General features: G+C 47.1%; 1 protein-coding gene and 1 pseudogene across 2 annotated transcripts; one reads left to right on the forward strand and one right to left on the reverse strand.

Annotated features, from left to right (window-relative positions):
* The first annotated feature begins 20,194 nt into the window (after window positions 1–20,194).
* PRPF6 (pre-mRNA processing factor 6) lies at window positions 20,195–53,273 on the forward strand. The gene is made up of 21 exons (XM_081011078.1): window positions 20,195–20,463; window positions 22,325–22,493; window positions 22,676–22,794; window positions 22,997–23,075; window positions 23,411–23,587; window positions 25,347–25,502; window positions 26,251–26,345; window positions 27,224–27,380; window positions 30,578–30,740; window positions 36,690–36,808; window positions 38,129–38,347; window positions 39,094–39,216; window positions 40,042–40,163; window positions 41,155–41,293; window positions 43,431–43,550; window positions 44,294–44,470; window positions 45,075–45,208; window positions 45,299–45,390; window positions 48,298–48,412; window positions 50,800–50,926; window positions 51,686–53,273. The coding sequence occupies exons 1-21, from the start codon at window positions 20,234–20,236 to the stop codon at window positions 51,836–51,838; spliced, it is 2,985 nt and encodes a 994-aa protein (XP_080867204.1). The 5' UTR covers window positions 20,195–20,233; the 3' UTR covers window positions 51,839–53,273.
* Window positions 53,274–64,801: 11,528 nt separating this feature from the next.
* LOC308480069 (ammonium transporter Rh type A pseudogene) lies at window positions 64,802–66,620 on the reverse strand (annotated as a pseudogene). The gene has a single exon. The product of its transcript is annotated as an ammonium transporter Rh type A pseudogene (transcript).
* Between the last annotated feature and the right edge of the window lie 4,707 nt (window positions 66,621–71,327).

The raw sequence follows: 71,327 nt of genomic DNA on the forward strand, positions 1-71,327 counted from the left end.
AGCAATTCGGTTGACCTTGGATTTTGGAAGGGCCCACCAACAATCTAGGGAACAATCTCCAAGCTACCCTCCCCACTGAGAGTTTTGCCAATCTTACCTCCACACAGGTTATAATGGAGTTGGTATATAGGCAAAACACAAGTGCAGCCTGCAACAAAATGTTGCAGTGTGTCCTCTTTTCTAACAAGAGGGCACTTCCTCATGATGCCAGCCAGTCAGTCAACAATGCCATCCTCCAATAAATTATATGAGGGATAGTATCTCTGGTGGGGACACATTGTGCTCCTTCCTGGGTCCACCTTTGGTCCCCACCCTGTGCTCAGCTCTCGCCTGTGGCTCCTAGAAGCTGTCAGCATGTGACAGCAGCCACACCCCAGGAACGGCTTCGACTGGCTGGCTAAACCAGGTGAGGGTAGCTGATGGGTTTCAAACCTTTGGTGAGTTAGGGACTCACCCTGCATGTGAAGACAGGCTTCGTTGAATACAGTGGTACCTCGGGTTAGGAACTTAATTCGTTCTGGTGGTCCGTTCTTAACCTGAAACTGTTCTTAACCTGAAGCACCACTTTAGTTAATGGGGCCTCCCAATGCTGTTGTACTACTGCCACACAATTTCTGTTCTCATCCTGAAGCAAAGTTCTTAACCTGAGGTACTATTTCTGTTAGCAGAGTCTGTAACCAGAGATACGGATATGCTTGTACCCCTTCCAATCTGCGCCCCATCCCGAGGGACGAGGGTAGGGTGAGCAAGGATTACCCACCTCCGTCACTGGTGTTGTGCAATGCCAGGTCTATAGGCAACAAAACGGCCACCCTGCGAGATTTCTTTACCTCGCAGGGGGTCGACCTGGCTTGTGTGACGGAGACCTGGGTGCGCAAAGGGGAAACTGTTACCTTACGAGAGATGGCGCCCCCGGGTTTCTCCGTCCTCCACCAGTCATGGACTGTGGGCCGGGGGGGGAGGGGGGCACTATTAATCCGGGAAGATTGTTCTTTCAGGGCTCTACCATCGCCATCGATCCCCGGCATTGAATGTGTTGGCCTAGTGTGGGGCTCTGAGGTGAGCTTGGCTGTCTGGCTGGTGTACCGGCCACCTAGCGCACCAGCAGCCACCCTGTCAGGCCTGCTGGAGGCGGTGGCCAGCTGGGCCTTGGAGTTCCCTAACCTATTGGTATTGGGGGACTTCAACATCCATGCTGATGCCACTCCCTCCTCACAGGCTCTGGACCTGGTGTCTTCCATGGCGACACTAGGGCTCTCCCAGTTTGTTTCGGGCCCTACACATCAAGCAGGCCACACACTGGATTTGATCTTTGGCATCGGTATAGATGGGATCATGTCTCCTTCGATGAAGGTGCCATGGTCTGATCACTACGCTCTGAAAGCCAGGATTGACTTTCCACCCCCACCCTGCTTTGGTGGCGAGCCGATTTGGGCTCGCCCGCAGAGGCTGATGGACCCAGATAGATTCCGTCAAGCCTTGTGGGACCTTGCTCCCCCTGGCGACTCATTGACTGAGCTTGTTGAGGGCTGGAATATCCAGCTCCTGGCAGCCATAAATGAGATCGCACCTAAGCGCCCTCTGCGACCCCGCAGAAACCGGGCTCCCTGGTTTACCAAGGAGCTTCGGAAAATGAAGCGGGACCTCAGACGGCTAGAGCGAGTATGGCGGGGTGCCTGTGACGGAGCCTCAAGAACATCTTATAGGGTTTTTATGAAAACCTATGAGATGGCAGTGAAAGCCGCTAAGAAGTCTTACTTCTCGGCCTCCATTGCATCCGCTAGCTCTCGCCCGGCGCAATTATTTAGTATAATTAGGTCTTTAACGTCCCTTGAAGGACAGCCAAATTTAAATAACAATTTGACACACAGCTGTGAGGCATTTGCGAGCTTTTTTGCGGAGAAGGTCCTGTTGCTCCGCCATGACCTCCCTGCCAATTTGGATACAATAAAGGAACTGGAGGCCCCTCGACTGTCCTCGGGTCCAGTATTGGACCACTTTGACCAGATATCCCCAGCCGATGTGGACAGACTCCTCCGAGCTGGAAAGCCCACCACTTGTCCTCTCGACCTGTGCCCGTCTTGGCTGATTAGAGCGTGTCCAGACGAGGTGCGGGCCCCCCTGGGGGATATCATCAATTTGTCCCTTGGCACCGGGATATTCCCAGGGGAACTGAAGGAGGCAGTGGTGCGCCCGCTCTTAAAGAAAACATCATTAGATTCCTTAGATTTATCCAATTACTGCCCGGTTTCGAATCTTCCATTCCTGGGTAAGGTGATTGAGAGAGCGGTTGCTGAACAGCTTGGCAGGTTTCTGGATGAAACATCGGTTCTGGATCCATTCCAGTCCGGCTTCTGCGCTGGTCATGGGACCGAGAAGGCTCTGGTCGCCCTAACAGATGATCTCCGCAGGCAGCTGGATCGAGGCGGGTCGGGGCTGCTGATTCTTCTAGACCTGTCAGCAGCCTTCGACATGGTCGATCACGAACTCCTGGACCACCGCCTTGCCGACATGGGGATCCAGGGCACAGTCCTTCAATGGCTGCGCTCGTTTCTCTCTGGTCGGGGACAGAGGGTAGCACTTGGGGGGGAATTGTCATCGCACCACTCCTTGGTGTGTGGAGTGCCTCAGGGTGCAATACTCTCCCCGATGCTTTTTAACATCTTTATGCGCCCCCTCGCCCAGCTTGTCCGGAGTTTTGGGCTGGGTTGCCATCAGTATGCCGATGACACCCAACTCTATCTGTTGATGGATGGCCATCCTGACTCGGCCCCAGACACACTGACCAGATGTCTGGAAGCTGTGGCTGGATGGTTACGTGGGAGCCGGTTGAAGTTAAATCCTTCGAAGACAGAGGTCCTCTGTCCTGTCCTCTGGCTGGGACAGGACAATATGGGATTGAGGGGGCAACTCCCATCTCTTGTGGGGGTGCAATTAGTGCCAGCACCGTCCGTTAAGAGTTTGGGTGTAATCTTTGATACCTCCCTCTCTATGGAGGCGCAGATTACAGCTATAACAAAGATGGCATTTTTTCATCTCCACCAAGCTAAGCAGTTGGCTCCTTATCTCTCTCACTCTGACCTAGCCACTGTGATCCACGCGACGGTCACCTCCAGACTGGATTATTGTAACTCGCTCTACGTGGGGCTGCCCTTGAGACTGACCCAGAAACTCCAGCAGGTGCAGAATGCCGCGGCGAGACTCCTTATGGGGTCTTCGCTGCGAGATCACATTCATCCGGTACTATACCAGCTGCACTGGCTCCCGGTGGAGTACAGGATCAGGTTTAAGGTGCTGGTTTTAACCTTTAAAGCCCTATACGGCCTAGGACCTTTGTACCTACGGGACCGCCTCTCCTGGTATGTCCCACAGAGGAACCTACGGTCTGCAAATAAAAACATCCTGAAGGTCCCAGGCCACAGAGAGGTTAGGCTGGCCTCAACTAGAGCCAGGGCTTTCTCGGCTGTGGCTCCAATCTGGTGGAACGCTCTGTCACAAGAGACTAGGGCCTTGCGGGACCTGACATCTTTCCGCAGGGCCTGCAAGACAGAGCTGTTCCACCAGGCCTTTGGTCAGGGCGCAGCCTGACTCCCTCCTCTGGCAATCTGCACAGAATTTTGCTTAACGGTTGCCATCAATTTGATTTTAATTAATTTTTATAATGAAATGTTTTTAGAATGTTGGATTATTTGATTGTTGTTAGCCGCCCTGAGCCCGGCTTCGGCTGGGGAGGGTGGGATATAAATAAAATTTATTATTATTATTATTATTATTACCTGAAGCGCCTGTAACCTGAGGTACCACTGTAGAGCAGAGCAGACCAATAGCGGGTCCAATAGTCAAGGCGGTTTCTGCACATGATGTGGAGGAAAGTGAGGGGCACATGGGCCTTGTCAACCTGGGAAGGTAGCCCATCTAGGAGAAGGAAACTCTGATTCTCAAGCTCCGTTGCCTGGTGGGATATCTGGCTCCTTTTGGCTCTGCCTCTCATTCCCTTCCTCCAATAACTCTGCTGAGATACCCTTGCACAAACGTTGCTTTTGAAATCTAGGCCACTACACCCACTGTTTTCCTAGCATCTAGATAATCAGTAGAGAAGGGACTAGGACAGGCCAAGGGTGGCAAGATGCAAAAGATACTAGGGCACCCAACATACCCCTCAACTGCCCTGACTAAATCAAGACATCCTGTTTTTAGGTTCCATGCTCTCGTGCAGGTCATATGACTGGCATGGGCGTGTGGCCCAGAAGACACGCTCCCGGTTTTTGGTGGCAAACAGGAGAGGGTATTTCAGCGCATATAACTTGCATGATAAATGTGCTGAGTGCTGACATTCCCTCTCTGGCACAGCCATTAACAGGGGTGGGAGCTCCTGCACATTTGACCACTTCTAGCCAGGTCAAGGCATTTCCAGGCAATGGTGATGTATGCCTATTTCCTATTGCTGCCTCTTCATCTCTCGGGATTGGACTTTGCCAATATCTGAGGGTGGATGTTTGGCAGGGTATTGCATAGCACAGTGGTACCTTTGCTTACATACGCTTCAGGTTACATACGGTTTAGGTTACAGACTCCGCTAACCCAGAAATAGTGCTTCAGGTTAAGAACTTTGCTTCAGGATGAGAACAGAAATCGTGCTCCGGCAGCGCGGCAGCAGCAGGAGGCCCCATTAGTTAAAGTGGTGCTTCAGGTTAAGAACAGTTTCAGGTTAAGAACGGACCTCCGGAACGAATTAAGTACTTAACCCGAGGTACCACTGTAGTTATGTTATTATTAATTAAGTTTGTATATAGGGACGCAGGTGGCGCTGTGGTCTAAACCACAGAACCTAGGGCTTGCCGATCATAAAGTCGGCGGTTCAAATCTCCGTGACGGGGTAAGCTCCCATTGTTTGGTCCCTGCTCCTGTCAACCTAGCAGTTTGAAAACACGTCAAAGTGCATGTAGATAAATAGGTACCGCTCCGGCGGGAAGGTAAACAGCGTTTCCGTGTGCTGCTCCAGTTCGCCAGAATCGGCTTAGTCATGCTGGCCACATGACCCGGAAGCTGTACGCCAGATCCCTCGGCCAAAAAAGCGAGATGAGCGCTGCAACCTCAGAGTCATCCGTGACTGGACTTAACAGTCAGAGTTACCTTTACCTTTTTAAGTTTGTATACTGCCCTACACCTGCAGGTCTCAAGGTGGTTCACAAGACAAAATCATGATATAAGAACAAAATCAAAACAAAAACAAAAATAACTCAGTAACTCCCCCCCTCCAACACATTTTAAGTTATAGTATTTGGGGAAGAGAACCAAAAGAACAGCCTGCTACAAGAGCTGCAACAGGCACCCCATAGTCATCAACCTGTTTTCTCCTGCTCCAGAGGGCAGACCCTGGGCCAATAGATTCAAGTTACAAGATAGTTCCGACTAATCACCAGGAAGAACTTTCTGGTGGTAAGAGCTGCTTGACAGTAGAATGGACTCCTTCGGAAGGTGGCGGCTTCTCCTTCGTTGGATGCTTTTAAGCAGATGTTGGATGGCCATCTGCCACAGATCCTTTAGTTGGGCCAGATGACCCCTGGGGGACCTTTCCAACCAGGGCCGTCTTTATCCAGGGGTGCAAGGGGTGTGGGGCACCCGGGTGCCAAATTCTGGGGGGCACCAAATGTATACCTAATGTATACCGGTCCCTTTCAATTGGCGGCAGAGAAAAGCAATGGAGTGAAAGCCCCCACCCCTTCATTGCTCTGTTACTCCATAGTGTAAAACATTCCTGACGAGTCAGGAAACAAAAGCAGTCTTTCTACTGCGTCTTCGTTACAGGTGAGCGATTTCTCCCCTAAAAGAAGGTCAACAACTTTGGCTTCCCCCTCCCAAAAAAAGCTTAATAAAAGTTAATATGGGGACGCTGGGCAGATCTTTGCACCCCGGTGGTGCATATGCTAAAGACGGCCCTGTTTCCAACTATGACTCTGTGGCTAGAACTGCCTAGCATTCACTTCCATGTTCTTCATGTCTTGCAGAGTCTGGGCATGAGAAGAGGCATCATACCGACTTTGCAGTGGGCCAAAGCTGTACAGGAGAGAGTCCTCTGACACATGTGGAGGTCCCAGGGGCAGGCTAGTGGATGCTAGTGGAACTCGCAGTTCTGGAACAGCCCTGCTGCAAAATTATTTTCCTGGGAGAACTGAAAACCTCACCACGGTCTCTCTCCGCATCCCATTTCTCTCTCCAGCGCTTGCGGGGTGGGGGAGAATGTCACTTGTTTATTGATGTTCCAGGTCTTAACACATTGGCTGGAAAGTCCTGGGCGCTCTGCCAGCACTGAGCAAATAATAATGAATAAGAATGTCACTGATTTCAGCCGAGAACAAACGAATTCTCAGAACCACTCAGAGTCCTGAGGAGGGAGCCCGGACTCATTACTGGTGACATTGAAACCTCCTTTGATAGCTGTATGGCATTTTGAGTCATTTTCTCGCTCTCCATCCCTACGGGTTTGGCGATTAAATGGGGTACCATTCCTTTTTCTTGTGGTTGTTGCAAAACTTTGGAAGCCAAAGAGATTTTCTAGGAGCCAGACTAGGGGTGTGGAATATTATTCCGCCCCCACCGTCCCTGTTTCATTAATCTGTTTGTTTTTGTTTTTAAAGACCTCTCACATTTATTTCATAATCACTTAAATAATAATTGTTTCATTACTCGTGCTGATTGTCTTTTGGCACAGACTAAGTTTCTCCCTTTGACCGGCAATTTGGCCAACTCCTGTGGCAGATACTAACAGACTAGTTTTCTGTGGGTGCTCCTGGCAGCTGCCATTTTATTTCCCCCATAATTCCATGGAAGTTGCATTGTTCTGGGGGCATTCTGGGGAGGGGGGGCAGTCTGCACTAGTAGCTGCCATTTCCCCCCCCCCAGGAATTTCCCAGAATGCAGGACAAGTTGTGCCGTTATGCAGAAACACAAACTCTGGAGCTGCTGACAGGCAAATGCAGTCCTCACACACTCCTAGAGGCAGCATGGTGTTGTGGTCAGAGTGCCGGACTGGCACCTGGGAGACCAGGGTTTGAATCCCCACTTACCCAAGAAGCTCAGTCGGTGACCTTGGGCCATTCAATGCCTCTCAGCCTGACCTACCTCACAGGGTTGTTGTGGGGATTAAAGGCAGAAGGGGAGAACCATGTATGCCACCTTCAGTTCCCTGGAGAAAAACATGGGCTATAAATGCTATATAATGAATATATGAGATGAATGACAAATGAGTCTGGAAAAGACACAGGCCTCTCATATCACTTTCTCCAGGAATGGGAAAGCAGCTGGGGAGGTGGTGCTGAAGGGGAAGGCAGTTGGGGAAGGTTGAGAAGAGAGTTAAGCAGCCTTTCTCTTGCTGTTCTTCCATTCCTAATAACAATCTCTGATGTTGCTTTTTAGCAATAAAGCAAAAACGTTGGAAGCCTATTTATGCATTGCCAGCATATGGTCAAGTCTGGCCCTTCGAGGGGCACTTTATAACAGAATATTTCACACAAACAGCTGGCGTCTGATGGGTAATGATTTTTTTTCAACCACTGAAATAGCTCAATATAGCAAAATCATTTTTTTAGGGCATTCCATATGCTTTGGGGTGGGGGAGAGTCCCATATGAACACATCTGGCCCACTTCACCTCCATGAGCCACATGGCATCTGTGCATGTTGTGAATTAATGCCTTGCCTGTCTGCCTGACAGAACTGAAGACTCCTCTGAGGTGCAAATAAGGAATGGAATGATGCAGAGCAGTGAATTCCTGTTTTGCACTCAAGCATGGAACATTGTATGGTGAAAGGTGAAAAAACAAAAGGCCAGAAGGTGATAGCAGCCTGGCTTATGAAGCTACAAGAGCCAAATAAGTCAATAAACGCAGATACTGTTTATTAAGAACAGGGGTCAGTAAACTTTTTCACCAGACCTTGTCCCTCAGACCTTGTGGGGGGCCTGACTATATTTTGAAAAATATAAATACCCTGCAAGCCAGTCTCTCCAGCTGCCTCCGGACCTGGAGAAGGAACACATTCTGCATGCGCTCAGGAGCGCGTCTCGGCGCTTCCTGCTCACCAGCATTGTTGACGAGCAGCAGCTACTCCATCAGCCCATCCCTGTGGAGCTCCCAGATGGTGTGCACCACGTGTTGCGCCCCAAAGTCTGAGGCTAGGTCGGTGGGCAGGTGGTGCATGCGGAGCACTGGCAGGCGGCATGCAGCTCGCCCTCCAGCTGTTCCAGTGCAGCCACCCAGCGCGCCACCAGCAGCAGCGCCGAGCCAGGCGCCAGGCGCAGCGGCAGCAGACATACTGTTATGTACTGAGTTGAATAGGATCCAAACTGTAGCAGTCTGATTGGTCCTAGAACAATAGGATCCAAAAGGCAGCAGTCTGATTGGTCCTAGAACAATAGGATTCAGAATGCAGCAGTCTGATTGGTCCTAGAACAATGCAGCAGTATGATTGGTTGGCAGGAACCACCCAATCCTGCTCCAGATAGAAGTGAATCCACAACCTGATTGGCTTACAGTAGAATTCCAGAATTAGCCAATCATGTGCAGCCCATTGTGTAAATAATGTATATAAAGCAGATACTGTGAGGGGACATTATTCATTCCTCCTCACCACTATGAGCTGAATAAAGAGCATGAAATCACTTTGCGACTCTGAGTATATTTCACTGGCGACGAAGGTGGGATCCCGCTGAGCTGACTGCCACACACAGCACCGCAGCACCGCCAACTGCCGCACCGCTGCCTCGCACCGTGTATCCAGGCTTCAGCTCCGGGGCACAAGGAACTCAGAATGGCAGCCAACAGCAGCTTCTCGCCATTCAACCCAGCATCTGGAGACTGGGAAGCGTACGCCTCCCGTTTCACCTTCCTCCTAGAAGCCAAAGGGGTCACCGACGAAGAAGACGCCAAGAAGAGGGCGATATTCTTCAGCGTCTGCGGAGAGGAGACGTTTGAAATCGCCCGGGCTCTCCTTGCGCCTGAAGACGTCGCTACTGTTCCATACAAAACAATAATGGAACAGCTGAAGGGGCACTTTTCGCCGCAGCCCTCAGTGGTGGCTCGTCGAAATGCCTTCTACGCAAAGCGGCAAGCCCCTGGGGAAACCATAACTGGGTTTGTGACCTCTCTCCGCCAAGCCGCCTGGTTCTGCAACTTCTCAGAGCTGGAGAACATGCTTCGTGACCGCCTCGTCGGTGGCCTGAAGGATGAGAAGCTGCAACGGCGCCTCTACGCTAAGAAGGACCTAACGTTCCAGGTCGCTCTGGAGGAGGCCCTGGCAACAGAAGCTGCCGAGAGGTCGACCCAAGAGGCACGGCCGAGCCTGCCATCCCAACCGAGGGTCCACCATGAAGACCTCACCGACGACTCAGGATCCGACAGGGAGGAGGTGCACCGAGTACAGCAGCGCACTCAAGCAGCGCACAGACCACAGCTGCCTCGACGAGAAGGAGGGAACTGCGCAAGCTGCGGGGAGAGTCACGAGAGGAGGACCTGCCGTTTCCGCAACGCAGAGTGCAGGCAGTGCAGAAAATCGGGACACATCGCCCGGGTGTGTCGGGCTCGGCCCACCCGACACCAGGCATCAGATGACCAATCCAAGAGCCCCAGGTCCCGGGGCCCAACGCACCAAGGCAACTCGACGGAGCTCACGGACTTCCAGGTATACCAGTTGCCCCACCCCAACGTAGAGAAAATTTATGTAGAGGTACAGATAGAGGGGGCCCCATGCCGCATGGAGCTTGACACGGGTTCAACTCTATCCATAATCTCGGCAAGGACCTTAAGGAAACTGTGTCCCACTGGGGGTCCCAAACTCAGGCCGGCCCCATTCACCCTCCGGGACTTCCAGAAACGTAAGGTCCCCACAATGGGGGTGGGGACCTTCAGGGTGCAATACCGAGGGCGGACGCGGCAACTGGACTTGCTTGTGGTCAAGGGCCCCTACATTAGCTTACTGGGATTGGCATGGTTTGGACCACTGGGGCTAGCTGTCACCGGGGTGAACCACACTAGCTTACAAGTGGACGTGGACGCCATATGCAAGGAATTTCCAGGGGTTTTCGATGGGAAATTGGGACAGTATACGGGCCCCCCCATTGCGCTACAGCTTGACCCCGCAGTACGACCGGTCAGGCTCAAGGCCCGCCGGGTCCCGTTCGCCTTGAAACCCCGTATAGACGAGGAATTGGACCGACTCGTAGAGCAAGGAGTGCTGGAGCCGGTGCCTAATGCTCCCTGGGAAATCCCAATCGTCACACCCGTCAAGCCTAATGGTTCGGTCCGCATCTGCGCAGACTACAAATGTACCATAAACAAGGCCCTCACGGCCCACGCATACCCAGTGCCAGTGGTCAGCCATGTCCTTGCCACCCTGGCTGGGTCGAAAATTTTTGGCAAGCTGGACTTGGCCCAAGCATATCAACAGCTGCCAGTAGATGAGGCCACAGCAGAGGCACAGACGATTGTGACGCACAGAGGAGCGTTCAGGGTAAAGCGGCTGCAATTCGGTGTCAGCGTGGCACCAGGCATATTCCAGAATATAATGGACTCTCTCCTTAAAGGGATTCCTGGCGTCACCCCCTTCTTCGATGATGTGTTGATTGCCGGCCCCACACCAGAGGAGTTTGAGGACCGCCTCCGCACCGTTCTGCACCGTTTCCAGACGGCGGGTCTCAAGGTGAAGCGGGAAAAATGTCTACTAGGAGTGCCTCAGGTGGACTTTCTGGGATTTATGGTGGACGCAGAAGGGGTCCACCCGACTGGGGACAAGGTACGGGCCATTTGTGATGCCCCAGCGCCCAAGAGCAAGACTGAACTTCAGGCCTTCTTGGGACTATTGAACTTTTACCATTCCTTCCTTCCCCACAAGGCGGCGGTAGCGGAGCCCCTACACAGACTCCTGGACAAGCGGGCCCCTTGGGTGTGGGGCCAGCGCCAGGAGGCCGCATTCCAGGCAGTCAAGGACTTGCTTGTCTCAAACTCGGTCTTGGCACACTTCGACGAGAGGCTGCCGGTGGTGCTAGCATGCGACGCCTCACCCTATGGCATTGGAGCTGTCCTGGGGCACCAACTCCCGGATGGAAGAGAGGTACCGGTGGCGTACTTTTCCCAGACACTCAACACAACCGAGCGGAACTACTCGCAAATCGACAAGGAGGGTCTGGCAATCGTAAAGGGAGTAAAAAAATTCCATGATTTCTTGTACGGACGGCCCTTCACCGTGGTGACTGACCACAAGCCGTTGCTTGGCTTGTTTGCCCCCGAAAAGCAGACCCCCCAAGTGCTGTCTCCTCGCGTCCTCAGGTGGTCAATTTTCCTTGCCAGCTACCAGTATGCACTGATTCACCGACCTGGGAAGGCGATGGGCCATGCGGACGCCCTCAGCAGGCTACCACTACCGGAAACAGGCCCTGACCCAGCACCTGCACAAGAGGTTATGAGCCTGGAGCTGCTTCCCGACCGCCCCATTCAGGCACAAGAAGTTGCACACCATTCCAAGAAAGATAGGGTCATCTCCCGGGTCCTGGACTGGGTGTGGAGGGGATGGCCCAGCAGCAGCCCCGGGCCAGAATTCGCCGGCTACACAACCCGCAAACATGAACTGTCGGCCCACAAGGGGTGCCTGTTATGGGGAAGCAGAGTCGTTGTTCCCCAGCCCCTCTGCAAAAGGGTCCTCACAGCCCTACACGAGACACATCCAGGGGTAGTAAGAATGAAGGCCCTTGCCAGGAGTTATGTGTGGTGGCCGGGGATCGATGGAGAGATAGAGGCCTGGGTCAAACACTGCCAGGCCTGCCAAGAATCCCGCCCAGATCCCCCAAGGGCCCCAGTCCAGTCCTGGGAGTCCGCCCGAGCACCATGGTCACGCCTGCATGTGGATTTCGCTGGCCCCTTTCAGGGGAAAACATTCTTCATAGTGGTGGACTCCTACACCAAATGGCTGGAAGTCGCACTGGTACCGTCCACTTCCACGTCCGCAGCCATCCGGGTACTACGCAGGCTGTTTGCAACCCACGGGCTCCCTGACACTCTCGTCTCAGACAACGGGACTGCATTTACGTCAGGAGAATTCCAAACCTTCACAGCGCAGAACGCCATCCGCCACATCCGTTCGGCGCCGTTCCACCCTGCCACCAATGGCCAAGCAGAACGCATGGTGCGGACCACCAAGGACACCCTTCGCTGCATGACGCAAGGGGACTGGGAGTACCGCCTTGCCACATTCCTTCTAGCACAGCACAGCACCCCCAGCTCAACGACTGGCTGGAGCCCCGCTGAACTACTAATGGGTCGGCGCCTTGCAATCAGATTGGACCGCCTTCACCCCGATAGAGCTCAGGATGAGGTAGTGGTGGGGGAAGGCAGGAACCCCCGGACCTTCGAGGCCCAGGACCCAGTGTACGCAAAGAATTTTGGGGCAGGCCCAGCATGGGTACCCGCCACAATCACCAGGGTCACTGGCCCCGTGTCGTACGAGGTGCTAACGGATGGGGGGCAATGCTGGCGCCGCCACTGCGACCAGATACGGCGACGATTCCCGGGAGAAAACCAGGAGGAGGACAGGTCAGAGGAGTCCCAAGGGAACAGCGGGGCAGTGAGGCCCATAGAGCAGGAGGGGCCAGCAGGAGAGGCAGAATCAGTAAATACAGAGAGGACCCGTGAGGCCGAAAGGACACCGGAACCAGAACCACGACTGAGCGAGCCGGTTGCACCAGACCAAACAGCCGCATCACAGCCAGCATCCTTGGAACACGAGCCAGAACCCGGAGCCCGGACCAGGGAACACCCCAGGCCACAACGCACACGTAGGCCGCCGGCATACCTTGAGGACTATGAATGCGACCTCCCGGGCAGGACTGGAACTTAGAGGGGAGGGGTGTTATGTACTGAGTTGAATAGGATCCAAACTGTAGCAGTCTGATTGGTCCTAGAACAATAGGATCCAAAAGGCAGCAGTCTGATTGGTCCTAGAACAATAGGATTCAGAATGCAGCAGTCTGATTGGTCCTAGAACAATGCAGCAGTATGATTGGTTGGCAGGAACCACCCAATCCTGCTCCAGATAGAAGTGAATCCACAACCTGATTGGCTTACAGTAGAATTCCAGAATTAGCCAATCATGTGCAGCCCATTGTGTAAATAATGTATATAAAGCAGATACTGTGAGGGGACATTATTCATTCCTCCTCACCACTATGAGCTGAATAAAGAGCATGAAATCACTTTGCGACTCTGAGTATATTTCACATACCAAGCTCTGCCTGAAGCCCTGCGACGCGCAATGCCCATGGCGTGGCCCAGACCCGCCCCCCGCCCTTTCCATCCATGGCAGCACTGGGTTTACCTCAGCTGCAGGCGGCGAGGCTTCGGATTGGCTGCAGAAATTTCATGCAGCCAATCTGAAGCTGCGCCAGCGTCACGGAAGACAATCCCCGCATGGCGAGGCGTCCACAGCGCGAGGGGACTGACCGAGTGGGTGGCAGGGTCCGTGGGGCAGATTTACGAGCCTGGAGGGCTGCATCCGGCCCCCAGGCCTTAGTTTGCCGACCCCTGATTTACAGCATTTGTACCTTGCTCTTCAGCCAAAAAAGGTTCCCAGATTGGCATACAGTCATACCTCTTGTTACGTTTGCTTCAGGTTAAATCTTTTCAGGTTGCGTCCCGCGGTGACCCGGAAGTACCAGAAAGGGTTACTTCTAGATTTTGCCACTCACGCAGACGCTCAAAATGACATCACGCGCATGCGCAGAAGCGGTAAATCGAGACTTGCACGGACGCAGGTTGCATTCTGTTCATGTTGCGAACGGGGCTCTGGAACGGATCCCGTTTGCAACCAGAGGTACCACTTTACATACAATCAGTTGAAACAAGGCAGTCCCTGACTGCAAGGCTACAGTCAAAAAGTAATATGTAGTTATGAACCTGACTGTCCATACATAGACGTAGACATGACAGTCATTTGGGGAGCATTGATCACTTGGAAAAACAAAGATGGGGGAGGAGGAAGACAAACTCTCTTGCAACTTTGTGAAAAAGAAAAAAAGAAGCTTCAAATGCCTGATCACCTAGAGGCCATTTTCACTCACCACGGGTGACCAGACAAGTGACTGTTTACAAAGAAGCCTAATTAGGACTCTTAAGATATATTATTATGCCTGTGCTGCTAAGGTCCCTTTAGCTGCCATTTATACCTCCTTGAAAGCTATTAGTGCCCCACTAGCAGTCTCTCTTTCTCTTCCAAAGTAAAGCGGAAGGAGTGAAATCTAAAAGCTTTGCAAGCACCCCGTGGCTCCCTTCAAAGTGCTATTTTGTGTGCTTTTTGTCTCTGGAAAATTTAGGGTAGCTTTTACAAAGTTTCCTTTGAAGAAGAGAGCATAGGAGGCTTCCCCTGTGTGTTTGCAATAGTATGCCTGTTTAGAAATACACACATTGAGCAGGCATTGTAAGAGGCACAGAAGCCAAGCACACAGGCAGACAAGGGCAGGACAGGACATCAGCACTGGGCCACAAATTCTGAAACCAACCCCCTGCAGGCAAAAAGCCTGAACATGCTGTCTTTTTCAACTCTCTTTTTTGAGCACACATTTGCTGTTTAGACAAATGCGGTTTTGGTCTTCACCCGACCAGTTGTCTCCCATCAACAGCCGAGATTGGTCTGATTCAGCAGAGTTATTATGTGTTTATGAATTTCCATGAGTGTGGAATCAAAGAAGATGAAGTAGATATAACTTCCAGAGGAAAGAAAAAGGCTAGCGCAACTAGACCAGTAGAGAAACCTTTCTTGAAACAGGAATATATCTGTGAAATTGCTCTCTCATCTGACAATGGTATCAATTTTCATGGCTCCAGAGCAGTTATGATATATAAATGGAGTTTGCTGTCAGATTAAACACCTTTGCTCCAGCATTTAATGAAGAACAGGCTTGGTTTACTGCTCTGCATACACCTGAGCTATGGATATTATTTCTTAAATAAGCAAGGCCAGGGGGAAAATCATCCACACAGATTAAATTTAAACTTCATACAGAAGAGCTAAAATATATTGATTTTCTCATAAAGGCCACATAGATGAGAATCCTCCCCAGTTACTGAACAAAGCTAGGCTAAGATTGCTTGGTTGAAAAGCGTATAGTATTTTACTCAAGCTGTGAAGAACTTGCCCCCTTGAGGGCTGAATTAATTTCGGCCAGAGGTTTTTAAAAGAACAAATGGAGAAAAAGAAAGAAAATAGAAGAAACGGGGGCGGGGGGGGGGAGAGGAGAGTATGAAGCCTTCACATCTTCTGCTCTGGAAACTGGGGCAGCATCCTAAGTGAAAGTATCAAAAAAGTAACCTTTAGCTTCCCCTGCAACCTCCTATGGAAAAGGTTATGGGGGGGGGGGGAACTCTGTTAAGTACTCCATCTGGTAGAAAGCAGAACAGAGATGCCTGCAAACCTCTTTTTGTGCAAAATGCCCCTCTGAATTTTTATACGTCTTATGGTGCATTTTACACCTGACTGAAATGTTTGGCAGTCGGTCCCCAACAAGGATGTTAGCTCTGCAAGCAAAAGATCCCAGGTTCAATCCTAGGTAGGTAGGGATGGGAGAGACCCTTGCCTGAAATCTAGGAGGGTCGCTGCCAGTCAGTGCAGACAATACTGAACTAGAAGGACCGATGGTCTGACTCAGTATAAGGCAGCATGCAGTGTTTATTTCAGGGGGGTGATGGGCCTTTTATTCAGTTTTTACTGTGCTCGGTAGGGCAGAGAATGTGTGTGCTATGCTGTTTAATTTCCATGCTGAAATTCATCTATGCACAATAGCAGATGTTTGGACGTGAATAACAGAATCAAAGAATTTTAGAGTCGGAATGGGGGCTACTGTTCAGCCTTATGACTCTTCAAACAGATGCAAATTGCGTGCTGCCTGGGAGAATTTCTGATGTGTTCTAGAGGGCAAGGCTAGTAAGGCTGCTCGCCAGCCCTTTCACAGTCTGGTGTCCACTGAATAATAATAATAATTATTATTATTATTATTATTATTAATTTATACCCCGCCCATCTGGCTGGGTTTCCCCAGCCACTCTGAGGAAAACAGGGCCCAATCAGCATTTACACATTTGTAAGGATGCAATCTTGCGCATGTTTACCTAGGAGTAAACCCACTGAGCCACACTGATGGCAGCTTGCATACATGCAGAAGGTTCCAGGTTCAATTTCCAGCCTCTCCAGATGAAGTAACTGGATGCAAAAGATCCTGGAGAGAGCTTGTTATGTAGTGAGTTGAATAGGATCCAAACTGCAGCAGTCTGATTGGTCCTAGAACAATGCAGCAGTATGATTGGTTGGCAGGAACCACCCAATCATGCTCCAGATAGAAGTGAATCCACAACCTGATTGGCTTACAGTAGAATTCCGGAATTAGCCAATCATGTGCAGTCCATTGTGTAAATAATGTATATAAGCAGATACTTTGAGGGGACATTCATTCATTCCTCCTCACCACTATGAGCTGAATAAAGAGCATGAAATCACTTTGTGACTCTGAGTATCTTTCAGAGCTGCTGCCAGTCAGTGTACAGTACTGATCAGACAAATATTTAGGGTGGTATTCTGCTAAGTTTTACTCATAGGCCTATTCCAGTCTATGGATCTAACTTAGTCATGTTCTGTAATTTCTACATAGCAAAACATAGATGACTACCATCCATAGTCTTGATATTGTGCAATGCAGCTTATGTTATTAGCTCAGAAGGTTTGGAAAGAGGGTTAGGCAAATTCACAGAGGATGAATCCCCGCCAGCTAACAACCATGAAAGCTAAATGTACCTCCATGTTAAGAGGCAGTGTAGCTTGATCCAGATGCTGGGGACAAATAATAGCAGGGAAGGGCTGTTGCTATTCCTGTCCTATTTTGTAGGCTTGCCAGAGATATTTGACTTGCAACTGATCAGGGTGGATAAAAATCAATGTTGTTTTTCAAAAAAAAAAATTAAAAAATTGAATTTTTAAATTTAAATCGGATTTTTAAAATAAAATGCCTTTGGAGGAAATATCTTTCTAGTTTTCTATTTAAGTTACATTATAGTCCAAAGGCTAGTTACAAGTAGGTAGCCATGTTGGTCTGCCGTAGTCGAAACAGAATAAAAAAATTCCTTCCAGTAGCACCTTAGAGATCAACTAAGTTTGTTATTGGTATGCGCTCTCAAGTGTGCTCAATATCTCAATTTTAACTCATGAGCTATTGCTGCAATCTGCTCCGATTGTATATTTTATCTTTATGAACGCTGTTTTTATTGTGTTATGTTATGTGAGCTGGTCTTTGACTGTAATAAATAAATTACTCTAAGGTGCTGCTGAAAGGAATTTTTTTATTTAGCCCAAAGGCTATTCATCAGGAAATAAGGATTTGTTTTAAGTTTTTCATGTGTGCTAAAACTCAGTCTGTTTTTTTAAATCGTTTAACCACATCAGTTAACAAACATGGATACGTATGCTATAATGTTATTGTTTTAATTAAATAAATTGTTTAAGTTGTTATTAAGGAAATGGTTATTTTTCTCCTTCCAATAAAGTACAGCAGAAAAGTTGTCCAAATATAAACAATAATTTCATAATTATTTGTCTATGTATTTCTAACAGTATAACCAAATCAGTATTTTTTGATATAACTGTAAAAACTACTCTGAAAATTTATTATTCCAAAAATGAAACCTTCATCTGGTTGTAAATATTAAGATTATACCAGGAAGAATGAGTCTTTCTGTAAAAAAATGATTTAAATCAAGTCTTATTGACTAGGGATTTAAATTGTAATTTAAATCAAATCCACCCTGCAACTGATGGAAACAAAATAAGACTAAAAGATGGATTGGTTCATCAAGTCTCTTCGTTTCCTTATTTATTCATTTTTATGTGTTCTCTCCTCCTAGTGGTGCAGCAATAAAATTGCTAGCACATCTGCAAAGCTTAAGCAGGGCCTGGTATGGTTTCAAATTAGATGGAGGTCAGGTGTTGAGAAATGCAACTCTATAATTCTACAATAAAAATATTTATATACCGCTGTATAATTTAACATCACAAATACAGCATAAATCAAGTAAAATAATTAACACATCAACAATAAAACAATTATAAAATATAAAAAACTATTAAACTAAACAATAAGCTAAATATCACAATTACAGCAAAAATGCGCCTTCTACTTTTTTGCTGCAAGCTGCTTTTAGCTGTTTGTGCATCAGATGTCAAGGAGATAAACAGCTGGGTGATTTTTAAAAGGCATCTGAAGGTTCAGGAAAGCTTTTCCGTGTTTGATACTGTACTTATTGTGTTATTGATATTTTCTGTTGGGAGCTGCCCAGTCAGAGGGGTGGCATATAAAAATAAAACAATAACAACAACAATATATTATTATATTACTATACTGAATATCAACATATTATAAAATTGCTGTTGTAATAAAATGTGCAAATGCCAAATATTAAAATATTAATTGACACCAACACCAATATAAATAACTATCAATATCGACCAATATGGATATTTCAATATGAATATTACAAAAAGAAGCAAAACTAAATAAAACAACAATATATTGTTATATTACTATGCTATATTGGATATCAACATATCATTAGAAAAATGCTGTTGTAATAAAATGTGCAGGTGCCAAATATTAAAATATCAGTTAGAACCAACACCAATATAACTATCAATATCGACCAGTATGGATATTTCAATATAAATATTACAAAACAAGCAAAACAAAATAAAACAACAGTATATTATTATTCATATTACTATACTATATTGAATATCAACAAATCATTTTTAAAATTCTGTCGTTGTAATAAAATGTGCAGGTGTCAAACATTAAAATATCAATTAACACCAACACCAATATAAGGTAACTATCAATATCGACCAACAGGGATATTTCAATATATTACAAAAATAAGCAAAACAAAATAAAACAACAACATATTTTTATATTACTATACTATATTGAATATCAACATATCATTATAAAAATGCTGTCGTTGTAATAAAATGTGCAGGTGCCAAACATTAAAATATCAATTAACACCAACCCCAATATAAGGTAACTATCAATATCGACCAACAGGGATATGTCAATATGAATATTACAAAATAAGCAAAACAGAGAATAGAAATACTGTATGTCAGCAAGAATACTCATCGCAAATTATTGGAAGACACAAGAGCTTCCCACACTGGAGGAATGGCAGATGAAAATGATGGACTACGTGGAATTGGCGGAAATGACTGGCAGAATCCGTGACCAGGGAGAAGAGTCGGTGGAAGAAGATTGGAAGAAATTCAAAGATTATTTACAGAAATATTGCAAAATTAAGGAATGTTGGAGTGATGTTGGATTGAAGTTAAGTGGCTTCTAGTTGTACAGGTTTTAAAGTTATAAATATATCAAGATTAAGGATTAGGACTAAAAAGGCTAAAAGAATGGAAAAATTGGTTTTTAATAGGTAAAAACTTAATGTTATAATATATTAATTTTAAGGATTGGGATTAAAAAGGAGGGAAAGAAATTGCTGGACTAACAAACTGAATTGGAATACAAAAGAGGGAGGTATGAGGAGGTCCGGGAAACAAGTAAATGTAAAAGAAGTTATGAAAAGAAGGAATTGTTTTTAACTGTTTTTCCTTTATCTTTTTGTATTTTTGTATTTTGTATTGTGTATTTTTCCTTTTTATTCTTAAATTTTTCTTTCTTATTAATGTGATCCCTTTTTTGTGAAACTTTAATAAATATTATTTAAAAAAAAATAAAAATAGAAATACTGTATGTCAACCATCGCCAATGACAGCAAAAGCGCGCCTTTCCGCGGCTGCTTTGTAACTTTCCGGGTGTGTGGGAAAGCGGCGCACAAATAAATAAAGCGCCTAATAATAATAATAATAATAATAATAATGACGATGAATTAAGTAATAAAAAACAGCGCCGCCGCCCTGTTTCCCTCGCCGGCTTCCTTCCCTCTCCGCGCGGCGCCGCCTTCCTCCCTTCCCGCCCTCAGAGTCTCCCCGACGCGACCGAGGCCCAGCGAGGCTCCCGCCGCCTGAGGAGAAGCAGCCGCGAGCCCGCCTACCTGAGGCCGCCCCTCCGCGAGGGAGGCGGAGCAGGACCGGCTAGGCCCGGCCTCCTCGCCGCCCTCTTCTCGCTCGCCTCCCGCCGCGTCGTCTCCTCAGCCGCCATCATGGCTGCCGCGGCCGCTTCTTCGTCTTCGTCGGCCTCCTCGTCGGCCTCCGGGGCCTCGGCTCCGGCGGGCTCCAGCGCGGCGAGCTCCGGGGGTGGCGGTGGCGGCGGCGGCGGAGGCGGCAGCGCTTCGGGCCTGACGGCTTCTCTGACGGGCACCATGAACAGGAAGAAGAAGCCCTTCTTGGGGATGCCCGCGCCGCTGGGCTACGTGCCGGGCCTGGGCCGAGGGTGAGTGGGCCAAGGCCGGGCGCTGGAGTTGGGCGGCGGCGGCGGCGGCGGGTGGGCCTCGGCCCGGCTGCCTCCTCGAGGCCTCCTCGCGTGGGCCCTCCTCGGGTCAGGCCTTTCCCTCCCCGCCCTTGCAGCGTTTCTTTGCTCGGCTCTGAGGTGCCCACGTTGCGCGTGGAAGGTGCCTCTGACCATACGCAGAGTGCCTTCTCCGCAGACCAAGGCGCGCGTGTTTGCGTGGGGCCTTTAAAAGGCTTCAAGGGCCCGACGCCTAGAGCATGTGCAGAGTTTCTTTTTGCTTCCCGATTGTACCCATAGGCAGGGTGATATCCTCCTCAGAGCAAGGCGTGTCTGTGTAGCCTTTGAAAGGCTTCAATGGCCCGACGCCTGGAGCATGTGCAGAGTTCTTTTTGCCTTCCTGCATTTCAGGGGGGCTGTACTAGATGACCCTCAGGGGTCCCTTCCAACTCTCTGATTCTGTGAAAGGAAACTGCACCCTTCCCTGAATAGTACTCTTTTCCCCCCATTTTTAAAAATTGGCAAATTAGGAAAGATAAGGAAATAATGAAAATATATTGTCAACATCCATGAGAGCTGTGGATGAAGGGTGGTATACAAATTTAATAAATAATAATAATAAACTCACCCTGTGGCTTTATTATTACTGTATTATTATTGTTACTACTACTAATGTATTTGCCTTTCATTTTTTGGAAAGTCTATTTATGTATGTTTTAATTTTTTGCATTTATAACCCTGCTTTTGGGAGAAGGGTGTTGTGTCTCCTCTTCCCCCACAAAGCTCAGATACGCTTTGCAACCTAGGAAGTTTATTTTAACACTGACTCAGCCAACTCCATTGTGCCCCAGTGCAGGAAAATGTTCAAAAACAAAGCCATGTGTTTGTGTCAGAGGACGGTGACTCAGGTCTGCTTCCCTGGATAGGTTTTTGTTTGAAAATCCATATTGGATATCTATTTATTTTTTTATTCTGACATGTTAACATTGGTTGCAACGAAAAGCACCACAGCAGCAAAAGTCAGCAGATTTCTTGGGATATTTTCAGTCTCAGACACAGAGGTATGCCAGTATAGGATGGTCATCTGTTATGAATGCTTGAGTTGAGATTCCTGCATTGCAGGGGGGGGGGGGGTTGGACTAGATGGCCCTTGAGGGTCTCTTCCAACTCTACAATTCTGTGATTCTCTGGGTGCCAATATTGTGCAGGTTTAGACACTCACTGAAGACCTGCTTCAGTATTTTATATTCAGTATATGTACGCACTTGAAAGATGTCCTAATGTTTTAAAAAGACAACAAAATGAACTGGACTCCTTGGCAGGTTTTGAATAAACATACACAAATTTATTGATTGATAACATGCTAGATAGATAATATAAGGATTTATATAATTTTATAATATGCAGAGAATAACATGTGTTGAGAAATCAGAGAGGAGCTGAGGGAAGACTCTGCGGGGGGAGGCAGGGTTTGATGGGGAGTGGGGGAAAAGGGGGAAAAATAATGAATATGATATGTTTTGATATATTATGTTGAAATTCTTAATAAAAAACTTTATAAAAAAGAAAAAAAGAAATATGTCCTAGCGTGATAAAAAAGGTGATAAAAGTTATATATCATTTAAGGCACACTGGTAACCTTGGAAAGTAAAGATTAGCTTTTAAAATTTGCAGATGTTTTGCTTCCTGAGCATCCAGGGACTATTCTCCCTTGCTACAATTGAGGGGTTATTTGCAAGTCTGGGTTTAGGTAGGACTTGGAGCAGGGTTTCTGAATTTGAAGGACTGGTGCCCAGTCCCTTGTCCGAAATCCCTCATACTGAACTGGCTGCTTTCTTCTGTCTAGTGCTACAGGTTTCACTACCCGCTCGGACATTGGCCCTGCTCGGGATGCAAATGACCCTGTGGATGACCGCCATGCTCCGCCAGGGAAGAGGACCGTTGGGGACCAGATGAAGAAAAACCAGGCTGCGGATGACGACGATGAAGATCTGAACGACACCAATTACGATGAGGTGATGCATCTTTGGCCTTACTGTCTTGATGGACATTAATGGCAATGTACACATAAAGCTACATTGTGCTCAGACCATTGCCCCCCTTTAGCCTGTCTACTCTTACTAGCTGTGGTTCTGTGGGGTGTGCTTAGTGGATAACGGGGTTCTTGCAGTTAACACTACCTTTTTGTCATTCGCAGTTCAATGGATATGCTGGAAGTCTGTTCTCCAGTGGACCTTATGAGAAAGATGATGAGGAAGCTGATGCGATTTACGCTGCTTTGGATAAAAGGATGGATGAAAGGAGAAAAGAGAGAAGGTAGGAGGTGATTTTTTTCAGCATTGAGATAAATGCTGGTTGTATCTGGGGCCTCTGCACTGGAACCTTGCCTGTTGCTTCTCTGGTTATATGTTTGGCCTGAACATGGGGTCCTGAAGTATTAAAAGTACTTGCTATCTCCCTTTTGGAAATAGGAATGGGTGCCTGCATGGTTGACTCCTGTGCTTTTTTTATTTTTTAGAGAACAGCGTGAGAAAGAAGAGATTGAAAAGTACCGAATGGAACGGCCAAAAATTCAGCAGCAGTTCTCAGATCTGAAAGTAAGGAGAGAAAAATGTGTGTGTGTGTTCTCCAAAGGTGAAATCAGAAAATTACGTTGGGGAGGAGGGGGATCAGAAAAATGTTTGTGTAGTATGTGTTGGATATCAGTTATTAAATCAAAGTGGACCAGTGAATAACATAGGACTTCAGCTTGGGAGACCTGGGTTCAGGTACTGACTCTCCAGACCACTTGGAGTGTCTATTCCTCATTCACACACCACGAATAACTTTTAAGAAGTTGCGGATGAAAAAGAGGGAGAAATCAAAACTGTATTTCAGTGACACACTGATTTCAACTATGGCACTGTAATTATGTTGTCTGCATTTTTTGTAGAGAAAACTAGCTGAGGTCACTGAGGAAGAGTGGCTTAGTATCCCTGAAGTTGGTGATGCAAGGAACAAACGCCAAAGGAATCCACGTTATGAGAAACTGACTCCTGTTCCTGACAGTTTCTTTGCAAAGCACTTGCAGTCAGGCGAGAATCACACATCCGTGGATCCCCGGCAAACGGTGAGAAAGCGGGGGAGGGGTACAGGTCCACCTGAGAGAGGTTTCTTTTGTAACATAGTTTTTGTTCATTTTCATCTTTAAACTGTTTAACTTGGTTGCATTGAGAGCTGTCTTTGTTTGCATTAGAGCATGTGACATGCAACAATTACATAAAATTAAAATAAAAGATAAAACAACAATAGGCACTCGGGCAAACATTCCGAGTATATTAACAAAGTTGCGACAAGGTGTTTATACCAAAGTTATTACAGATAGGAAATAATGTATAGTAAAGTTTTATTGTTTAGATTGGTGATCATAAGTAAAAAAACATTTTGTCTCAATAACAATTAGAATTTATAGGGAGGGGGAAGGGGAAAAAATAAAATACAGTGGTATCTTGGGTTACATACCCTTCAGGTTACAGTCTCCGCTAACCCAGAAATAGTACCTCGGGTTAAGAACTTTGCTTCAGGATGAGAACAGAAATCATGCTCCGGCGGCGCAGCGGCAGCGGGAGGCCCCATTAGCTAAAGTCGTGCTTTAGGTTAAGAACGGATCTCCGGAACGAATAAAGTACTTAACCCGAGGTACCACTGTATGTGCTTCATGCACAGCAGACTGTGCTGTAAACTGTGGATACTCTTCCATCATATGGCTCATTATTTGTGTAATCATTAAAGTCACACCAGACTGCATAAAAATTGTCGGAGCAACTTTAATGTTAATGCCTATAAACATTCCTCTGCTGATGGGAATGGAAAGGAACTGGCTGCTGCAGGTCAGGGACATTATTTACATTGAATTCTTAATTCCATCCACCTTTGTGAATCCAACATTTTAATCTGGACACTGTCTGGGTTTGGGCAACCTATGAAGGGAGGAGAGCCAGTTCCCTTCAAATCCTCAGTGTGATCAGAAAGATCATGTGCTGCAGCTTTTGCAGGCCTACCTTTTCGGATTTCAGGTGGGGTATTGTTTATTTGTATGCTCCCCTGATTGAAAAAAAATCCTCATATTGTTGGCCCAGTTCTGTGGAATGATCTTTCCCAAGAGGTTCATCAATGTTCCTCTGTTTTCATACTGCTCGTCTGTTTCGAAAGGCTATTTGCTAGTGTGGAGGTAGGAACATATCACAGAAAGTTTTACCATTTTGTTTGTTTCTGCTTTTCTAGATGTGTCTTATGGTGAGTTTTTATGACATTCTTTAAATTACATTCTATAAATTACATTCCATCAATAGCAATGAGCCACCTTGGGTGATTGTGGGAAGGTTTTGTGTGGAATCAGTGTTGCTTCTAAGTGGATATCATGGTTCCAACTTCCTGTCTGATATATAAGGATAAGCTTAGAAAGTTCGCTAACCCTTCAGTCAAATTATCTTTAATATATAGCTAGTTGACTAGTTTCTGCTAATGCAGCAAAATATGTCTGTGTAAAAGCCAGTTTCCAACATTCTGTCATGTTTTAGCCTTCACCCCAGTGATATGTTCTGGTGTCCTGCTTTACTTTCTCTAGTACAAGTGAGAAAACTAAAGCCCTGATCATGGAGGCAGTAGTACAGTGACAGCAAAGCTTTCTGTTGCCGTTGGTGACCATCATTTTGTAGTGAGCCCTGGCAGTATATAATCCTGTACACAACCCACTTACCACAAAGATGAGAGTCCCCTCCCCTCCCACTAAAACTGATGGCTAAGATTATGGTGGAGACTTGGGTGTTCTTTTTGCACTAGAGACTTTAACTTATTTGGTTTTGCCCCTTCCTTTTTTAAAAAAACAGCAATTTGGTGGGCTGAATACTCCCTTTCCGGGGGGCTTAAACACACCTTATCCAGGAGGAATGACACCTGGGCTGATGACTCCTGGGACAGGTGAGCTGGACATGAGGAAGATTGGCCAAGCTAGGAACACCTTGATGGACATGCGACTCAGCCAGGTAAGCATCAAGGAACAAAGCGGATTTTTGTTGCTTATTGAACCTGACGAACGAAATTGGGCCTTAGAACTGTCAGCTTTGGCATCCAGAAAAGTGAGTGCTTGCCATTGAGAGGTTATTTTTCAGGGTTATACTCCCCAACCCCAACCCCAACCCCAAATATAGGGTTGTTGGAACAAAGAGTGTAGGGAAGGTTTCCCAATTCTGCACAACAAAGTGATCTTATTTTCTGAGTTTCTTTTAAGTCTGTTGTTTGTGTGCATGTTAGTGAGGCTTGAGTGATAAACTTTAATGACGCTGGCTACAAAATCTGGGCCTGCTGAAGAGGCCAGAGACCATCTTGGCAGTGGATCCTGGAAGACCTGCTCCCTGCCTTGCTGGCCTTTTCCCTACCTGGCTTGGGAGGGCAGGGCCTTGATTGACTCCAGCTACAACAGCTGTTGAAAAACCTCTTGGGCTGTGTTATTGTCTAGAGTGTTTTGTTTGGGTTTTTGTCGTTGTTAATGATACTAATTTTTGCACCTTTGTTTTTAGATCTTATTATAATTTATGCAGAAATTGTTTCAGTTTGGTTGTGTGCTTTTTGACGCTTTTTATTTGTTTATGGTTTTTGTTATGTTTGTGATTGTGTAAATCTTGTCATGTTGTAAGCCGCCCTGAGCATGGTTTTAACTATGGAAAGACACCATACAAATAAAATGATGATGGTGATCAAACACTTGATTAATCATTGGGTTTACATCTCCAGGTGTCTGACTCTGTGAGTGGCCAAACGGTGGTGGATCCCAAGGGCTACCTCACCGATTTGAATTCTATGATTCCCACACACGGTGGAGATATCAAGTAAGTCAGTGGGTGCACTGATTTGGCTATTAGATTTTCTCGTCATGAGAGCTGGGTTGGTGAGCCTGTGGCCCTCCAGCTGGATGTTGTTGAACTACAGCTCCCATCTGCCCCAGACAGCATAGCTAACAATCAGGAATGATGGAACCTGTACTCCAGCAACATCGGGAGCGCCATAGGTTCCCACCCTTGGTGCAAGAAGGCCCCTTTGCTTTGAGTGATCTGCACATGGTTCAGGGTCCAGCCTTTGTTTGTGACACAGAATGTAGAAACCACTAAGGTGGGAGGTACCTGACAGAACGTCAACCCCCCCATCCTGTTTCCAGAAGCAAGGGTTCAAAGGACTGTGTGTGTCCCGTAGGTCCTGTTTGGCCATTGCTTAATGGGGCAGAGTTGACTAAAGTGGGATGTGCAGGTTTCCCAGAAGTTGGTTCCAGCGCATAGGCAGATCCTGCTTGCACACTCTCAAGTTGCCTCTACTTGGTTTGCCTCCAAGAGAGCATCTTTGACTCTTACAGATTGGCAAATCAGGTAGATAATAATACATGTGAACATATACCACTCCCTTAGTTTGCTTCAATCCACACCCGTGCCTCTTTCTCCTCTAGCCCCTTGTCTTTGTTCTCGCAGGAAATTTTTAAAAATCTCCTATCCATTCCACCATCTTCCAGACTCTGCTTGCTAGCTCGCTTCCTTTGTTCCTTTGCTTCATTCCTGTAACCTTCCCCACAAACCGTGGGCCCTGTTCTGTCCTCACCACTTTTATACCTTTGCCATATGATGACATTTATTACCCAGGAGAAGTCTGTAGTGTCGGTGAATTGGTGTGATGTAGAAGCATGCCAAGTTATTCTCGGTTCATTTCCTCCCCTTGCCAGTGACATCAAGAAAGCCCGTTTGCTTCTGAAGTCTGTGCGGGAGACAAACCCTCACCACCCACCAGCCTGGATTGCGTCTGCACGCTTGGAAGAGGTGACCGGAAAACTGCAGGTAGCACGGAACCTTATCATGAAAGGGACAGAAATGTGTCCCAAGGTGAGCATTCCATTTTCCAGGACTCCTCCTTAAGTACCTGCGCTGGTTTCTTGTCACTTTGCACACAAAATAAATTCTCTTGATCACTGTGACTTAAGGTGGTGGCGGGAACCCTTCACCACTGTAGGCCTAGTTTGGCCCATGAGGCTGTTTACCCCAAGCTACACCCCCCCCCCCAGCCCCACACCTGATGTCATATGTGATATTGGACATGGCATAGGTAAAGACAGGGGGACGTGGGTGGTACTTTGGCCTAAACCACCGAGTCTCTTGGGCTTGCTGATTGGAAGGTTGGCGGTTTGAATCCCCGCGTGAGCTTGCTCTGTCCCAGCTCCTGCCAATCTAGCAGTTCGAAAACATACCAGTGCAAGTAGATAAATAGGTACTGCTGCGGCGGGAAGGTAAACGGCGTTTCCGTGCGCTCTGGCTTCTGTCACGGTGCTCTGTTGTGCCAAATCAGCTTAGTCGTGCTGGTCACATGACCCGTAAAGCTGTCTGTGGACAAATGCTGGTTCCCTTGGCCTGAAAGCGAGATGAGCGCCACAACCCCAGAGTCGCCTTTGACTGGACTTAACCATCCAGGAGTCCTTTACCCTTTTTTTACCTAGGTTAAAACACAACTGTAGAGGCAGAATGGGGAGCTTGAAGTGTGCTCCCAGTTGCTTCTTGGCAATGGGAATAGGAGCTTACTGACAGCCCCTGTCAGCTGTTTGACATTGCCAGTGCACGCCACCGGGATTGGAGGCACTAGGGAGCTCCCAGGCGGGTTTGCTCCATTGAAGTTTTCCATTTGCTGGTCTACTACCCTTAGTAGTGCAAGATTGTTATGAGAGTGCTTGGACTAGAATTGTCAACGAAAAGCTTTAATTTTCTGGCTTATCACCACAACAGTTATTAACACAGGATTTCAGTAAAGCAAATAATTTAATTAGACAGTGCCTATATCATACTGAGCAACAGAATAATTTGGCCACGGTAAGGAAATTATTTCCCACCTAGTCATTTTGACACGTTGGCACCCTATTTGCAAAATTTAACAGTTCCAAAATACAGACACACTTTCACTTCAGCAAGATTGAATACATTGCCTTCGGCTGTACTTGAGGGTTGATTTCAAAAAAATTCCGTTGGATAATCGGTTATTTCCATGTGGAGATTGGCAGTTCTGAGTCAGTGGCTCATGTGCTTCTGCTTGCACTCTTTATAAAGATTTGAGGAGTTAGGTTATTATCCCTCTATTGTCCACGTCGGGACGCTCAACCATTGCTACTGTGTCCTTTCTTCTAGCAGATCAAGATAACCAGGTGACAGCAAAAACTGCCAACATTTTAGCAGGGGCAATTAGAATAAGATCTATTATTTGATTATTGATGTAAACCTCCAAAATGTTTTTTGTATGGTTAAGTTTTTATCTCTATTTCAGTACATTTTATTTTACTGCTATGGCCCGTGGCTGATGCAAATAAAGATTCTTCTGATCTGGTGCGATTTTATTTTTTTTAATCCACTTGGGAAAAGGAGCGTTGTGGCTCTAACTTAACAGCTGCTTTTACATGCTCTGGGGAAATGTCAGTGGTGATTAGGCAAACACCTTAAGCATTGTGATTTGAGGTTCCCCATCCTGCTTTCTGGGCCCTCGTTCTCCTTTCTGCTTATTAAATATTTTGCTCTGCTTGACACATCTTTACTTTCTGCTTTCCTCCACTTTGTGCCACCTTCTGCACTGGCTCTGCTACCAAGGCAAAATGTGTTTGGGGCTATTCGGATTATGGCAGGGGTAGGGAAGCTGTAGCCTTCCAGATGTTGTTGGAGCGCCAGGTCCCATCATCCCAGACCACTGGCCATGCTGCTTGGGCTGATGGGAGCTGGGAGTCCAGCAATATATAGAGGGCCATAGATTCCTTGTCCTTGGTTCATGACAGGAAAAGACGGGGGTTGGAGGGCATGAAAGAGAACTCTGCAAATTATTGTGGTCTTGTTTAGTTTGATGAAGATGTGGACCCAATGTGCGACGGCAGTGGAAAGGGCAAATCCATGCTAGGGATAAGTGGAAAAGGAACTGAAAATAAAACTGCCAGTACAGAATGTTACGATCAGGGAATCTAGAATACTGCCACCTGAATGAATTATGCCAGTACAGTGGTGCCCCGCAAGACGAATGCCTCGCAAGACGGAAAACCCGCTAGACGAAAGGGTTTTCCGTTTTTCGATGCGCTTCGCAGGACGATTTTCCCTATGGGCTTGCTTCGCAAGACGAAAATGTCTTGCGAGTCTTGAGATTTTTTTCGCTTTCCCCCCTTTTTCTAAGCCGCTAAGCCGCTAATAGCCTTTTAGCAGCTAAGCCGCTAAGCCTTTAATAGCCACTAAACCGCTAATAGCGCTAATCCGCTAAGCTGCTAATAGGGTTGCTTCGCAAGACAAAAAAACCGCTAGACGAAGAGACTCGCGGAATGGATTAATTTCGTCTTGCGAGGCACCACTGTACATATTGAACTGTATAATTCCATCCTTCTTCCAGAATCTAGTTTTCAAAAGAATTTCGGATTCATTCCATTGGTCAGAGCCAGCACACACAGGCCTCTGGTGCTACTGACAAGAACAAATGCCCGTGTTTGCTTTTTTCCTCCTCCCTGCACGACCCCGTGCCTTTTGTGTCCTGACTTCTAGATTGTAAGCCTGTAGGCAGGGACTGAATTTTTACTGATTGCTGTAAGCTGCTTTGGAAGCCTTTTCCCCCCCTCTTCTTTATCTGAAGAGTGGGAAGAAAATCACTTTGAATAAATAAATATTTTGGGAAAGCGTAAAAATATATATTCCAACATCGTAATGCCTATTATGCAAATTTATGGTGCGACCGCATGTGGAGTACAGTTTGAAAAGGTTCAGGAAAGGGCCGGTGAAATGATCAAGGGGATAAAGCAAATCCCCTATGTAGAAAGCCTGCCGCATTTGGGACTTCTTAGTTTGGAGAAATGGCAAGCAAGAGGCATTATTGCAAGTAAACAACCTGTTCCAGCCAGACAAAAGACTCTAGGGTGGTGCAGACAGAGCAGGGCCAGTGAAGAGTGTGACTTGGGGAGAAGGCATAGGAAGGGTCACACAGGCCAGGTAGAGGCCCGGAGGCCCACTTTGAGCCTAACCTTCTCCATCCGTTGCTTAAATTGCAATCCAGTGTCTCTTTCTCCTGGTTTCCACAGAGTGAAGATGTCTGGTTGGAAGCTGCCCGCTTGCAGCCGGGGGATACTGCTAAGGCTGTGGTTGCCCAGGCCGTTCGCCACCTTCCACAGTCAGTCCGGATTTACATCAGAGCAGCAGAGCTGGAGACTGACATCCGAGCAAAGAAGCGTGTCCTTCGGAAAGGTGAGAGAGAGAGAGCTGCCTTTGAAGTGCTGCAGGGTGCTGCCTTTGAAGACAAGTTTGGAAATTACGTTTAGTTCAGGGTGCAGCTGCTGGGCTATTTACTAGGACTGAGCAAGGGGACTGCATCTCGCCTGTATTGAAACACATGCCTTGACTCCTGGCCTGTTTCCAAGCTCACCTCAAAAAAGCGTTGGACGGAAAAGTACTTGCCTTTTTAAAACTTATGCCCCGGGTCCTTGTTAGACTGTTTTTACCCCACACAACTCTGCTCGAGTCACCAAGATCATTAACTGGAGGCTCTCCTCTGTTTGCTCCATTCTTCGGAAGGATGTTGGGTGCCAGGTAGGGAGAGGACCTTTTGAATTTCATCTCTGGGGTAGCTCACCTGACACCTGCTTTAATTTTTTTGATGCCAGGTGACTCTCCTGATTCATTGTGCTTTCATCTGCTGGCTCTTTTTTGTCTCGGTGGTTTGATAGAAGGCCCCTTGGAAGTAAGGGATGGAAGCAGGCAGTCATAACGCACAACCTAGATGGCCCCTTGAACAAGATAGACACGTAGAGTCTTTTTAAAAAAGCTGTCATGATGATTGCAGCTGGGGATCCACAGATAGTCCTGGTTCAATACCATCTTTGTCCCTTCAGGGTGGTAGGATGGTGGTAGTTGTGGGGTGTCTAATCTCTGCTACTCGGCACGGCCCGTATCCAAAGCCAAAGGTGCCGCCTGCCCCTTGGAACTTGGAAAGCATGAGTTTGCTTCTGCTGCGCTGAGCTTGCTGGAAGCAACTATAGTGGGTGAACGTGTAGCCCTCTGGTTATAGATTGGCGCTTGAAAGGAGAATATACAAAGACCAAACTTTTAAACCTTTTGTAATTAGTTAACATATACACTCCTATTTTCTACCAGAAAATTTTGGCCTACGTAAGTACGTATTTACATAGAACGCTAGTAAATTCTTACTTTTCACCCCAAAGGCAGTGGGGGAGGGGAACCTCAAGTTGTATTTTATTCCCTCTAAATATTGTGCTGAACCTTAAGCTTCCATTGCTCTCAGGAGTTAACAGAGTCTTATGAAATGCTAACCTTTCTGCTTGAAGCTGCTTTTCCGCATTCTGTAAGTTGCTCTTCAGCGGCTTGGAGAAATTAGAAGTGACTTAGCCACATGGGCTGGACCTGCTTTTACAGGTCTTTTATCCCCAAAACTGGCACCTTGTCTCCATGTGGAGTGTTCACCTGTGGTTGAAAGGCCATCTGGTTAGGCCATGTAAATGTCAGCCTAGCCGTGCGATGAGTTACTCAAAAGCGGGTGCTTTGTGTCTTGATGGCAGGTGAGAGTAGTAAGGGTGGTCTCTGGATCGGGTATTCATTTAGTGTTATTTGGGCATATGTGATAAAGCCACAGTATGTGAGGCATTCTTCCTGATGTGTGGGAATTGAATCCTCTCACTGCAAGAACATGCCGGTTTCTACTGGGTAGTGTTTCGGAACACCAGGGCCTGTCATCCAGCATTTAGAGAAGTGCTTGGAGAAAACCCCCTGCTGCGACTATAAACATGATGAAGGACGGCAAACATCCAACTAGTCAGAATGTTGTCGCAGTAAATTTCCAGGAAGCATCCTTTGCTGCCTCAGAGCCTGAGGAAGATGCAATCATTATCTCTTGCGGGCTGCTGTGGGTGTAATTAAAGAGCCAGCACCAGCTCGATGTTTTGAGAAGGTTTTGTTTCTTAGTGCATCAAGGCACCAGTCTCTTGCAACTCTTCTGTCTCCTCACCCGGCTTTTTCTGCCGCATGTGTGAAAGACCAGTTGTGATGAATGACCCACTTCAAAAAGCGTAGTCAAGATCAGGAGGTTCAGAAACCCAAGCAAGACCAATTTCCGTAAAGGCTTACAGTGGTACCTCAGGTTAAGTACTTAATTCGTTCCGGAGGTCCGTTCTTAACCTGAAACTGTTCTTAACCTGAAGACCACTTTAGCTAATGGGGCCTCCTGCTGCTACCGCACCACTGGGGCACGATTTCTGTTCTCATCCTGAAGCAAAGTTCTTAACCCGAGGTACTATTTCTGGGTTAGCGGCATCTGTAACCTGAAGCGTATGTAACCAGAAGCGTATGTAACCCGAGGTACCACTGTATAATAAACTTTATTAAAAGCCAAAGTCTGTAAAAAGGAAAAGCTTCAAACAATTACACAAATTAAGACTGCTCAAGGCTAAAAAATAACAAAACTATATTATCTAGCTAGCTGACACTTACATATAAATCTTAGTAGGCTGAGGCAAAATGCCTTCTAAGGTCTGAACAGGCGCTGACCTTCCATGATCAGAGAACTGCTTATGCTCACCCCAATCCCATTTTTAAGGGAACGCTGACTATGGGAGTTCACCCTTTCCGCCCAAATAAATCAGCACCTGCTCCCATCATGTGTCTGTGATTACCGTTCGATACTGGCATTGAGGCCTTAATGAGAGACAGCTGTGTTTAAGCTCATTATTCTAGCATTTCTAACGAATTGCCACACAACCCGCATGCTAGTCTTAAAGGGAGAATATCACCACACTCCAGTTAGAAGGAAAATGAAAGATACCCCATTTTCTTCTTCTTTTAATGGTCTTACTTTAAGGTTAAGCAGCAAATGATCTAGCTCTGAATTGTGCTCAGCTTTTTCCCCATCCACCTTCAATCCCTGTGTAACCAGGTGATCTGGAAGAGGCAGAGTGCACAAAGTTGGAACACATTTTGAGAGTACACACTTGATGCACGTGGTTGGAAGTGGTGTGTGGTTCTCATGTGATGTTTTTAACCTGGGTGCTACAGAAATGAATTCAGCATAGAGGATTGTGTTCCACCTTTCTGATCTAACTGGCTGCCTCCTAGACAAGGATGGGGCAAGTCGCATGTCCAGTGTAAGGACTTGAGCTTGCAATAGCTCTTTGATCTGGTGACCAGAATACCTCTTGAGTCCCATAAAAGCTGCTAGATTAGGCATGTTTGCTGGTCTGACCAACTGGACTTGATCTTTCCATATTGTCTCACCGTGAGGCTCAGCAGAGGCAAATTCCCCTAGTTAACCAGCCTTTCTTCCCAGCTTCTGGTTGTCTTTCCTTCCTGGGAAAAGAGAGTTTTTGGATTCTAAGGATCGACAACTAAAGACCCCTTGATCCAAGTACTTGTTCAGCCAGTAAGCTCACTTTTTCTTTGCCCATAACTATCTCACAGGGTGGTTGATACGATAACCGTCCTATTTATGCCACCCTGAATTTCTTTTGAGGAAGGGTTGGGCAATTAATACGTAATAATCCAAGTTGTGGGCCATACTTCCCCCACCATGCATAATTAACAATGCATCCATCGCCACCATTAGTGTAATTAATGCATCCATGCCTCTGCATTCAGAGTTGCATCCGGTGTCTCATGGGGCTGTAGTGACATGAGTTAGTGACTGCTGCTGTAGATGGCAGCCCCTCGTCTCTTTCTCTTCCCCTCTCTACATTCAGCAATGTAAAAAAGTGTGATGAGACATCTTCGTTTTGAAAGTTTCCCTGCCTCAGCTTGCTTCAATGAGTTCTGTTTCCTGGAGCAAGAGAAGTTACGGTTGTCCCATGTGTTTGTATGCATTGCTAAACATCATGGTAGGAGGGCAAGGGGAGACATGGAGCCACTCCCCCCTCCCACAACTAAATGTGTGCTATGTTGTTACACGGAGTATATCATTTTCCATGAAGAAGATACAGATTTGTGGAAGTTGAAAGCTTTAGTCCCAAGGTCTTGTGATTTTTTTGTCTGGCTTTGGTTGCCAGACCTGGTTCTGCCTACACAGCTGAAGTGCTCAGCAGCAATTGGTAGGAAGGAGTGTTCTGGTTTGATTGTTTTATAGTTAAGGTGCCCAGGACATCATGACGATACAAGAGCCAAATCACTCCCGCCAGCCTTCTTCCCAGCCTTACGAGCTGGGTGGTGGTGAGCAGGGATTGCCAGGGAATTCTGGGGACGAGTTTCTTTCTCTTCTCCCCCACCCCACCAGAAGCTCCATGGGTGGAGGGAAGCATTGCTATTTATCCTGCTCCCCGGATGTGATAGCACATTCACCGAGGCAAGCAAAAGGGTGGAAACCCCATTCAGGCAGATTGGGATTTTGCCCATAAAATCGTTTCATTCAGTTTTCTAGGTTATCCACATGCAGGAAGAAAGAGGACTCTTTCTGTTGCCACCTTGGACATGAGGTTCTGCAGTAGTGTTTGAAACTCCCATTGTTCTAGGCGCATTTTGCGACAGGGAATTTCAATAGCACAAGCAGTTTCTGAGCTCTGAATGCAGTGCTGCGCCTAAGATTTCAGATTAAAACTGCAGAGTGGAAGGAAAGGAGGACCTTTTCTGCTTCCCCACTTCCAGCTACTTTCTGAAGACTGGAGAAGATACACTCTTAAAAGTGTTTAGAGGGGGTGGGCAGGGGAAGGACTACTCCATGTGACAAATGAACATACCGTATTTTTCGCACCATAGGACGCACTGGACAATAGGACGCACTTTGTTTTAGAGGGGGGAGAACAAGAAAAAAAAATTCTCCCCCTCTCTGCCCAGCGCCCCTTCAGCGAAGCGGCAGGAGGCGCTGCGCAGAGAGGGGGAGAACTTTCCCCCTCTTGTTTTCCCGCTCTAAAACAAGGTGCCGTTTAAGGTGCGTTCAGGCGGCCAACTTGGAAGCCTGGAGAGCGAGAGGGGTCGGGAGCAGCGGAAAGGCGCAGCGGAGAGGCTCCTGCCATAGCCGTGCGTCACCTCTCCAGCCGGGAGAGGATCGCGGGGCTATGGCGTCTTCGCTCCATAGGACGCACACACATTTCCCCTTCATTTTTGAAGGGGAAAAAGTGCGTCCCAAAGAGCGAAAAATACGGTAATACTTTAGTTGCAGTTCATTCATTTTCAGCTTTGTCTTCTTGTTATAAAAAGTGTGCCTAGATGTTCTGTTGTTGCGCCCATAACCTAGGTTTAAGGTGCCATTTAGCTCTTAGCTTTCATATCTTAGTTTCTAACGCTGTTCTGCAGGTCTGCTGAAAAGGCGCTTGGTTAAAATTGCCTTTTTAGAGTCTCTTTTCATAAGCAGAGGGAGAGACTGCCCTGGGTTGCTGAAGAAAATCATCCTTGGGCTCAGCAGCTTTTTCTTTATTAAAGCCAGGCCTTAGCATTTTAAGAAAACTTTTCCAAAACAATCTGTTTTAGGGGCACGGTATTGATTGCTTTTTGGAAGAGTGTCCTTTAAAACTGCCCGCAACTATTTTGAAAAGCAAAGCAGCTAGTTGTGTGGGTCCATTTAGAGAAATGTTCCAAACAGGAAGTGAGAGGGGGAAAATAATGCCTTTTATTAGAACCAGCCCAAATTCACAATGTGCTGTTGAGCGTTTCAAGTTGTACAGAACTTCTTCCTCAAGCAGGATGTTAAGGCCAAAAAGAAAAGTAAGGGAGACAAGAGATTTAAGTATGCATTTGGTCACAGAGGAAGCCTCTGCAGAATTATTAGGTTAAGATTTGAGGTTTTTGCAAAAAAAAGAAGCCTCAGATTATGCTTGCTAAGGTGAACAGTTGAGCTGTCATTCAAATCGGCCTCTTGCACTATTTGATTCTATAATAACTTTGCCGTCTAAATGTAAGAAAGCTGGAGATGGAATTTTAGAAAACGTCAAAGCTACAGAAGAAATAGAAGCTAAATAATTTTTCCTCCCCGTTAGGGCAAGTCACCCTTTTCTTACGACAGCATATTCCCACTCCCCAAATCTAGTATGCCACTGACAGTTTTGTCAGTCATCACTGGCAGTTCACCTGCACTCTTCAGAGGTTTTGCCCCTTGTGGTGAATCTGCAAGCAATGCTCTAGTGATCGTTTCCAGGTCATCAGCCTACTCTGGATAAGACTCCTTCAACCTAACTGATCTTTTGTTTTCCTTTTACTCTTTTCTAGCACTGGAGCATGTTCCAAACTCTGTCCGCTTGTGGAAAGCAGCTGTGGAGCTGGAAGAGCCAGAGGATGCCAGGATAATGCTCAGCCGAGCTGTGGAATGCTGCCCCACCAGCGTGGAAGTAAGCTGGCAAATCCCTCCCATTCACCGCTTCAGACTGTGCTCTGGGTGGTCTTGTAATAAGACTGGGATGAAAAATCTCAGATGACAACTGTGGAATTTGAGGGCGGGGAAGACAGTGGCCCCCAAATGAAAATGAACTGGGGTTTGTTTGTTGCTTGCCACTCCCCAGTTTAGCAGTGGGAAGTACAAAGGATAGGTTCCCCCCATCTCTCAAATTCATCTGAGAACTGGATGGGAGATCAACTTCCATGGCTACTGGGAAGAGTTCTTTTTTGCTACCACTGCAAATTTAATTCACTCCCATCAAAATTATCCCATCCTATTTTACCACTCTCAAATAATGAGTGCGCATGCTTCAGTTCGGCGAAGCTGCATCATTAAAATCCAGTCGAAGCCTCTAATTACACAAATGTAATCCTAGCGATTTCTCCTCTGTATGGATCTCATTTCGAATGTAAAATGCAACCCACTGGACAGGCATAGGGGAGCAGAGGAAGGAGGAATAACAGAATCATAGAATTAGAGACTTGGAAGGGCCTTCTATTCTAACCCCCTGCAATGCAGGAATGTTAACATGCGGTTTCCCCCATCCGATTCGAAACCATACCAGACCCTGCTTAGCTTTGCAGATGTGCTAGTAGTTTTATTGCTGCAGTTCCCCCCCCCCCTTGAATGTGCTTCAGTCATACAATCCTCTTGCAAAAAGTTAAATGAGCAGTAATCCGTAAATCTGAACTTCTAAAACAGATCTTAATTTTCAAACGCTTATTGTGCTATTGCAGACTTAATACAGGCAATCTCTTAACCATGCCATAAGAGTGGTGGAGCAGGCTCTGGTTTTGCTTGTGCTTCCTCCTGTATTTTCGTTTTCTAGTGCAAATCCCCCTGCAGGCCTTGGCTCTGGTTAAGTATCGTGTCAGCACCAGGGTTACTCACAGTAACTCCAACCAGGGTTTGAAGCTGCTTAGCAAGCATTGGTTATGGCAGTGGAATGTAGCAAAACACCAAATTAGTTACGTTCTGGTAGTTGAGTGTTTGATGGGTTTTTATATTTCTCTTCCTATCCTTGAGATGTTATGTGAGATTTTGCTGGAGATAGACTAGTTAGCTGGGGTGTGAATAATTTTTGGACTTTTTCTTGCTGTTTTTATAAATTCCATTTTTTATTTCACTTTTGGCTATTCTTGTAATCCATTTTTTATTTTTAAAAAAGGGGGGAGAGAGAAAGAACAGACATTGGAGAATCAACTGCTGTTAAATCTGCATGGTGATAAGTTCTGTTGCCTTAATGACAACCCTTTTTGCCCTTGCAATACAGCTGTGGCTTGCCCTAGCGAGGCTGGAAACGTACGAGAACGCCCGCAAAGTCTTGAACAAGGCCCGTGAGAACATTCCGACAGACAGGCACATCTGGATCACAGCTGCCAAACTTGAGGAGGCCAACGGGAACACTCAGATGGTGGAGAAGATCATTGACCGAGCCATCACCTCCTTAAGGGCCAACGGGGTGGAAATAAACCGGGAGCAATGGATTCAGGTACTGCTTTGGATTGTCTCTTTGGAAACCCTATTTAAGAATGACCTTGTTTTTCACCGTAACATGTGCTCAAGGTGGATGCTGTGGGTATAGCTCGAGGGGCATTCAGTAGATCTCTCCATAGGTCTGAGTGTCTCCCATTTTGTCTACGAAAGCTCAGACAGGAATAAATGTATCGGACCTTAAGGTATTCCAGACTGGCATCTGCCAAAGATGGATAGAGTGGGAAAAGGCAGGAGAAATCCCAGATGCTTTCCAGGAGTAACTGTGGTGAGATACAGGGAGTGCTGTGGAAGAGGAGAGGTAGATTTTGTTTTAGTTTTTTAAAAGAGGCTATAATCCTATCTACACTTACCTGGGAGGAAGCTCCACCGAATACAGCAGGACTTTTTTTTTTAAAAAAAATATTTTTTATTCAAACTTTTCAACGTAAAGGTAAAGGACCCCTGACAGTTAAGTCCAGTCGCAAATGACTCTGGGGTTGCGGCGCTCATCTCGCTTTACTGGCCGAGGGAGCCGATGTTTGTCTGCAGACAGTTTTCCAGGTCATGTGGCCAGCATGACTAAGCTGCTTCTGGCGCACGGAAACGCCGTTTAGCACATCAAAGTGCAAGTAGATAAATAGGTACCACTATGGCGGAAAAGTAAACTTTTCAACATACAATACTATAGAAACTGGCTGTTGCTTCACTGTCGAGTCCCGAATTTCCCGTGCCCGGCATTAATTGTAGTGATGTTGCTTCTAGGATGCAGAGGAGTGTGATAAAGCTGGGAGTGTGGCGACGTGCCAGGCAATCATGAGAGCCGTGATTGGGATCGGGATTGAGGAAGAGGACCGGAAGCACACCTGGATGGAAGATGCCGACAGTGTAAGTTCAGATCCCAAGTGCAAAAGTTTGCTAACCCTGGATCAGCTGCCTAATGTGTGGCACTGATGGGTCAGGATAGTGAATCTAGAGAGGTGAGTGGTGTGGGCTTTCTAGGATCGGTGGCTGGTGGTAACTTTATTTCTCCACGCTGTGCTGGCCTGCATCTGAGCCTCCCTGAAGGCCATGGTGCTAGCTAATAAAAACTGACTCCATTGGTATTCTGATGTGTGTATTTTGTGGAACTTGACTGCGTAACCTGGTGCAAATATGTTTAAGAAGCGTTTCTCATTTCTTAACCTAGAGGGCTCTTTTGTTATGCATACTCTCTCACACATAGACCTATTTTGAGCACAGCATCAACTGCCTCATCGCAACCATTTCCAAGTGTCTGGATTCCAAAAAAGCAACTTGAGATGTGACTACATGCCCTTCCGTGAAGTCCTTGTAAAGAGGAGATTTGCTACATTCTCACTCCTTTCTCGTGGGTTTTGCACTGCGGCTATTGCATCCAATTTTAGGGCAAATCGCAAGGCGATACTGCTTCTTAGTCTGGGGCAGTTATCCTGGACAATGATCAGCATGATGAGAGTGATCCATGATCACTCTGAATTATTAAACTGGACTGGAATCCACACACATGCATACAAGGTGGGGGAAATCAACCCTCTTTACCATCATCTGGTTGACAGAGAAACTAATACACAGAAATCCCTTTTGTTGAGTATGTACACACAAAAGTCATGAAAAGATAGATACATAAACGTTGACCAACTTTGCTCTTTGTCGCAGAAGCCCCAATAGTTTTGTGTTCTCATGTTCCCACAGTGCGTCGCTCACAATGCGCTTGAGTGCGCCCGGGCAATCTATGCCTACGCCTTACAAGTCTTCCCCAGCAAGAAAAGTGTGTGGTTGCGAGCAGCCTATTTCGAAAAGAATCATGGAACCAGGTACGTCACATTCGTGGTCCTGCTTGATCCCAGTTCATCATGATGGTTACTTTTGCAGGGTGTGTGTTTGCTTTCACCTGTTGCATCTTGGGAGGGGAAACCCCTTTTGTAGATAGGCCTATCCCATTTAAGGAGGAAGATCTCTGAAATATCCTTCCATGATCCTTCTCGTAGGATTTGTCAGGGAACTGCCATCAGAACTGGGGGGGGGGGGGGGGGCAGAGGGACAGTTGTGTTACAGGGAGCCTCCGAAAATCTTGCGAAGCAGTTCCTCTTCAGGTGATGAGTGATGAGGAAAACCCCACCTCTAGTGGGGAAGAGGTGAAAGGACCAGAGGATGCTGGTGGGAACCTCAGCACCACTTCTGGCAAAGCCGGCCAGGAGGGAAGCACGCCCCCTCCGTCGCCCACCCTGTGCAGAAGTCCAAAGTGCAAAGAGGGAAGGAAAAGGCTGGGCGTAACAAGGCTTTTATGCTGGAGGAGGTCCAGGAAACAGGCACTCCCGGATTCTGCTAGCGATTGAGGCAGACATGAACTTTCGGGTTCTGCCCTATAAATAGTTTGCACCTAAATAAAACCGGTAAAAGACAGGTCGGAGTCCTGCCTGGTTACTCGTGAGCAGCCACCTTTGCCATCTGACAGATTCATTTTTTAAAGAAGTATTGGGTACTGTGATCCGTAATATGTTAAGTAGATGGCTTGAAAGATGCTTATCGGCAGTGTCTTCTGGAAAGTGCGAGCTATCCTCTGCTTCTTATTACTCACCTTTTCCAATGAACCACATTGGAGAGTGTTTTCCAGAAGCTGATTTTGTAGTTTTAAGTGGGCAGCAGTTTGTGTCGTGGTACAGCATTTCCTGAGACCTCCTTGATGAAATAAGTGAGGAAAGGTTATGGCTCTGGGCTCTTGTGACGGTAGCAATGGCTAATACTGGCTGACAATACGCGGAGCTCAGCGTTCTGGGTCACTGGTGCTCTTGTTCGTCCCTGCAGGGAATCCTTGGAGGCTCTCCTGCAGAGGGCCGTGGCTCACTGCCCCAAAGCCGAAGTCCTCTGGCTCATGGGAGCCAAATCGAAATGGCTTGCTGGAGACGTCCCTGCCGCCAGGAGTATCCTGGCTTTGGCTTTCCAGGTGAGTGTGCATCTCTTTGCGTGGCCTTCGCTGTGTCCATTATCATGGGGACAAGACGTGATGCTACAAGCAAGAAGTGTTCTCTGCGTTGAGGGGTTGTATTTTGTCCCATGACAACGAAATGCAGCGGGATCCTATAGCTGAAATTTCTTAATCACCAGAATCCAGATAATCCACTATGTGCCCTTCATATTTGAATAAAATGTTGGCTGTAATACCCTGACTTTTCTTTACCCAATATTTTGGTCTTTTCATTAAGTCTCTTGGAAACTTGGATAAAAGATTAAGCATATTGCTTAATCTTTATCGCAAGTGCTTCAGCCCTGAGCAGCCTTTCTCAGTGACTGCTTTTTGCAAGAAACAGTTGAATTTTAAAGATTTATATATCACCCTTCAGTGGAGCATGCAGAGTGGTTTAGAAAAACGAGATAAAGATACAAAAAAATAAAAAATGCATTAAAAGCTCTGGGGGAATGAAAAATGCTTGATACCTAACAGATTATTGTGTTGGCAGCAGGTGGGCCTCTGGGGAGTCAGTTCCGCACGCAGAGTGCCACCATGTTTTAGCATTTCCTGCAACATTACAGGGATGAAGGTAGCCTTGCCAAAAGGTCAACACCATTTTTTGAGGGTTGGGCCTGTCACGCAGGACATGGGAGAACTTTAATTTCTTCTCCATTTTACACAAGCATCTGTGCTTGATCACTTTGAGGAGATTTTTGCTCACCCCAAGCAAGTGGCTGTTTTCAGGTCTGCCCCAGTGCTGCCTGTACATCTCGATGAACTTGTTTGCGCTATTAGAAATTGCACCTGCCCACTTCTCTCTTCTAGTGTGACAAAGGCCACGGCATCAGGGGACTGAGCCTGGATCTTGTGTGGTTTTCTGTGCCAGAACTGGTGATCAGAAGCCAGTAGTGAACATATTTCATACTCTGCTGCTCATAGGCAAACTGCCAGCCGGATTGTTTTATTTGAAGAGCCCTGTTTTGAGTGTGCTAATGAATTCTCAGGACTGACAGACAAATATTTCTGAGTAGTCATTTGCTTGTTTAAATGCCTTTGTTTAAAAGCACTTTGCCTGGAGGGAAAGTGCCTGAGCCAGCAGCAGTTCGCTTTGAGGTTCCCAAGGAAGGAACCTGAAGGAAGTGTGAAAGAGGGTTTGCTTTGTTGCTGGCCTGCTCAGACAAGGAAAGTCCACAGTGCTGCCTCCGCTGCTCCCATTGGAAAGAGGAGGTTGGCATTGCTGCCTTGTCCCATTTGAAGCAAAAGTGATGTAAGTTGAGTGGGGCCATAAAACAGAGAGCCATGCGTCTATGACTCCACCCCCATCGTTCTGCCCGGACACTGAGGTCCAGCACCAAGGACCTTCTGGCACTTACCTCACTGCGAGAAGCCAAGTTACAGGGAACCAGGCAGAGGGCCTTCTCAGCAGTGGTGCCCGCCCTGTGGAACGCCCTCCCACCAGATGTCAAAGAGAACAACAACTACCAGACTTTTAGAAGACATCTGAAGGCAGCCCTGTTCAGGGAAGCTTTTAATGTTTAATGCATTACTGTATTTTAATATTTTGTTGGAAGCAGCCCAGAGTGACTGGGGAAGCCGGATGGGCGGGGTATAAATAATAAATAATAATAATAATAATTATTATTATTATTATTATTATTACTCTGTGTGTCTCCTTGATGAGGCCTGTCATGTTTTGCAAATCATTATTAGGAAAATTACATGTTTCTTAATTTTTGTAAAATTGTTTGTGTGTGTGTAGTGGCCCCACATTTCTCTCTCTCTCACTCACTCACTCACTCACACTGGGAGGAGTGGTGGGATATTGGTACGAGAAATAAATAAATAAACCCCGTGTTTGGTGAGTGCCATTTCAGCACTGTAGCTCATCCATCAGAGATCCATTGGCAGCTTCCACTGAGCAAATCAGAAGGTGGTATCTGATTCCTGAACTGCCAACAGGACTGCGTAGTGTTGGGCTTTCATGCACCACACTCTGTGAAGAACATGAATTGCTACCTCTAATGGAATAGAGCAAGAACAGGGCTGGTGGATCTCGAAGAAGCAACATCCTTTTAACGCCCACCACTGCTTTCCTTTACGTATATTTGTCTGCCCTTCTGTTATTATTCAGGCCAACCCGAACAGCGAGGAGATTTGGCTGGCTGCTGTGAAGTTGGAATCTGAAAATAACGAATACGAAAGAGCAAGGAGGTTGTTGGCCAAGGCTCGTAGCAGTGCCCCAACAGCCAGGGTAAGCCATGCGTAGCTCTGAGGGTATTTCAGCATTGAAACCACCACCCAGGTCCCAGTGAATGTATGAAACCACCTTTACAGACCTGGACACATTTCTCTGTCTAGTCTAATGGTGATGGTTTGAGCAAAGGGTCTTTTCCCAATCCTTCATCCTTAAAGTCCTTCAACTGGAGGTGCTGGGGATTGAGCCTGTGACATATTACAAGGGGAAGCATCCGCTCTGGGACCAGTTACAGTCTGGGTCTTTTCAATAGTTTTGCTTGAGTTGCTTTTTAATATTTTAAACATCGTGCTTCCCAAGTGTTCATTGTCCAGTAGAAACTCGATTAAATCGGTTGAAATGAGCAACCAAACAGTACAAAAACTTACCGTATTTTTCGATCTATAAGACGCACCAGATGCACCTAGTTTTTGGAGGAGGAAAACCAAGAAAAAATATATATTCTGAATCTCAGAAGCCAGAACAGCAAGAGGGATCGCTGCGCAGTGAAAGCAGCAATCCCTCTTGCTGTTCTGGCTTCTGGGATAGCTGCGCAGCCTGCATTCGCTCCATAAGACGCGCACACATTTCCCCTTACTTTTTAGGAGGGAAAAGGTGAGTCTTATAGAGCAAAAAATACGGTATTTATGGGGCATAATAGCTCTCGCAAGGTGTGGGTGTGTTTGGACTGGAATACGTGTGGTCTGGCTGTGACAGTCTTTGAGATGATCTCTCTCTTCCCCTCACCTTCATCCTCTTAGGTCTTCATGAAGTCTGTCAAACTCGAGTGGGTTCTTGGGAACATTGCTGCAGCTCAGGAGCTCTGCGAGGAAGCGCTGAAGCACTACGAAGACTTCCCTAAGCTGTGGATGATGAAGGGGCAAATAGAGGAGCAGGAGGAACTGATAGAAAAAGCCCGAGATGCCTATAACCAAGGGGTAAGGGCACAACCTGCTTCCTTTTCCTCTTCCCCACCTCTTCCTCATTCCTTGGGGAGAAGATGGAAAGCTCCAGCAGTAGCCTCTGCAGTCGAGCATCCCTGTGGAAAGCCAAACAGGAGCATCAGAGGTCAGGCTCCTGGCTCAGACCATTGCAGCCACTGCATCAACCTTGCAGTCGGTGTCAACGTTTTATCAGGCATGCCAGCAGTTCTTCTCTCACTCCCACCCCAGTAATTCTTGCATGCTTTTGCGTTACTGTTTGGCTCGGACAGATGTTGTCCGTGAGGATTAATGAGTTGTTCCGGGAAAGTGACTGACTAGCGAGGCTGCTCTTAAGTATCTGATCGATAAACCAGACTCTCTATAGACGTGCCCAGCTTGGACTTGTTAACGGGAACAGTTGCCTAAGGACAAATAAATTCTTGTTTTCCCCACCCCCATTCCATGATGGTGCAGAGATAATTCCTCCTGCCATGAAAAGAGTCCAATCCAATAAATAGAGTTTGTAGCCACAGGTCTTTTCAGCAACCGAAGTGTCTGTGGCTACAATTATGTGCACGGTTGTGGCTTCTTGAGTAAGGCTTTATTCCCTTACAAACAGCTGAAGAAATGCCCTGGTTCCATACCCCTTTGGCTGCTGTTGTCCAGGCTGGAGGAGAAGGTCGGCCAGCTCACCCGAGCCAGAGCCATCTTGGAGAAGTCTCGCTTAAAGAATCCAAAGAACCAAGACCTGTGGTGAGCCTATGGAGATTCCGTGTCTTTCATTTCTTAGAAATCTCCTGCAGCTTTGCTAACCTTGAAACGTCGTGCTCTTCCCTCCCGCAGGTTGGAATCCGTGCGATTAGAATACAGAGCTGGACTGAAGAACATCGCCAATACGCTGATGGCCAAGGCTCTGCAAGAGTGCCCCAACTCAGGTGACAGAGGGGTCCTTTCTCTTTCGCGTGTTGGCCTTTGCTTAACCTTTGAGTTGACTTCTTTTAAAAACACAACCCTCTCAATTAGCACCACAACTTTAGGCCAGCTGGCACTAAAGCAAGCTCAATGTGCCCACCCTTCATACTGTGTGAGGCCCGCCCTCACATGATACCTGTCTGCAGTTTGTACTTCCATAGCATCCTTTCCCCTGTCCTGGCCATTAGGACAATCATAAAGTGTGAGCAGGATCTGTGGTTATTCCCTCAATGCCAATAGATATTGGGCAATCCATGGGTTTGAACTTTGACATTGCCATTCCTCTTTCTGGTCCACTAAACCCCAGTCTACCTAGGCCTCATTCTCCTTCGAAACTCATCAGACGTCTACCAGATGGTGCATGTTTCAGTTTCCTGACACATCTCCCTCTGGAGGCTTGTACTCAGTCTTGTTTGCTTATCTCTGAAGAGATGAGAGCTGATGCTTGAGAGAGGCTCTGTGTGGGTCTATCTGTGGCAGTTAAAATTCTCTACGGGTGGTCCTAATGAATGGCTGGCTTGCCCACACCAAAAGTGCCCAGAGCAACCTTAACGCTTATCTTCTATGCCAAGCCGCCACCTATGGAGAAAAAGCCCTCCTTTGATACTAAGCAAATAAAGAGATTGCAAATGGTCAGTTCAGCCCACCGGGGCTTATTTCTTAGTCCTTGAATGTTGAGAAATGAATGCAGTGACTGAATAAATGTTCTTTTGTAGTAATCACCGGGATGTTTAAAAAAAATTCTTTTTTATCTACGTAGTAATTAAATGAAGGAAGGGGCTGATTTGGGGAGGGTGGGTTGGTTGCAGATGTAGGATATAAAGCCCTTTAAAACAGGCAAACTCTGCGCTTCAGATGTTTTGGGACTACAATTCCCATCATCCCTAGCTAACAGGACCAGTGGTCAGGGATGATGGGAATTGTAGTCTGGAGGGCAGGTTTGCCTATGCCTGCTTTAAAACAAAGAGTCATGAAAGCACATCTGTGTAGGTCTCCTTTGCAAGATTCAGGTGTGCTGCTTGAGCTCATCCTGGCTATCCAGATGGCGTGGTGGCCGCAATACAAACCAAGCCCCTCCCAGCCCACATGGGATCTTTCCCCCTCAGCCCAAGCCCAAATGGGCAGCTTGCCTGTGTTGCTTCCTTGCACAAAACAGGGTGTCATGCTCCGAGTTGCTGGATGTCACGATTTGCTATTTGGATTCCCCCTCGCCCTTTATGTGTTGATTTTTTACTTCCCTTGGGTCAGACCTCTGGTCCACCTAGCTCAGTATTGTCCACAGTGCTTGGCAGAAGCTCTCCAGGGTTTCGGTCAGGGAATCTCCCAGCCCTACCTGAATACGGCAAGTGTTGAACCTCTGACCTTCTACATGCAAAGCGAATTCTCTGCCACTGAATTACGGCCCTTCCCCCCAAGTTTATTTCTTTTCGTCTTTCTCTCTCCCCCCTCCCCCCTTGAACCCAACACCAAAGATTAAAACTTGCCTATGATAACTTTTTTTTAAAAAAAAGTCAAGTATGGAAAAACAGCGATAAAACTCAAAACTCAAGCTTGTTAGAAAGCACAGGGGGAAAAGAGTCAAAACAAAATTCAGGCCAAACAGTTCTTGTAACTGCAGAAGTTTAATCAAGAGGGCAGCTGGGGAGAGACCTTTTGGGGCAAGGAGTTTTGCACCACAGTTGCAGAAATGGCTCCCCAGGTGGTGCAGAGCTGCTGTGCTAGCTTCCTGGCAGGTACAAAGGGTCACTGTTGCTTACCTGGGAGAATGAGCTGGTGGGGAAGTCAGCGCAGTGCTTGAGTGTTGCATTGGCTGTTCCAGTGTGGTTGCATCACACCAACCTCCCCATCACCAGCCCAATCTCCCCTCCCCAGTAAGCAACAGCTGTTCACCTAATAATAATAATAATAATAATAATAATAATAATTTTTATTTATACCCCACCCTCCCCAACCAAGACCGAGCTCAGGGCAGCTAACACCCGATATAAAAACAAATTGATTGAAATACAACTTAAAAACAAGATTAAAATACAACATTAAAATACAGCCTCATTTCAATGGAAACTCAAATCAAAAACATTTTTCGGGATGAAAACTTCAAGTCTTCACCAAGGCTAACTTTCCAGACTGGTCCTACATGGGCCAGAAAAAAGCCAGGGAAGTCCCCAAATAGGAGTTCCATCACAGGAGGGGAAAGGAAAAAAGAAGAGGGGGAGGGAATCAAATTGATTCCAAGCCGAAGGCCAGGCGGAACAACTCTGTCTTACAGGCCCTGCAGAAAGAAATCAGATCCTGCAGGGCCCTGGTTTCATGAGACAGAGCGTTCCACCAGGCCGGAGCCAGTGTTGAAAAGGCCCTGGCTCTGGTTGAGGCTAATCTAACTTCCTTAGGGCCCGGGACCTCTAGGGTGTTGCTATTTATGGACCTTAAGGTCCTCTGTGGGGCATACTGGGAGAGGCGGTCCCATAGGTACGAGGGTCTTAGGCTGTGAAGGGCCTACTGGTAAGCTCACATTTCAGCTCCACTCCACCTGGCGAGGTTGCTTCTGAGCAGGGACATGCAAAAAGGGACAGGTGAGAAGCATCATTCAGAAGCACACTGTTCAGTTTGGGGATCTCAACAATCTAATCCCTTCTGTTTGTGTTGCCAGTATTAGCACCTGCAGAGGTTTTAGTCTTAAGAGAGATACAGAAGTACCGAGCATCTGCTGACAGCAAATGTATGCAAAACTACCTAAATTAAAACGGTGGAGTCTTTTTGTGTGTGTGGGAGCCTCCTGGCTAGAAGGTTATAATACCTGCTGTGAGTAAGCAATAGCAGCTTGCCATTGTCTGTTACCTGGTGCGACTTCAACCTTCTTTGACTTTTAGGAATCCTGTGGTCAGAAGCAATCTTCCTAGAGGCAAGACCCCAGAGGAAGACCAAGAGTGTGGACGCTTTGAAGAAATGTGAGCACGACCCCCACGTCCTCCTTGCTGTGGCCAAGTGAGTAACGGCGTCTGCTTTGCAATCTGACTTGCAGGGTTTGTAAAGCCTTTTTTGGATAAGAAAAGTCTGGAATCCTAAGTAGTTCAGAAAGATCAGGTCCCCTTGGTGGACTTTGCTTAAAGGCTGAGCGATCAAGAAGTTGCATGAAGTTAGGAGCGGTCAGCACATGCTCTGCACAGCTCTTCTTCCCCTTTTCCTTTCATACTCCCCATTTCTGGAGAAAACATTTCCCATTTTTAAAGACTTGTGGTAAATCACAAAAATTATGTGTTGTGTTAAAAACAGTCAGTAAGCATTGTACAAATCCCGGATCTCCAGCTTGAGCAACTTTTAATAAGTTGAAGCAAACTGCATATGATTTGATTTTGATGCCTATGCTGGAGTGGCTGACATTGGCTTATTTGTTTACTTACTTACTTGCTTATTTAATTCCATAAAATTTATACACTGCTTGATTGTAAAAAAACAAACACACAATTGAAGTGATTTACAAAGAGATAAAACAGTAAATTCACTACCCTTCTTGAAAATGTGCAAAAGTTTAAATATTAAAACAGGTTAAAATTCCCTCAGCTGTTAAGCAACTTGATATGCCTGTCTACACAGGAATGCTTTTAGCACATTTGTCAGCCATTATCAAGTACTGCAATGGCTTTGAAACTGTGTTCTGAGAATATCGGGAGTTTTCCTTGAATGGAAAATGAGTAGAGGTGGACACAGTCTTCTCACAAGGGCAGCTTGCCCTCCTGATATTCCCCTGTTAACGCACTAGGTTGGCTGTGCTCTAGCATGCTCTCCCTATACAGACCCAACAGACCTGGCCAGAATTGCCCCATGGCGCTGGAGCATTTGCCCCTCAGAACTGCCTGCAGTTTGCTCGCGTTCTGCTACAGACACTCAGGAGTGGGGTTGTTTAGTGCATGACCCGATCAGCACTACTAATTTGTTATGATAAGTTAAATTTGCTCAAGGTTTACTTGGCTGTACATGTATCTTTGAAATGATTCCACCCCACCCCCAACTTTGTTAACTTAAAAAATCCCAGGGCAGATGGATTAAAGATAGCAAAAGGGTTAGAAAATTGCACGAATGGAGATAGAAATTTTCAAAACCACTGGAATGCTTGGCTTGGAGAGTCTAAACTCCAAGACAAATGGGTAGGTTCCTGAGAGATTTCAGGGTAAATGAGGAGTTCATGTAGTTCTCTACAAAAACCGTCTAGCTTTTGCTGGTCATCTAAGCAATGTTTCACAGCCCTAGTGACCTGTGTCCCTGCCCTGTGATATGGTGCAACCCATCATAATCCATGGGCTTTCAAATGACTTTCAAGAGCATCAGGTGTGAATCTTACAGGTAGTGTTTCTTTCCTCTTATCAGCCACAATCCAAAGCCGCAGTCATGCAGCTCAGACTTGCAGGCAACCTTTCTATCAAATCACAGCAACTGAGATTTGTTGGTCTTGACTGAGCCTGTCTTTTGATGTGCATAAATTGACCCCTGTCACAACACAACAAAACAAAAGCCAGTGCAGCTGGTTCATTGGGGGACAAATCTTAAAAGTGCACAAGCAGATTTTTAGAACATGCAGGCTGAAAAGCTCTGGAATTAAGCATAGCCCTTAGTTCTCTCTCCACAGCTGTGCCTGGCTGCTTCCCAGGTGGATTTTCCGTAGTTAACAGCTGTGCTCTGTTGGAGAAGGGGATCTCATTTGGTTGCAGACTTCAGCATTGTACACAGTCCACCAAGCGTGTCTCTTGACGCAGCTCCCATTCATTTCCACGGGGCACGCACAGGAACCACTTCTGCGGCACGGTGCCCATCGTTCGTTCGATCGGCAATCTAAACAGTCTTCCATTTCCTAATCCCCCTGCCGGTTGGCAGCAGGCCGAGTTAGGTCTGTTTGTGTGTTTGCGGCAGAGTTGGGGCACCTATTGCCCTCCTAGTATTATTGGGCTTTCAGCTACTGTCAGTTTTGGCCATGCTGGCTGCGGCTGATAAATATTGGGGTCCCGGCAGCATTTGGAGGGTCGCTCTTTCTCTATCCCTCGTTGATGGGACTGCTGTGCAGGTGTTGAATGGAGTGCTGCGGGGTGGATGAGCATTGCACAAATAAACTAAAGAGGGTCCTTTCTGGCTCGGCTAGAGATGATTTACTGCTTTCCCTGTAGTGACTCATCTTTTAAAAGGCAGCTTAGCATTTGCATTCTATCTCCTTGCAAAGGCCAATATAATATTCTGAAGAGCATTCCAAAAGTTGTTTCCTCTGCATAGGCTGTGTGACTAGATACTGGTCAAGGCAAATGCCCCGATGCATAATGTGTTATCAGAATGGTGTTGCTGGTCTCCCCAGCTCACCTACTTCTTTAACTCTCTTTCCTCCATAGGTTGTTCTGGAGTGAACGTAAAATAACCAAGGCTCGTGAGTGGTTCCATCGGACAGTGAAGATCGATTCTGACCTAGGGGACGCCTGGGCTTTCTTCTACAAATTCGAGCTTCAGCATGGCACAGAGGTAACTTCAAGGGATCTGCCAATCTTTAATTGGACCCGCTGAGGAGATTTTGCTGATTTGGGGCACCTCAGTTTCCTGCTACTTTCCCTTTCCAAGTCTGCAAAAGTTGAGGCTGAGCAGGATTCCATGTTTCTTGGGAAGGCGCTTCAGTGATCTTCTGGGGAGGGTGAGCAAGGATCTCATGGGAGTTCCTTCACCTGCTCCATATCTCTCCCCTTGGACAGGGCCTGCCTTTCTCGAAAGAGCACTTCTTGATGGATGTCACTCCCTTCCTTTCAAGTGCTTCAGCCGTTCTCTGGCAAAGGCCTTTTTTAAAAAAGGACGTGCTGGGCAATGTACCTGCTACTTCATACGTGGAAGCAGGGTGCAGTACTCCCAGCCTGTGGTTCCACAACTCCTCGGGCTGATCTCAGGGCATCCCCTTTGCAACGGTGAGCTTTTCCATTGGCCCCAACACTGCCAGTCATTTCAGTAACTGAATGCACATGACTGAGGACTGTGGAATTCATAGAGAGGGGTGGATTGGCCTTCTCAGCCCAGGGAAACTGAACCCACATAACAGGTCAGAGTCTAGGAAGAAACATGTGCTTCCTTCTAAGCTGCAGTCCTAAATGCACATACTGGTGAGTGAGCCTCACAGAGTGCAGTGGGACTTCATTTCTGAGTAAAGATATCTAGAATTGCACCGTTCTTGGGGATCCTTCTGGACGTCAATGGTTAAAGCTGATTCCTCTGCTGTTTTCTGTTTTCTCCCTGCAGGAGCAGCAAGAGGAGGTGAGGAAGCGTTGTGAAAACGCAGAGCCGCGCCACGGAGAGCTGTGGTGTGAGGTCTCCAAGGACATCAGCAACTGGCAGAGCAAGATTGGGGAGATCCTGGTGCTGGTGGCGGCCAAGATAAAGAACACCTTCTAGAGGGGAGAAGAGGCTTTGTTGAGCCACGCCGTGGCCTCTTTGCTTGGCTTCCACCCCTTGGACTTCGTCCCCTCAAGCTATGGCTCCTGGAAGGAGTCTGGAGGGCAGAGAAAAGGGGGTGATTCCCCCCCCCCCCGGTCAGCTTCAAAAGGAAAGCCAGTCCCTCCCCCAAGCGCTTCTTAATGAGCAAAATAACGATTGTGTAGGGAGAGAGCTTTATTTACCACCTTGGCCATCCTGAAGCATGAATAGTGGGAACCTTGGCCTGTCAGCTGGCAAGCATTTTATTTCACTCTGCCTGGACTCCACCTGGTGTGTTACCTCTGAAAAGCAACTGAGCCTTTTTAGTTTTCCAATACTCAGTTTGTCTTACTGTGTCCTCGATGAAAGTGACTCCTAGCTGTTTAGAGCATGGCAGCCTGCGGAACACAAACAGTGAAATATAACCTGTTTTCAAACAAGTTTAGCTGTCCTGGTGTTCCACAAGGGGGATTCTCTCTGACAGAGAATGTTAGGGATCTTTAAGGAAAGCCTAAGACCTTTTCCGGAGTTTTCAGAGCTTCTTGTGTGGGAAGCTATGATGTTGAAACCAGTTCAGGTTTGCTGTGTAGATGTGACCCCATCAATGCCAGAAAGGCAACGATTGCTCAAAGACCCACAGATGGCAGTAGAAAGGCAAAAGTTGAAAAGGTTGACTTCAGGATGAGACCTGTTTGGAGCTCAGTGGGGTTAGGACAGAACTTCAACAAAATGCCTTTAGCTACATTAGAGTAGAGAGACTATTTTGTCAATTATTAAATTTCTCTCTCCGGAATTAAGACGTCATCTTTCTTAAGAGAAAGGTATCACAGGAGTAGAACAGCAGTTGAAAATAGACTTTGCAGTCCACATGCTTAACCATAAAAGTCGGTGGCATAAGGCCGGAAAAGCAAGAAGGAAACCCCTTTCCATGTCAAACAGAAGAGGCAGCTTTTTGGGAGGACAGAGGTGGGTCAGCGAGGTCTGTGGGTTGTACACAAAGCCCAGCAGGAATGTCACCTGCGCACGTCCCAGTGAAATGAATGGGGGCAGCACAATTGTCCCCGCAGGTACATGTGAACCTCCCATTCATTTCACTGGAACTTGCATAAATATGTCCCAATGACGGACGTGTGTGGCTGCCTTGGATGAAAGCCTTTTTGTCGTGTAGATGGATTTTTAAAAAAATAAATCCCAGCTTGAGTCCCTCCCACAACACACCAAAGCTTTCCCATCCCCAGATGTCACAATCCAGTACCCCTGACACCATTTCTTTTCCCAAAACGTCTTCTGTGTTAAGATATATCTTGTGTGTTTCTGGATGAAACCTTGGTTGGTTTTTTTAAAAAAACATGAACCAATGATGGTTGTACATAGTAAGAAGCTGTAAAATACAATCCTGTTTCGTTTTGTGATACTTTTTTTGACTCTGATCTTTACTGTGTGTGAGAGATGAGTGCGGTTGTTTGGAGTTGACAAAAAAAACATAGGTGGGCATGGAGGCAGAGTGCTTACTATAGGAAAACCTCTAAAGTGGTAAACCCCTAAATTAGTGATGGGGGAAGGGGGCATGGATGTTCAGACATTCAGTAGACTAGCCTTTTCCAATGTCTTGCCCTCGAGAGGTTTCGGACTGAAACGTGCGTCACCCCCAACCATGGAAGGCCCCAGGCTGGGAGATACATCACTTGAAAATACAGCAGGAGTAGCCCATGTCATGCCTCTCAGATGGGAGATGTTGTCCAGCGATATCCGAAGGTCGCCACATAAGTTTCCCCAACAAATGCCATGGGGCTCTGAGACCAGTCACAACTTCTAATGTTTCCAGGTTTCCCTTCTACATTCAGAAATGGCATGGAGAGAGGGTAGGCGCTAAGGCTAAAGCCGCCCCATTCTCGATTCTTCATTGTGATCTCTGTGCAGGCACTCACGAGAGAACCTGCAAAGGAATCTTCAGAGCCTAAAGGTGTTTGGCAACTTGGTCCGCCCTCCATGTCTAGTGTGTGTGCCTTTAGAGGCGGATGCCCAGTTTGCCTGTGACAGCCATATTTATAATACTAAGAACATTTCTTTTGGGTGATCTCCAAGTGAACTGGGCCCATGTTATCTATCTCTCTCTTCTTTTCTCAGTGCTCAGGAGGGGATAACTGCTAGAAGCAATCGAATGAATGCTGAATGGGGCATGTTAATCCTCTACTTCGGCTAATAAGTGGGCTCTTTCACTACACCACTTTTGGGTGGCAGTGGTTTTGTTGTTGCTGATCTTGCAGTGCCAAAAGCCCTCTCCACTCCACTCTTTATGTAGTTTCACTTTTTGTTGGACGTGCCAGATTTGGGAGTACAATCTCTGGGAAAGGATTGGGAAGCGAAACCCTGAAAAACCCTTCTCTGAAGATTCTGGCAAAATAATTGGGTTCAAAACAATTACAGTGGTACCTCGGGTTAAGTACTTAATTCGTTTCGGAGGTCCATACTTAACCTGAAACTGTTCTTAACCTGAAGCACCACTTTAGCTAATGGGGCCTCCTGCTGCTGCCGCACCACCGGAGCACAATTTCTGTTCTCATCCTGAAGCAACGTTCTGGACCTGAAGCACTATTTCTGGGTTAATGGAGTCTGTAACCTGAAGCGTATGTAACCCAAGGTACCACTGTAGATTCTCCTGGATCCTTCTCCAAATGACAGGGCAGTGTGTATTTTTATGCCCAATCTTGATTCTTATACTGTAATTAGAATATCGAAAGCACAGCCCTGTTTGTTTGGGTTTTTTAAAAACACGATGGCAGCTTTCTGTCAAATGTACATGTGAACTATTCAGTTCTTGTTCCTGAAGGGGAGATTTATTTACCTTCAGCCTCCTCTGCTGGTGGAAAGAAAGAAGAGCATCCTCCTTGACCATCGTCTTAGTAAATTTTGTTGTTTCCTGTGAAATCCTTGGCCAAGCTGGTCAACGCAGGATTCTGCATTCAGTTTGCGTGTTTGTGCCATAAACCGCAATGCCGGCTGAAGGCTGAATCGTGCACACGGCAGTGAATAGATCCAACTTGCTTGCAGTGGGCTGAGGCCCAGCAAAAAGACTGTTCCACTGCTGTATCTCCAAAGATGGTTTGGTGAAAAGGATCTAGGAGTCTTGGTTGACCACAAACTTGACATGAGCCAACAGTGTGACGCGCAGCTAAAAAAGCCAATGCAATTCTGGGCTGCATCAATAGGAGTTTAGCATCTAGATCAAGGGAAGTAATAGTGCCACTGTATTCTGCTCTGGTCAGACCTCACCTGGAGTACTGTGTCCAGTTCTGGGCACCATAGTTCAAGAAGGACACTGACAAACTGGAACGTGTCCAGAGGAGGGCAACCAAAATGGTCAAAGGCCTGGAAACGATGCCTTATGAGGAACGGCTAAGGGCATGTTTAGCCTGGAGAAGAGGAGGTTAAGGGGTGATATGATAGCCATGTTCAAATATATAAAAGGATGTCACATAGAGGAGGGAGAAAGGTTGTTTTCTGCTGCTCCAGAGAAGCGGACACGGAGCAATGGATCCAAACTACAAGAAAGAAGATTCCACCTAAACATTAGGAAGAACTTCCTGACAGTAAGAGCTGTTTGACAGTGGAATTTGCTGCCAAGGAGTGTGGTGGAGTCTCCTTCTTTGGAGGTCTTTAAGCAGAGGCTTGACAACCACATGTCAGGAGTGCTCTGATGGTGTTTCCTGCTTGGCAGGGGGTTGGACTCGATGGCCCTTGTGGTCTCTTCCAACTCTATGATTCTATGGATGGGGCCAGATCCTGCTGATACGCATGTTGCAGGTCTTGAATTGTGGGTGGTGGGAATGCGGAGTGAAATGGACAAGATCTGCCAGAGGAAAGAACTGCACCTCAGCGGTACAGCATGCTTTGCTCAGGGAAGGGCCCAGATTTGGCCCTTGCAATCTGCAGGTAGGGCTGAGAAAACGTGTCTAAAAACTTGGAGAGATACTGCCAGTGTTGACAATGCTGAGCTTAGTGGATTAGTGGCCTGACTGTTTAAGGCAGATTCTGTTCCTAGAGGTCACTGGAATCTTTTCCCCATCAGCTATAGATCAGCCATGGGACGCGGGTGGCGCTGTGGGTTAAACCACAGAGCCTAGGACTTGCCGATCAGAAGGTCGGCGGTTCGAATCCCCACGATGGGGTGAGCTCCCGTTGCTCGGTCCCTGCTCCTGCCAACCTAGCAGTTCGAAAGCACGTCAAAGTGCAAGTAGATAAATAGGTACCGCTCCGGCGGGAAGGTAAACGACGTTTCCGTGCGCTGCTCTGGTTCGCCAGAAGCGGCTCAGTCATGCTGGCCACAAGACCCAGAAGCTGTACGCCGGCTCCCTCGGCCAATAAAGCGAGATGAGCGCCGCAACCCCAGAGTCGGTCACGACTGGACCTAATGGTCAGGGGTCCCTTTACCTTACCTATAGATCAGCCACTGAATTAGGATGGGTGCCTGTATAACTCCTCTCTATGTCCTGTGTAATTTACTAGATGATGATGATTACAAAAAAAGAGAAGAGAGAGGTAAGAATGGTATAAAAGAAAGCCGCCTTCTGTAGGTTTTCTAGCTTGCAGCACTGATGGATAAGTAGCTCACTCGGGCTTCAAATGGGAGCCATGCCTTGAAATGCCAAGACGTGAAACTGGCGTCTTTCACTGGTGAATCGTAGACTTGCAGAGTTGGAAGGGGACAGCAAGGATTATCTAGTCCAGCCCCCTGCAATGCAGGAATCTCAACCAAAGCATTCATGACAGATGGCCATCCAGTCTGCTTAAAAGCCTCCAAGGAAGGAGAGTCTACAACCTCCTGAGGGAGATTGTTCCACTGTCAGAAAATTCTTCCTGATGTTTAGTTGGAATCTCCTTTCTTGTGACTTGAAGCCATTGGTTCGAGTCCTGCCCTCGCAGGCAGGAGAAAACAAGCTGACAGACCGTTAGATCATGAGTAGGCAAACTAAGGCCCAGGGGCCAGATCCCGCCCAATCGCCTTCTAAAGCGTTTATTAATTTTCCAATAAGAACATCTAATTAACATATCAAATCAAATCGCCCAATCACCTTCTAAATCCGGTCTGCAGACGGTCTGGGAATCAGCGTGTTTTCACATGAGTAGAATGTGCCCTTTTATTTAAAATGCATAACTGCCTAGGTAGGAGAAGTGATTGGCATTTTCCAACGTTACACCATTGAGTTGGATTTGTGGTGCTGCAGAGGGTTTATTCTGGTCTATATTGTGCCTTTGAAAACTTAATTAAAAACAGCGCAACCCATTGAGTGTAGAGCTGAGGAGCTACAACACATTTGACTTAATGCACTCGTTCAAAACAAAACCATCCATTGCCCTTGTCTAAAGGATCTCCTTTAAGGTTTGGAATTGCCCAAAAAAGATGTTAAATTATTTTTGTATGCCACAACTGCATACAAAACTGTTAGCGAAGAATTGGAAAACACAAGATATACCAACAGTGGAAGATTGGCAGGTGAAGATGATGGACTTTTCGGAGCTAGCCGACCTGACTGGAAGAGTCTGCGACCAGAAGGAGAAGGAGTATCAGGAAGAATGGATGAAATTTAAAGACTATTTAGCTAAATATGTTAAGATAACTTAATTGGAAAAGCTTGCAAATAATAGATAGGCTTAGGATTCAAATATGTAAGGAGAAGATTTAAGATGTTTAAAGTTAAATTAGAAAGAATGAAAGATGTTAAGTGATCAAGTTAATTTTTTGAGAAAATTGATTTTGGAAAACTGTTAAAATGATATACAATGAAATTCAACCAAGGGGATTTGAGGAAGTCAATAATGTTACCAAGATTTAAGGAGGATGTATGTATGTTTCTTTTGTTTGTCTGTCTGTTCTGAATTTTTGAAAATCAATTAAAAAAATTTGAAATAAAAATAAAGGATCTCCTTTGTGCAGAAACATCCACATTAGAGCATATTTCTATACTGTGCACTTTTTAAAAGCTTTCCCTCACTTAGATCTTGCCAGCCTCAACACCAAGGGGCAGCAGAGAGTCGTCCAGCGTCTTCTCCCTCCCCGAAATCTATACAGATGTAACTTAATGCTCTGTTCTGAATTTTTCGTTGTAACAGTTCTTTTAAAAAAGAAAGGAAAGTCAGAGCCTCCCTACGGTCAATTCAAACAGTGCCCTATTTATGTGACTGGGTGGCGCTGTGGGTTAAACCACAGAGCCTAGGACTTGCCGATCAGAAGGTTGGTGGTTCGAATCCCCGCGATGGGGTGAGCTCCTGTTGCTCGGTCCCTGCTCCTGCCAACCTAGCAGTTCGAAAGCACATCAAAGTGCGAGTAGATAAATAGGTACCGCTCTGGCGGGAAGGTAAACGGCGTTTCCTTGCACTGCTCTGGTTCGCCAGAAGCGGTTTAGTCATGCTGGCCACATGACCTGGAAGCTGTACGCCTGCTCCCTCGGCCAATAAAGCGAGATGAGCGCCGCAACCCCAGAGTCGGTCACGACTGGACCTAATGGTCAGGGGTCCCTTTACCTTTTATTCAGTGAGGGGTTGGAGTCCAGGCCAACTCAAAAAAGGGACACAAGCAATACTTCGCGAAATTGAGGTATGCGCGGCAGATGAGCTTCACTGGGGTTGCTTAACCCCACAGGAAAAGGTCTGGCGGTTGCAAAAGAGGGCAGGCCGTAGCTCAGTGGTTACAGCACCTGCTCTGCATGCAGAAGGTCGCAGGTTCAATACCCAATGGCCTCTACAGGGAGGACAAGTTTTGTTGTCCCCCTGTCCGCAACCCCAGATTGCTGCTGCCAGTCCGGGTGGACAATATTGAGGCAGATGGAACCAGTGGTCTGACTCAGTGGAAGGGGGCTTTCTGTGCCCCTTTGTTCACTTTTTGCAGGATAATTGGGGGACGGGACACACACAGGTATGGATCCTGCCCGGTGAGCATGAAAGGGGAATGTGCAGCTGGTAAAAACGGTTATTTTGCCAAGGTTTCACTTTAAATAGTGAGAGTCTCCCCGCTCTTTTTTGAGCGTATTTTGAATAACACACTGAAAATCGGCCTGAGAACCATCCACAAATCATACAGAGAGCAAGACAGAAACCTGATACTTTACCTGCTGCTATGTTTTGCTTCGGTTGGAAGTCTTGGCAGTCTAGCCAAATCAGAAAGGTGAAAATGGTGGGTGAGGAAAGACTCTCACTCATTCATACCCAGACCCTAAAAGGCAGCACTTTCTGACAATTGCTATATATTTAATTATATTTATTTTACTAGTTCCCCTCCCATGCCTTTCACAGCAGCCCAGCACAAGAGACATTTTAGCAGGGGGAAGGTTTTGTATGGTGTTTATTTTCCTGGCACGGAAACGACTGTTGTCAGAAGATTCCCCTGCTAAATTTCCACAACTATCCACTTTAAAAAAAACAAAAAAACAGGCACAGTCAGTTAAAAGAAGAAGTGAGGAATCTATCGCTAAAGCAGATAAGCAAGAGCGCTCTGGAGTGTTAAAATACATACTGGGAAAGTGTCTGAAGCATAAACTCGGGGCACTTCAAGACTGTCGTGGTCTTAGGGTGGCATTCAGACACATCGTGGCAAATCCAGGTTGTGCAATTAGTGCTGCAAACCTGATTTCCCAAAATTCATTCATCCGTGTGTGTGTGTGTGTGTGTGTGTGTGTGTGTGTTGTGTCTTTCCCCCAGAACTGGGACAGGAGACAGCTCACAAAATTTAAAACGAACATGGATAAAGCACAGATAGTTAAAAACACAGCAAAAAAAGGAGGTAAACTGCAACAGAATTCAAAGCTGATGTAAAAAGAAATCTATTTTAATGCAGGTAGTAAAAGGGGACCATGATGGGGAAATGCACCTGAAAGTGTGGGAGAGAATAATTGAAAGGATCATCTAGTCCAATCCCCTGCAGTACAGGATAAGACTTTCAGCAACAGCATTGAATCTCTCTGCAATCAGATCAGCATGAACGCTCACTGAATAACCAATGTTGCCTAATTTTCCTGAAAACAAATCAGGATGAACGCTCCATAGACAGGCAGCCTTCTGTTCCCCCTTCCTCCTTCCCACAGTTCCTCGGCTGCGTTGCCCAAGCATCAAAACTCTTCCTTAAAAAGAGACCTTGCTTTGCGTGTGCAGCACAGATGGGCGCAAGAAGGAACCCGACAGGATCAGGCCAACAGCCCACCTTGTCCAGTCCTCCTTCAGTGGCCGATAAGATGCTTTTGGGAAGCCTGCAAACAGAATCTGAGCACTCGAGATCCTGGACAACCAGTGTTCGGAGATATCCTCCCTCTGATCTTGGCATTTTCATAGCTGGTATTCATTGGTAGCCTTTATCTTCCATGAAAGATACACATGCCTTTAAAAACTACCATATTTTTCGCTCTATAAGACGCACCAGACCATAAGACGCACCTAATTTTAGAGGAGAAGAACAAGAAAAAAAAATATTCTCTTCCTCTCTGTGCAGTGCCCCTTCAGCGAAGCAGCAGGAGAAACGGAGCCCCTTCCATTTCTCCTCCCGCTTCGCTGAAGGGGCACTGCGCAGAGAGGGAAAGCTGTGCAGCGCCTCTCCAGCGAAGTGAAACCAGGAGAGCAAGAGGAATCGGTGTGCACCGACCCCTCTCGCTCTCCAGGCTTCAGCGAAAGCAACGCGAAGCCTCCGGAGTGCGGCGGGAGCGCTCCTACTGCACTTCGGAGGCTTCCCATTGCTTTCGCTGAACCCATGGAGCCTGCATTCGCTCCATAAAACGCACACACATTTCCCCTTACTTTTTAGGGGGGGGAAGTGCATCTTATAGGGTGAAAAATATGGTACCTGATTTTGGTGGCCATGAAGGCAGGTGAGGGTGTTTTCCAGCCCAGGGATGCTTCAGGAGTTTGTTTGGCCTGCATTTTGAGGCAGACCAAGCCAATTCCCATGTACACTGACACCCCCCGCCCTGAACCATTGTGCAAGATATAGCCCAGCAATCAGTCAGATATCACACTTCTCCAAATGTTGTGATGTGATGTGATTCTTGGCTGTAAGAACGTTCATGCACGAATGCAGAAGATACGGAGAAAATGCACATCTTTTTTCCATCTTCTGTTTTGATTTTTACAAATTATTATGTCGTTGAAAAGCAGGCGTGGGAGGTTGCCAATTTCAGCTGAGGGCAGAGGGAGGGAGGATGCTTAACCCTTTCCACCATTTCTCAAAATCGGTGGTGGGGACTGGAAGAAGACCAGGAAGGGAAGGGAATCTCCCCCAAGCCCAATGCTATTCCACTCCCAATTACAGCCTTCACTCTTTTGTGCTCAGTCGGAGGGGACTATGGGAGTTGCAAGTTGCTAGCTTAGTCCTGAAAGGGTGGGGAAAGCAGGGATGGATTTCCTCATAGCAAAAACAATGTCACCAAATGTCCTCAGAGGGATGATGGCATGGAAACTCAGGACGGAAGGAAGGAAAGAGTGGAGGGGGCAGGAGAGAGAGAGAGGAGAGGCAGGGAGAAGGGATCAGAGCAAAACAACCGGAAGAAGGAAACTGGGACAGGAGAGTCTCACCAAAATAGCAGCAGAGAGGGGGGAGAAGGAGGCGAGGGAGGTTTCCTCCCAGAGCAGCCATGGGGGGCAAGTGAGGGGCTGGGGTTCCTGAGGAAGGCCCAGGAAAGCCTTCAAGGCCTCTCTGCACGCACCTGCGCCCGGCTGGTATACTGCATACAGTTCTGATTGCCCCTTGGAAAAAGATATTATATTGTACTTATATTACACTTTCTCCCAGCCCATGCGTGACTCTACAGATTGCGGAGAACAGGGCAACTGAAATGATGGGATGAGAACGAAAATGGGGTTTTTCCCTACAAGGAGAGACTGAAGCATCTGGGGTTTTTTCTTAGGTGAGAAAGCAGACAAGGGGGAGGAATGATATTGGCGAGTTCTGCAAACGTGGTGAGGAATCTGGAAATCGCGTCCGATGAGGAATGCTTGATAGCTGCCTGCAAATATCCGAAGGGCTGTTTTGGAGCAGATTGGGCAGACATCCCGAGAGCAGGACTTCGAACCAAGGGATGTAAATTGGAGGGAAGCAGTTTGGGGCTAAACATCAGGGGAACTTTTCTAACGGAAAGAGCTGGACTCCTAATGGCCAAAGCAGTGGCACAGGCTGCCTCAGGACTGGGTATTTAAGCAGAGAACAGATGCTCCTCTTCCGCAGAGATTGTAGTTGCATCTTGTGTTGCAAATCCTGCTCTGGCTGAATTTGTTTTATTCCATTTGCCACGACTCGATGTTTTTATGCTTCTGTTTCCCCGGCTCATGTGTGATTTTTATTGTTTATTTTTCCTATTTGCTGGAATGATTTACTCACATGATAAAACAGAGGCTCGTTAGCCACCCTGGACTGGTCCTGAACTAAAGGGGCAGCATGTACATGCATTTCCAATTAAATAAAAAAATAAATATCCTCTTCCAGCTTCTCAGTTCTGCAAGCGCACGGCCCGGTGATTGTGGTTAATAAGAATTCGTGGGCCAGACTTTCGGCAGACAGTCCTGATTTTTTGGAGCCATTTAGGGAGGGTCCATCTGTTGTCCTTTCGCTGGCTCCAGACAGACAAGAGGAATTCCGTTCAGGATGTGGCAGGATGGGACAGGCTGAGAGAGGGCAGGCAGGCAGGTGTGTGAAGTGCAGAACAAAGGGGAAAGGGGATAGAGAATCCCTTGGGTGTGTATGTGTGTGAAGACAGAAACTTTGGATAAGGGATGACTGCCTGCCCCTCATGAGCAGCCCCCATTACCTGCCCTGCCCAGCGTTTTTAAATAGGTATCCTGGCCACCAAACCTTGCAGATCCAATTCACACTCTGGGGTTGCGGTGCTCATCTCGCTTTACTGGCCGAGGGAGCCGGCGTACAGCTTCCGGGTCATGTGGCCAGCATGACTTAATCGCTTCTGTCGAACCAGAGCAGCGCACGGAAACGCCGTTTACCTTCCCGCCGGAGCAGTACCTATTTATCTACTTGCACTTTTAGACGTGCTTTTGAACTGCTAGGTTGGCAGGAGCAGGGACCGAGCAACGGGAGCTCACCCCATTGCGGGGATTCGAACTGCTGACCTTCTGATCGGCTAGCCCTAGGCTCTGTGGTTTAGACCACAGCACCACCCGCGTCCCTTTGCGACTCCTTAGGGTAGTGATAAAGCAGGATATCAAATCCAAACTCTTCTTCTTCTTCCTCTGACGCACCACCTCCATACCCTCTGGTACTCTCCATATACCACACAGACTCCTGAGGTTCCCTCCCCCATGGCCTCCCCATGGCATTGCATCCCGCCCCCCCGTTGCCTCCTGCCTCGAAAGGAGACGGGATTGTTTTTCAAGAGAACGATGCTTTTTTCTTTTCCCCAAGTGGAGGAGTCAGCGCTGGTGTTCCTTTGTCAGGCTCTGCACAGCATTTTACGCTGACAATTAACAAAACAAACACAGGCTGCTTTCGGGTCTGTTTGCGATTATTTGCCTTAACGATTCCCCAGCCTTGCTCTCGGGCCTTCTCTCATGCGTGGCCCTGTGCCAAGCGGGGGGGGGGGGGTGCGCCGTTGTCGAGTACGTCTTCCAGAAGCTCTTCTGCTTTTTGGTGGTGGCTTCTGGCTCCACGAGGAGGACCTGGAACATCCCGGCATCTCCCAGAGCGCTGACAGGGCGCCAACGCGTCCTCAGGCCAGTCCCTGGGGTGCCTCGCAAGTGTGGGAAACTTCACTCCCTCGCAAAGACCTCCTCACTCATGCGATGAGCGCCACATTCCGAATTTTCAATATCCGCAACACACTGTGCCCAACTCTCCTCACCCTCTGATGCATATACAGTGGACGCTTGGGTTGCGAACATGATCGGTGCAGGAGGCACATTCGCAACCTGCAGTGTTCACAACCCGCAACCCGTGTGTCTGCGCATGCGCAGATTGCGATTCAGCGCTTCTGTGCATGCTCAAGTAACCCGGTCCAGTACTTCCGGGTTCGGCACGGTGCACAACCCAAAATCGCACAACCCAAAGCATCTGTAACCTGAGGTATGACTATGTGTATGTTGGCATCCTTCTGTCTTGAGATACAATGGAGTATGCCTCCAGGGGTGAAGTCAAACTGCTGCATTTGTAACACCGAAGTGAGCTCCCTGGGGCACTAGTCTGGGCTGTGTGGATGGAGGTCCTGGTCTGCCCAGGTGACAAGACTCTCAGCCTCTCTGATGTGGTCCAAGGCTCTCTCTTGTCCCACCACCAACCATGCCTCTGATGTCAATGGGACGAGAAAAAGTGCTTAACACCTGGTCAGGTGTGTGTGTATGTGTGTATGCAATTTCAAGTCCAATACAGTAAAAACGTCCATTAAAAATGTCTGTGGTAACTAAAAGTTGCCCACCCTTAACGTATCTGCTACCAAAGCCCTGGCCTAGTAATTTTGTCAAGTCCAAGAGAAGGGAAGGCCAAAACAACTCATCTTGGAGCTGCTAAAATAGTTGGGGGAAATCAACCTAGATGCCCCAGCAGCTGCTACTGTTTAGTTATTTAATTCACCGAAATTGTAAATGCTTGCATGCATTACTATGTGTTTAAATCTGATGGGTTGGTAGCTGAATTCTAGAGAGTTCTCTAGACATTCTCATGTGATTGGCTAACATTGGTTACATGAGAGGTATTTAGTGAAGGAGAGGCTCCCTTTTTATGTGAAGCAAGATGACTGTGTTTTAGAATCCACTGTGAACACTGCTAAGTTGAATAGAGTGTTGGAGCGCTTATTCTCTGCTTGGAAGAAAAGAGAGCTAAGCTGCAGGAGAAGGTGAAATATTTCATAGGAGCTGCACTGCATGGCCTAACTGAGATGCAGAAAACTGAGTGCTGAGCTCTGGAAAGAGAGGAAAATACAGTTGTTTTGGAAGTTAGAAGAAGAGACTGTAAACCCATGCTTGGAGAAGCATGTGACTGTAAATATTAAGTTGTAATTCAACAATAAGTTTCTGCAAGTAAAGTTTTTGAATGTTAAAGTCTGGACAGTGATTTAATTTCCAAAGAAAGGTGTCAGTCATATATATGATTTGAGCTTCTTAGCTGAATTTTTGCTGCCCTCACTTCAACAGCTACCTCTGTGTTTGGGTCAATTGTCCCATCTGCCTCCAAGCAGGAAGCACGGTCCTACTTCAAATCTTCCAGCCCCAGCAGCACGACACTCCAGGAAAACCATGACAAATGTTACTCTCCCACTCAGTGATGCCCCACTGTTTTATTTCTGCTTTGCAGGCACAAGCAGACAGACCCTCAAGCTTTGTCCTTCAGGGGCACCAGGAGGTCACCTCTAGCCTGTTCCACACTTGAGTTCTCCGTTGACTCTTGGATCTTGAAGTAAAGAGCGTCGTCAAAGCAGACTTGGTCAGGCGGCTGTGCTAAAAAAGGCAGTTTCAAAACCAACCCAGTGAAGTAGCCACCCACAAGGGATACGAGTATAGAGACACCGAGACCTGCAACCTGGTGGAGAGCTTGCTGCGTGGCGCTTCTTCCCACGTTCTGACCCACCAAGGTTGGCTCCAGGGTGACGTTCAATGGCAGCAGGCCACGCTGAGGGAAGACCTGGTGAAGACGAGGTCCGTAGGCCTCATCAGGCACCAACAAGATGGCTACGATTCCGCCCACGGCGCCAATGATGCCTGGTAAGCCGTGAAGGTTGTGGATTCCACACTGGTCCTGGAGGCGAACTCTAGTGGCGAAGAACGGTGACATGTACTTGAACCCAAGGATGCAGGCTAGCGAGGAAACAATGCCCAGGGCAAATGCCCCAGCTGGTGAAATGACCATGTCTGCTACCGCGCCAATGGCCACACCTCCGGCCAACGTGGCGTTCTGCAGGTGGCACAGGTTCAGTTTCCCCTTCTTCTCCAGGAGGCTGGAGGTGGCAAAGGAGGTCAGGGCGCTGGCACTGAGAGTAAGCCACGTGTGAAGCACAGCCCTGTGCTGGGCATCTCCTTGGTGGGCGAGGACAGCCACGAAACTGGGCCAGAACACCCAAAGAAACATGGTCCCCACCAAGGACAGAAGGTCGGAGATGTAAGATGGAGTCTCCATTGGATGCCCCAGCTGCAATCCCGGCCTGTAGAGAGCAATGGAAGTGCCCAGCCCAAAATAGCAAGCAAAGACGTGGAGGGTTATGGTTCCTCCGACATCCACTGCCTGGAAATAACTCACGATGAGCCACTCGCAGGCCACATAGAGAGGGATTTCGCACAAGCTCATGAGAAGAAGCTGGATGGGGCTTGTTCGACCCAGGATGGCCCCAGCAGAGATGAGGACCGTCACGGCTGCAAACTCGGCCGTGAGGATGTTGTAGAGGCCGAGGTGGACTCTCCCATGTTGGCCGTAGTGTACGAAGCCCTGGACGACCAGGGCCCACTGGGTGGAGAAGTTGGCCAGCAGGAAGTTGCAGGCCACGGCGCTGACTCCGTAGCCCTTCATGAAAGCCAGCAGCAAGCCCAACCCCACCAACAGCATCAGCTGGATATCCTGGAAGAGGGGGAAGATGGCGTAGACCTGGTTGGCGGATGGGTCAGCATCAGCAGGCTGGCTGGCGGCGTCCGTGTGCTCATCATATGTCACAAAGAGGGCGAAGATCACCAGCACAGCTCCCTGGAAGAGGAACAGCAAGGCAGGCAACCGACAGCGGAGGCTGGTGGAGAACACTTTGGACATCTTCCAGCAGGAGACGCCAAGAAGATCCTGCAGAAAGGGGAACGCAAAACCACAAGGTCAGCCAGTTCATTGGCAAGTGCTGTAGTCAGAAGTAATTAAAAATGCCTGCCATATTCTTGTTGGCTTCAGATAATAATAATAATAATAATAATAATAATAATAATAATAAAAAATTTATTTATACCCCGCCCTCCCTGGCCAGAGCTGGGCTCAGGGCCGCTAACACCAATAAAATCACAGTAAAAGCATAATGGGGGGGGGGGACACGACCAATTTAAAATACAGGTTAAAATGCAATTTAAAATGCAGCCTCATTTTAAAAGTAGCTGATAGATCAAAACCATAAGGGGAGGGAAACATAAGGGTCAGACTGAGTCCAAACCAAAGGCCAGGCGGAACAGCTCTGTCTTGCAGGCCCTGCGGAAAGATGTCAAGTCCCGCAAGGCCCTAGTCTCTTGTGACAGAGCGTTCCACTAAGTTGGGGCCAGTACTGAAAAGGCCCTGGCTCTAGTTGAGACCAATCTAACCACCTTGCGACCTGGGACCTCCAAAATGTTGTCATTTGTGGACCTTAAGGTCCGCCACATGGCATACCAGGAGAGGCGGTCCCGTAGGTGCGAGGGTCCTAGGCTGCATAGGGCTTTAAAGGTCAAAACCAGCACCTTAAACCTGACCCTGTACTCCACCAGGAGCCAGTGCAGTTGGTGAAAGCACTGGGTGAATGTGATCCTGCTGTAAGGACCCTGTAAGGAGCCTCGCCGTGGCATTCTGCACCCACTGGAGTTTCTGGGTCAGCTTCAAGGGCAGATTGGAGATAGCACTACGCAACACAATAGGACATTAAATCTTTCTTCTTTTTTTAACCACCATATGGGAAGACCCATGGGGGAAAAATAGACTGATAACTTCCACATCTGATGCTCTGGTCTAAACGCTGCGCTTAAGGTACTGTCACTGTTTATCTTTTATTAGTGGCATTAAACATTAACCAGTGATAGATTCGGAACCGTTCGGCAACTGAGCTTCTTTTTCTGCAGCACTCCCCAACTGCACGTGTTTTTCGATTTCTTGAACCATTAAAAGACACGTGTGCAAATACAAACGTTGCCGGCTGCCAAGGCTGCCACCAGGATGCCTGTGTGCACTGTTGCATAGGCTTCTGGCGTTACTGACAAATGGCAAATAAACCTAAGGACCTAAAAAAATCCTGGGGGTGGGGTGTGTCCTGGCCTAAAGCCCGACTTGTTCAGAATCCTGTCCTCACAGGGTTCAAGCAGGACCTGAGAGCAACAGCACTCTCATCTCCAATTTCCACTTATCGAAACGATAACATAAACTGAAACACATCTATCCTTCAATATCTGCAGTCCTCTGAATGCTGCAATGCAATTCTCCAAGCCGGTAATGTGCACATAAATGAATGCATTAGGGATAGTGCGTATAAAAATGGTTATGCAAATGAAAGTAGCACATGAAACACACTCTTTTAGGGGGAAACGGCTTGCGTAAATGTACACATTAAGCAAAATTGCGTACAAAATTAGGACTAAAGCACACTAAAACGCTGAAGGGCTTTAAAATAAATACTGTATTTCCCCATGTATTTTTGACTCAGAAACCATGTCAAAAAAAATGGGTTTTTCCTATACATGGATAGTGGTGTGGAGGGGAAGCTGCGTGCAATTTCCCCTAAAAAAAGCTCAACTACTTTGGACCATCTCCCCTCATTTTCTTTAAATTTAGTCCCCCAAAATTGTACAGTGATGCAAAAGTACAATCCTCTCTTTTTCTCAAGTTTCAAGTTTATTGCGGCCAAAGCCAGTGACACTAAACACCACAAGATCAGACAACAAGAAATCAGCAACAACTTCAGAAAAGAAAAAAGGTTACACAAGGGAACTTCGCAGTGTGCCATTCAACAGAAGAGATTTACGCTTCTTAATTACTAAAGTGCAAAATTTAGCCGCCTCATATGATATTGAGCTTGAGGAATCTTCCAGGAGGTATTTTCGAAGAATTTCAGGGGAGGATTCCAAATAATATTGAAGGGGTATAAATTTTGATAGAAGCGGTAAAATAAGTTGAACTCGTTCTTCACTATAGAATTCACAAGATAGAAGAATGTGTGTGACAGATTCTACCTTATTAGACATACAAGGGCAGAGACGCGCATGCATTGGAACCCGCGTGAATTTGCCGTACAGCACTGCTGAGGGCATTGTCTCAAAGCGGGCTCTAGAGAAAGCCCATCTATAGGCTTCGTTAGTGATGTTAGTTAAGTAAGGGGCAGCTGCAAAATTAGGCCAAGCTTTTAAACATCTATACGTCTCTGGGAGTAGGGCGCCTTCTTGTTGTAATTCGATATCATAAAGTCTCCGAGTGATAGTAGCTTTTGCCTTGTTCAGAGTTCCAATAAAAAGATTTTCAGGGTTTAGGCCAATTTGTTTGATCTTGTTAGTTATTTGCATAAGCCAAGGAGGATAGGGAACTGCGGCCAGGAAGCAAGGTAATAGACCCTTAGGATTGTAATGGATTTTCAGCCAGAGGGATATTGCTTGTTCCCAGACTTTTAATTCCACTCTGGGCAGTCCTGCCTCTTGCCTTAAGACTGCATTAGGTGTACACTTAGGGGTAGCAAATAATGATCTTAAGAATTTAGATTGTACTGTTTCAAGGGTCTTAAGGTTGGCAGAGGGGCTAATTCCTCTCTTTTTCTAAGACTGCAAATCCTGGAGTTTCCTGCAGGGTATAAGGAAACAAATGATATGCACCCTTGCCAAATCCAGCTGTTATTGTGACAGAATTTCTATCACCTTGGAGGAGAATTTCGGTCACCGTCATACATTACTGGACTGCAACTCCCATCAGCCCCAGGCAGCGTCACCAATGGCTAGGAAGGATGGGAATCGTGGCCCAGAAAATTCTCGAGAGCACTAGGGGTGGGGAAGGTGACCCTCTGTGACTCCCCCATCATTCTGCCTGGACGCTGAGGTCCAGCGCCAAGGGCCTTCTGGCAGTTCCCTCACTGCAAGAAGCAAAGCTACAGGGAACCAGGCAGAGGGCCTTCTCGGTGGTGGCGCCTGCCCTGTGGAACGCCCTCCCACCAGAAGTCAAAAAGAAAAACAACTACCAGACTTTTAGAAGACATCTGAAGGCAGCCCTGTTCAGGGAAGTTTTTAATGTGTGACATTTTGATGTATTTTTAATCTTTGTTGGAAGCCGCCCAGAGTGGCTGGGGAAACCCAGCCAGATGGGCGGGGTACAAATAATAAATTATTGTTATTATTATTGTTACTTGCCCGACAGGAGGATTTTCAAATTCAGAAGCTTCCGAGCTGTTCTCTCTTCTAAGACAGTTTGGGGTTTGCTTCACCTGTTGCAAAAAGAGGAATGGAGCCATTACGTCTTGAGGAGAAAGAGTGTTCTGACAAGGTTTGACACAGACAGTGCTTACCTCAGATTCGTAATAAATATGACATGCCTGCTGATATGGACACTTGGCACCTGATCCCTGTTTTCCGGGAATAGCCAACGGGTGGAAAGGGGAGAGGGATTCTGACTGTCTATCCCACTTCCATGTGATGGTTGGATCTCCGGGATAAAGCCTACAAGCGATCGCTGAACAGGTGCGCCCAAACCCATCCGAGGACTGAGAAATGATTTGTCCTCACCTGTTCTCCGCCTTGCAAGCCCCAGAGTGCAAAGTCTCCCCTTGTGTCTATTCGTGGTGATAACGATCAAACATACAGCAGAGAGAGGGCGCATAACCCTTTCATCTCCAGCAGGCCTGCACTGGTTTACTTATCTCACAGAAACGGAAAGAGCTGTAGCTCAGTGGGTGAACATTGGCCAGGATCAATCCTGTGCAACGCTTGCTAGGGTTGGGGGAAACTCTTGGGAACCCCTGTCAGATATATACCCCTGCAAGTTGCAGCATGTGCCCTCCCTCAGGAGGATAGGGGAGGGAGAGAGGGAGGGAGCGAGAGAGAGGAGAGAAGAAGAAGAAGAAGAAGAAGAAGAAGAAGAAGAAGAAGAAGAAGAAGAAGAGTTTGGATTTGATATCCCGCGGGTGGCACTGTGGGTTAAACCACAGAACCTAGGACTTGCTGATCAGAAGGTTGGCAGTTTGAATCCCCGCAATGGGGTGAGCTCCCGTTGTTCGGTCCCTGCTCCTGCCAACCTAGCAGTTCGAAAGCACATCAAAGTCCAAGTAGATAAATAGGTACCACTCCGGCGGGAAGGTAAATGGCGTTTCCGTGCACTGCTCTGGTTTGCCAGAAGCGGCTTAGTCATGCTGGTCACATGACCCGGAAGCTGTACGCTGACTCCCTTGGCCAATAAAGCGAGATGAGCACCCAACCCCAGAGTCGGTCACGACTGGACCTAATGGTCAGGGGTCCCTTTACCTTTAAGGAGTCTCAAAGCGGCCAACAATCTCCTTTCCCTTCCTCCCCCACAACAAACACTCTGTGAGGTGAGTGGGGCTGAGAGACTTCAAATAAGTATGACTAGCCCAAGGTCACCCAGCAGCTGCATGTGGAGGAGCGGAGACACGAACCCGGTTCACCAGATTATGAGACTACCGCTCTTAACCACTACACCACACTGGCTCTCAGGTAAAGGACCCCTGGATGGTTAAGTCCAGTCAAAGGCAACTATGGGGTTGCGGCACTCATCTTGCTTTCAGGCCAAGGGAGCCGGCGTTTATCCACAGACAGCTTTCCAGGTCATGTGGCTAGCAGGACTAAACCGCTT

The sequence above is a fragment of the Podarcis pityusensis genome (genome assembly GCF_964106645.2).
Source record: "Podarcis pityusensis genome assembly, chromosome: 6".
Classification (NCBI taxonomy): Eukaryota; Metazoa; Chordata; class Lepidosauria; order Squamata; family Lacertidae; genus Podarcis; species Podarcis pityusensis.

What these genes read in the sequence shown, in the direction of transcription:
- PRPF6 (XM_081011078.1), top strand. Translation starts at nt 20,234, where the DNA reads ATGGCTGCCGCGGCCGCTTCTTCGTCTTCGTCGGCCTCCTCGTCGGCC. An exon ending in GTGCCGGGCCTGGGCCGAGG is followed by an intron (nt 20,464 to 22,324) that starts GTGAGTGGGCCA and finishes TCTTCTGTCTAG; the next exon opens with TGCTACAGGTTTCACTACCC. An exon ending in ACGACACCAATTACGATGAG is followed by an intron (nt 22,494 to 22,675) that starts GTGATGCATCTT and finishes TGTCATTCGCAG; the next exon opens with TTCAATGGATATGCTGGAAG.